The sequence below is a fragment of the Arachis stenosperma genome, chromosome 3, assembly GCF_014773155.1.
Source record: "Arachis stenosperma cultivar V10309 chromosome 3, arast.V10309.gnm1.PFL2, whole genome shotgun sequence".
Lineage (NCBI taxonomy): Eukaryota > Viridiplantae > Streptophyta > Magnoliopsida > Fabales > Fabaceae > Arachis > Arachis stenosperma.
Genome location: NC_080379.1, coordinates 156,936,175 through 157,008,263, shown reverse-complemented (window position 1 = coordinate 157,008,263; position 72,089 = coordinate 156,936,175). Strand labels below are relative to the sequence as shown.

At 34.2% G+C, this 72,089-nt stretch overlaps 4 protein-coding genes and 1 non-coding gene across 5 annotated transcripts in view; 1 reads left to right on the top strand and 4 right to left on the bottom strand.

Annotated features, from left to right (window-relative positions):
• Positions 1-28,704: 28,704 nt before the first annotated feature.
• Positions 28,705-29,787, bottom strand: LOC130967011 (uncharacterized). The gene has a single exon (XM_057891834.1). The coding sequence runs from the start codon at positions 29,785-29,787 to the stop codon at positions 28,705-28,707; it is 1,083 nt and encodes a 360-aa protein (XP_057747817.1).
• Positions 29,788-29,820: 33 nt separating this feature from the next.
• Positions 29,821-31,350, bottom strand: LOC130967010 (uncharacterized). The gene is made up of 4 exons (XM_057891833.1): positions 30,521-31,350; positions 30,402-30,405; positions 30,120-30,313; positions 29,821-30,004 (listed from the first exon to the last, which is right to left on the bottom strand). Exons 1-4 carry the CDS (start codon positions 31,348-31,350, stop codon positions 29,821-29,823), a joined length of 1,212 nt encoding a protein of 403 aa, XP_057747816.1.
• Positions 31,351-34,992: 3,642 nt separating this feature from the next.
• Positions 34,993-35,100, bottom strand: LOC130972438 (small nucleolar RNA R71). The gene has a single exon (XR_009083606.1). It is a non-coding gene; the product is annotated as a small nucleolar RNA R71 (small nucleolar RNA).
• A 12,084-nt stretch (positions 35,101-47,184) lies between these two features.
• On the bottom strand, positions 47,185-50,079 carry LOC130967009 (replication protein A 70 kDa DNA-binding subunit C-like). The gene is made up of 11 exons (XM_057891832.1): positions 49,930-50,079; positions 49,548-49,815; positions 49,145-49,237; positions 48,971-49,055; positions 48,744-48,876; positions 48,451-48,608; positions 48,203-48,330; positions 47,905-48,104; positions 47,674-47,770; positions 47,465-47,550; positions 47,185-47,355 (listed from the first exon to the last, which is right to left on the bottom strand). Exons 1-11 carry the CDS (start codon positions 50,077-50,079, stop codon positions 47,185-47,187), a joined length of 1,569 nt encoding a protein of 522 aa, XP_057747815.1.
• A 20,492-nt stretch (positions 50,080-70,571) lies between these two features.
• Positions 70,572-72,089, top strand: part of LOC130968376 (uncharacterized) — a 6,806-nt gene continuing 5,288 nt past the window's right edge. The window contains exons 1-3 of the mRNA XM_057893607.1: positions 70,572-71,116; positions 71,645-71,806; positions 71,888-71,953. Of these exons, the coding sequence (XP_057749590.1) occupies positions 70,859-71,116; positions 71,645-71,806; positions 71,888-71,953 (486 nt within the window). The 5' untranslated portion in view covers positions 70,572-70,858. The remainder of the gene's footprint in view (positions 71,117-71,644; positions 71,807-71,887; positions 71,954-72,089) is intronic.

Here is a 72,089-nt window from a genome sequence, read left to right as displayed (position 1 = left end):
ATTTCTGTTAGGTCCTCTACAGAGAGTTGTGCCTTAGCTTCTCTTAGCTTTCGCTTCAAGGTCCTTTCAGGTTCAGGGTCAGCTTCAACAAGAATGCCTTTGTCTTTGCTCCTGCTCATATGAAAGAGAAGAGAACAAGAAAATATGAAATCCTCTATGTCACAGTATAGAGATTCCTTGAGGTGTCAGAAGAACAGAAAAATAGAGGAAAGAGGTAGAAGAATTCGAACTTAATCAGATAGAGTTCGAATTGTGCATTGAGAAGGAGTGGTACTCCATAAATAGAAGGATGTGGGAAGAGGGGAAGAGAATTTTCGAAAATTAATTAAAAAGATTTTAAAAACATTTTGAGAAACTTTAATTTGATTTTCGAAAATCAAGAGTGAGAAAGAGATCAAGTAATTTTTGAAAAAGATTTTGAAATTAGAAATCAAAAAGATATGATTGAAAACTATTTTGAAAAAGATGTGATTAAAAAGATATGATTAAAAGATATGATTTGAAAACAATTTTAAAAAAATTTGATTTTAAAAATTAATGACTTACCTAACAAGAAAAGATATGATTCAAACATTAAACCTTTCTCAACAGAAAAGGCAACATACTTGAAATGTTCAATCAAATCATTAATTGTTAGCAAGTATCTTTGAAAAAAGGAAAGAAATTGATTTTGAAAACATTTGATTGAAAAGATATGATTTGAAAAAGATTTGATTTTGAAAAACTTTGAAAACTTGAAAAAAATTTGATTTGAAAACAAAATCTTCCCCCTTGTGCCATCCTGGCGTTAAACGCCCAGAATGGTGCACATTCTGGCGTTTAACGCCCAATGCACTACCTTTTTGGGCGTTAAACGCCCAACCAGGCACCCTGGCTGGCGTTTAAACGCCAGTCTGTCCTTCTTCACTGGGCGTTTTGAACACCCAGCTTTTTCTGTGTAATTCCTCTGCTGCATGTTCTGAATCTTCAGTTCCCTGTACTATTGACTTGAAAATAGAACCAAGATCAAATAAACAATGCATGCAAGACACCAAACTTAAAATTAGACACTAGACTCAAACAAGAAACATAAAATATTTTTGGTTTTTTTATGATTTTGAAATTTTTTTGTGTTTTTTCGAAAATTATATGGAAATAGAAAATAAAGGTTTCAGAATTCTCAGTTTGGATTCCAGGAATCATTGCAATGCTAGTCTAAGACTCCGGTCCAGGAATTAGACATGGCTTCACAGCCAGCCAAGCTTTCAAAGAAAGCTCCGGTCCAAAACACTAGACATGGCCAATGGCCAGCCAAGCCTTAGCGGATCATTGCTCCCATAGCAAGATTGATAGAAATCAACAAGCTCTTGTGATGATCAGTTGAAACCTCGGTCCAATCAGATTAGACATGGCTTCTCAGCCAGCCAGATTTCAGCAGATCATCATGAAACACTAGAATTCATTCTTAAGAACTCTGAAGAAAAATACCTAATCTAAGCAACAAGATGAACCGTCAGTTGTCCATACACAAAACAATCCCCGGCAACGGAGCCAAAAACTTGGTGCACGAAATTGTGATCATCAATGGCGCCATCAACATGGTACGCTCATTGCAATCTCAACTCTCTATCACAACTCCGCACAACTAACCAGCAAGTGCACTGGGTCGTCCAAGTAATAAACCTTACGCGAGTAAGGGTCGATCCCATGGAGATTGTTGGTATGAAGCAAGCTATGGTCACCTTGTAAATCTTAGTCAGGCAGACTCAAATGGGTATAGATGATGAATGAAACATAAAGATAAAGATAGAGATACTTATGTATATCATTGGTGAGAGCTTCAGATAAGCGTATGAAGATGCCTTCCCTTCCGTCTCTCTGCTTTCCTACTGTCTTCATCCAATCCTTCTTACTCCTTTCCATGGCAAGCTTATGCAAGGGTTTCACCGTTGTCAGTGGCTACCTCCCATCCTCTCAGTGGAAATGTTCAACGCACCCTGTCACGGCACGGCTATCCATCTGTCGGTTCTCGGTCAGGCCGGAATAGAATCCAGTGATTCTTTTGCGTCTGTCACTAACGCCCTGCCTGCTAGGAGTTTGAAGCACGTCACAGTCATTCAATCATTGAATCCTACTCAGAATACCACAGACAAGGTTAGACCTTCCGGATTCTCTTGAATGCCACCATCAGTTCTTGCCTATACCACGAAGACTCTGATCTCACGGAATGGCTGACTCGTTTGTCAGGCGAGCACTCGGTTGTCAGGCGATCAACCATGCATCGTGTATCAGGAATCCAAGAGATATTCACCCAATCTAAGGTAGAACGGAGGTGGTTGTCAGTCACACGTTCATAGGTGAGAATGATGATGAGTGTCACGGATCATCACATTCATCAAGTTGAAGAACAAGTGATATCTTGGACAAAGAACAAGCGGAATTGAATAGAAGAACAATAGTAATTGCATTAATACTCGAGGTACAGCAGAGCTCCACACCTTAATCTATGGTGTGTAGAAATTCCACCGTTGAAAATACATAAGAACAAGAGTGATCATTGGTTTCGGCCCCAAAGAGGGAACCAGAAGAACCAAGATGAAAATACAAAAGCAAAAGGTCCTACTTATAGAAAACTAGTAGCCTAAGGTTTACAAAGATGAGTAAATGACATAAAAATCCACTTCCGGGCCCACTTGGTGTGTGCTTGGGCTGATCAATGAAGCATTTTCGTGTAGAGACTCTTCTTGGAGTTAAACGCCAGCTTTTATGCCAGTTTGGGCGTTTAACTCCCATTTAGGTGCCAGTTCCGGCGTTTAACGCTGGGAAATCTGAGGGTGACTTTGAACGCCGGTTTGAGCCATCAAATCTTGGGCAAAGTATGGACTATCATATATTGCTGGAAAGCCCAGGATGTCTACTTTCCAACGCCGTTGAGAGCGTGCCAATTGGGCTTCTGTAGCTCCAGAAAATCCACTTCGAGTGCAGGGAGGTCAGAATCCAACAGCATCTGCAGTCCTTTTCAGTCTCTGAATCAGATTTTTGCTCAGGTCCCTCAATTTCATCCAGAAAATACCTGAAATCACAGAAAAACACACAAACTCATAGTAAAGTCCAGAAAAGTGAATTTTAACTAAAAACTAATAAAAATATACTAAGAACTCAACTAAAACTACTAAAAAGATACTAAAAACAATGCCAAAAAGCGTACAAATTATCCGCTCATCAGCTGTCACTACACGGCTAATCGTCTGGAGGCATCACCCTTGTTGATAGCTACATCCCATCCTCTCAGTGAAAATGGTCCAAATGCTCTGTCACAGCACGGCTAATCAGAATGAGTATCTCTTAGATTCCTTAATCAGAATCTTCGTGGTATAAGCTAGAATTGATGGCGGCATTCATGAGGATTCGGAAAGTCTAAACCTTGTCTGTGGTATTCCGAGTAGGATTCAAGGATTGAATGGCTGTGACGAGCTTCAAACTCATGATTTTTGGGCGTAGTAACAGACGCAAAAGGATCAATAGATCCTATTCCGACATAATCGAGAACCAACAGATGATTAGTTGTGCTGTGACAGAGCATTTGGACCATTTTCACTGAGAGGATGGGAAGTAGCCATTGACAACGGTGACACCCTACATACAGCTTGCCATGGAAGGAGCCTTGCATTTATGAAAGTGAGGAAGCATTATGTTACAGAAATTCAGAAGACAAAGCATCTCCAAAACTCCAACATATCCTCCATTATTGAGTAACAATTACTTATTCCAAACACTTTCACTTTTTATAATTAAATTCAAATAATTTTATTGGCATCCTGACTAAGATTAATAAGATAACCATAGCTTGCTTCAAGCCAACAATCTCCGTGGGATTCGACCCTTACTCACATAAGGTATTACTTGGACGACCCAGTGCACTTGCTGGTTAGTTGTGCGGATTGCAAAAGTGTGATTGCAATTTCGTGCACTAGTTATACATAGGAGACCTAACGTCGCTGAATCGATAACTCTATCTGGCGGTTAGCTATCGAGCCGAGTTTCAAAGTAATGATATCATCCTCTTTTAAATTGTATATTCTACAACACTCACTCCACCCGACTCCAAATTTCCATTATGTACCTCTTCCTCCACTTTTCAGTAAGTGAAAAAAGAACACATTCTTCTCTACATTGGAATCTGGACCGGTGATCGTCCAAATCGAACCATCTTCAGATAGTTTAAGATACGCATCAAATTTTGAAGCCAAATACTGCAATGAATAATTCATAGTTAACACAAACATAATATTTTCATACACAATGAATAACAGATTTAGGAAGAACATCCAATAAGCTTGTAAGAAAAAAAACAAAAGAAAGTACTCTTTTGAGATCAAGTTACCAATCTAGATTGTCCGACATCCGAAGCTGTGATGATCTTTTCATAAGAAACCTCTGGAGCATATCTAATTCAGGATAATATGAATATGTTAGTCACCATACTAAAAAATAGCAAGCTATCCCATGATATTAAAATCCAAAACACAAGGAAAAAAGTTACATCTAGCATTACCTAGGATCAGCCAATTCGTTTGCCGCGTTACTTTGTTCGTTGACCTCCAATGATAAAATGCTTCCACTAGACAAATCTATCGGATTATGCAGATTATCCCCTACCAGTGTCCCATCTTGATCATTGTTTTCATCACCATCTGATGAAAACTGATCATCAGATGGTTCAGACCCAGATAGAACCATCACATCAGCTGATGACTCCTCATCAATCCTGGTATACTTGATGTGGAACACTCTTGATACATTATCAAGTGTCTCTGGGTCCATTAGCTCAGGCACATATGCATTAGGATCAAGGTGAACTTGGATGGGTTGGTTGTCCTTATCCCACAATAAAATAAAAAATTCCAAAACCGACATACCTAAATTGAACAGATGCATCTCTATCGATAAGATAGAAAGTTCTAATCTGTTTAAATGAGTAGTCAGTTATGAGCAACTAATCATTCTTTCTTATCACCTCCAAGACTAAACAATTATCTAGCTCGTCAATAACATAGAACATTGGACCTAATCGTTCCCCATGAGTTGAAACAAAAGTTGGAGGAAGAGCTCTGTCACCCTATATTCAAATTTCTTTCCAAAGTTAATTCATGTGTAACAAAACATGCTAAAAAACCTTCACAAAATTTTACCTAATTATTTAGCAAAGAGAGGTATTTTAAATCTACCATTATTACCAACTGAGCAACACAAGAGAACAATAATCACGTAAATGAACTAACATTATAATGAGAAGAAAGCTTTAGCATAAATAATTGAGAAGATTCTAGTTGAGTAAATAGCTAAATGAATTTAAACAAAATATCCATAGAAAAGGGACAAAGGGGCAAAGCAATCACTCTCAGACATCCAGAAAATAGTAGAAAATAACAAATTAAAGAACATAAAGTCAAATCAGGAATCTAATTAATTGAGATTGATACTACTGGCCAAAACTGCACATTGGCCATCAAGCTTGTTAAGAATCAAAGAGAAAAATGAGAGATTTCAACAATGAAAAACAAATTTCTGTTATCTTGATGGATTCTGAAACCAAATCATGTACATGAACTTCGAATCATCTTTTCAGGTATTAATAAATATTGAATCTTTAAAGTAAGTATCAATATATGTATGATTAGTAAATAGTATATTATTTATTTTGAATGAACATTGATAATTTATCAAAACTAATCTTTTTAGAGTTGTTATAGTCTACACCCATTTGAGATTAGAAAGATCAGGAACTCAGAATTAGCTAATCAAACTCATCTAACAGGAAAAAGAAACTATCAAGAGGAGGAAAGTAGAAAAGACCACTAAGTGAATATAAATTAAAAACAAACCATTCGAAGTTAAAGATTTAACCCACCTCTTTAATCGGTTAACATGCATGATATAATATTCCATAATATATTTCGTTACCTGCTTACTGAAAAGGCAAAATCTAAAAATCAGTTCTTTTCCGTTGGGCAGTATTGCTGGGTTGCTAAAAACCTCCTATTAGCACATAATGGTACGATTAGAATTTAAGACAGAGACTTTTAACCAAGAAACCAACTAACTAAGTATACAAAAAAAAATAGTAACAAACTAAAAGCACATTAATGAAAAATACCCAAGAGACCACGTTGGAAAACTACTACACAATATATTTTACAGATTACAACAACTTCTGAAATCTGGCCTACATATAAATGAGAAGCCAATAAAATTAAATTACAACATGAAAAATATGTGAGAGAGAATTTAAAAAAAACCTATAGATGGCATAACATTGATATTTAATTGACATTAAAATTTTTAAAAGTTAATCTAAAATATATTGAATGGAAAAGTAAATGAGACTTCAATCGAATTGAAAATGCAGCAAAGAAAACATCTTCTCTAATGCTCAGCATCATACCTGTTTGGATGTTCTCTATTGGCATCCATGGCCATTCAGACTTATCAAATAGAGAGACTTGGTATAAAGATTCAAGAAGAAAGAAAAGATCTCGTCTCTTACTACAAAAGAGAGTATTATAATAAAGTAAACCTTAATAGGAGATTTCAACAAATTCAAGAAAAACAGGTGATAAAATTGAATCAAGAAACATAAAGAACAAACATAAAGAAGGAACAGCAACCATTCATAAACAAAAGAAGAAATAGACGAACAAAAATATTGTTATTTATTCTAGTAAATTAAATTTTTACTAATGCTAATTATAATGTTGAGAAGTTTCAAAAAGCTAACCACTACTACTACTAATAATTTAATGAAACAATCATGAATTATGATTTTCTTAATTAGAATATGCATTACAAACGATATAAAAAAAGAAAATATACAAAAATTAGATCAATATTAAAATATAAAAGACCAGAATCAATATTAAAAAATTATAAATACGATTTTCTTTTTTTACTGTTAAAAATGTTTTAAATTATCTACTTAATATTTTTTTTATTGGATACAATATAGTAATACCAAAATTACCGAATTTCACACGGCCAATACAACCTCACTGAAACTGAATTAATTAACTTGCTAAAAAGAAATTAACAAAAAAAATAGCTTCCTATTATTATCCTTTGAACTTCTCTCATGTTAATAACTTACATTATAGTATGTTACCTTAAATGTAGCTTCCTAATCAAGATGATTAACAAAAGTAGCAGCTACCCACGTGTGACAACTAGGGGTGGAAACAGGCCAGGCTTTGTTCTTAACAGGCCTGGCCTGTTATACAGTTGATTGGCCTGAGCCTGGCCTGCAGTCTGTTATAGGCTCTTTATAAAGTACTAGGCCTGGCCTGTTATTCAACCTGGCCTGGCCTGAAGCCTGTTGCCTGTTAAAAGGTCTGATAATTTTTTTTACAAAAATAAAAATATTATTTAAAAAAATTATTTTTTAATAAAAATAGTTATATGTAATATGTCATATATTTAATATTTATAAAAAATTTTAAACTTTTAACATATTTAAAATATACAAAAATATTTATAATAAAATATAATAAATTTAAAATATCTCATAATTTTATTAATAATAAATAATTATTTATATATTTAATTATATTTTAACAGGCTCAAGCAGGCCTGACAGGTCTATAAGGTTAATTAGTGAGCCTGTGCCTGTCCTATTAATGTATTAAGGCTTTTAAAAGAGCCTGGGCTTGTACCTATTTTATAACAGGCCAGGCCAGACCAGGTCAAATACAGGCCAGGCTGCAGGCCCCTGGCAGGCCGCCTGGCCTTTTTCCACCTCTAGTGACAACCTGCTAACAAAAAGAATAAAAAAAAGAACTTAATAAGAATCAGATGTTGGACATATCCAAGTATTAGATATCAGTTGTTTCGGAAATCAAAAATTTCTTTCTTTCTTTTTAAATCGGGGAAGAACGTTTCCTTGAATGATACATGCATGCCAAAATATATGACAATCTCTTACATTGGTTCAAATTAAGACTCAGCAAGATGCGAGAGCAACAAAAATTTGAGTATCAGTCAAAAAAATAATCAGAAAGGATACCTGAACTGAGGCTATTCACATAAAGGTATTAACTGGATATTTTCAGAAGACAAAACTTTAGTTGATGAAATCACCGAAAGGAAAGATACGAAAAATAAAAAGAAAAGCAAAAGAAAAAAAAGTGAAGAGAAGATTATGGTGGGACTGCAACAGTTAGGGCAAAAGCTTAACCTGTTATTCGATTATCAGAAAATTTACATGTTCAAAGAAATGGAGACGCCGGGACCACTGGAGATGACGACAAGTTTGTAGCTTGTAGGATTATTTGAGGTTTAACGCTGCAAAAAGTAGGGTGGTATCTTTCTGGGTTGAGTGAGCTGAGACCCCAGAGGGAGAGGATGGACAATGACGACGTTAGGTCTTCTTTCTGACCTTCTTTTTTTTATGGCGTGTGTGTGTGTCTTGTTTGTGAACTTTGTTTTTTTTATTGCGTGTGCGTTGGGGTAGGGAGGGGGTGGGAGAAGAAAGAGGCACCTTTGGTCTTTTAATCTTTCCTTGGTAACGTTAAACAACTAAAAATACTAATAGAATATATAAGATTAGAATTAAAATAATGTAGATAATTCATTAAAAATAAATAACACTAAAAGAACGGTTATGAGAAATGAATCATTAGACAATACAATTAATTTCACAATTATTAATTAGAAGATTTTTTAATATTTATGATAGCTAAAAATAACTAAATATTGAGAAAAATATATTGTAATATAATTTTTTCTATTCATTTCAGAATTTTTGATATCAATAAATTTTATGTGTCCTAAAGTTTAACTAATTTTCACGATTTTTCCATTTTTATTTTCTATTGATAAGTAGAGAAAAAAATGATGGAAAATCACAGGAAAAAAATGAAAGAAATAATTACTTAATGAAAATTCTATGCAATATAAAACAGATTAACATACAAATTAACAAATATAAATAAAAAAATAAGTAAGAATGTAAATTTTTTTATAAAAAAATATGGTTCTTACTCTTAAATATGAAACTTGTTAAAAAAAAGTTAATTATTGTTAATAATTTTATACGTAAAAATTTTTTTTAGTAATAAAATCTTCCTAACAATTTTTTAAACTAATATTTCCTTTTTTCTTATATCGACCGAATCAATAACTTTTATAACATAAAAAAAAGTAAACTTTGTGTAGATATTAATTGTTTATATGTACTGTAGAATAATGTTTCTAATTAACCCACAAACCAAGAAAAAAAAGAAGAAAATTAAATATTAAATATATCAATTATCTTCAAGTACAAAATGAAATCTAAAACTTCTATCAAATTAAGGTGACATTTGAAAACTTAAAATATCCATTTTTTTAAAAATAATTTTATAAATAAATTGAATCTTGTGAGAAGTAAAATTATAATTTAGTCTAAAGAAAATATATAGTTATAATAATGGTATAGGAATTAGGAATTAAAAAAAAAACAAACTTCATCAAAGCATGTGATACAAAATCATTAAGTAGAAGCTAGTTTAAAAGAAGGCTAACTTTTAAAATTACCTGAACATAAAATAGGAATGCTTCCTTTAATATCAGAAACAACAGCCAATACCCATTTCAGCATCCATAACAATGCAATCTTAAACTAACCCGAAGAATGGGTCAGAGTAAAGTTGCTCCAATCTTTTTGTATCCTTAATTAGAATTTATAACTAAAAAAGTTCACGGAAAAAGTAAAACAGTTCTGGCCATGAAAGGGGAAAAGATCATCTAAAATGTGGAGGTTTGGAAAACTAGAAAAATAAATTTCTAATCACCTTTGAATTTGTAAGTTTTATTATTTGTATATGAATAATAAAACATAATTTATTGACCGGTATTAAAAATTCATCATAATGTACAATTTTTACCTCGATTAAATGTGGAAAGGTGGTAAAGATTGAAGAATTTTCACCAATAGTCCACCATCACTAGGACTTTCACCTTCCTTCCAAACCTTGAAATCAGAAGGAAAGTAATTAGCATCACTCCAACATTTTAGGGAAATTAGGTCAAATGGTCCTTGTACATTTCCCTGTGGATCTTTATAATACCATATCTTCAACTGATTAAAAGGTTGAACCTCTTTTGTAATGATTGATTGATATGAAATAGTTATATTCATAAGCAAATTCATAAGCAAATTCGCATAGAGCTACAGATTCATTTATTTTATTTTCTTCTTTTGCTGTCTAACCATATGAAAGCAACCTCATCTAGCCAAAAAATTAAATAGAGAGCATCATGGAACAGAACAAACCTGAACAAATAGTTAAGAGGAACATAATTGATCCCCATATCCTTAGAGGTTCAACCTGATGGACCACTCTGCCAAAAGAAACAAGGAAAAAAAAAAGATTAGATGGATATATAATTGGTTTAAGTTTGCATATATAGTAAGCAGACATTGCTTCCTATTTCATTGGTCTGTGTCCGCACTAATTAATGTATGGAAGAACGAATGGAATGTGTATCATACTTCTTTTATCTTACCATGGTGTATGTCTTTCCAGATATAGTTACACCATATGCGAAAATACAAACATTATATCCATCCATCAGGGATCTAATTAACGGGTCTATGGCCTTAAAAACCTCATCTGTGTACAAAGTTAGAATAAATTTTAATAAGATGATGTAAAAGAGAGGGAAGGGGAGGGAAAATTTCTGTAATCAGCATGTGGAACTCTACCTTAGCCAGCCTTTGCACCAAAAACCCGATTGAAGTGAAAAACTTTCCTTCCATCTTTCAATGTTTTGGATGGATATAAACTGAATACAAAACCATCCTCCCCAATGAAATCAATAATATTCTTAGATTCAGCCTAGAATGTGGGCCTGATTCTGCAGTAAAATCGAATATTACCTATAATTTGGATCTGAAAAGTTTCACAAAATTAACTTTGCTAAATAATATATAAAGAGAAAATGGCCATTAATTAAATAAACAATTAAAAATTCAACCTTTCAGATCTTGAACCATGATAAATAATTTTCCATTCTCTTCTACTACTCTGTTATATCCAGCAGCTTAAGTTCCCATATCCTCTACTTGACTCCCTGAATTCATAAACCAGTATTTCATCTCAATAATTAATAAGCATAAAACTGATTCTCAATACTCACAACCAAAAGTAAAAAAAAAAAAGCATCAATCCAAAATGTAACAAACTAACAAATGAAGCCATCCAAATTGAAACACAATGCCCTTTGGAATTTTGGAATAGTTCCAACACAAATCTCAATGGATCACATACCAGTGCAAATGAAAACACCCCTTTAACAACCAAATATATCAAGATGGTTCCCATCCTCTAGCAGTATTAGAAGTATTCTGCAAAACAAATTGGGAGTGACCTATTTATCGTGATAAGTTCCTAACAAATAAGATATTCCAGAGTGAACAACAACAATTCATAATGATATCTAATTGCTCAAGCAAGATCTAAACATAATAGGAAACCTTAACAACACTTTTTCACTTCCTCTACTCAGTAAATAGATATTTTTGTGATACCTAACCTCACCTCCATCATGACCGTCGCTGCTACCACAGTACGACATCTTGTTCGTTTTGTTCAAATGCTGCTTATGCTTCTCCTTCTGCTCCTCCAGCACCACCGAAGACTTCGTCCTCTTCCGATCCGACTCTATCTTCGCCAGAATTCCACAGAGAATGAGAAGAGATGTGTCACTGAGAGGGCTCCGAATCAGAATCAGCTTCACAAAAAGGAAAGTAGTGAGAAACCTTGGTGCTTCACCAGTATGTGCGATGCCCTAACCTCAGCTCCATCACCACCGTGGCTATTGCCACAGTACGACATCTTCTTTGTCTTGTTCAAATCTGGCTTATGCTTTTCCTTCTGCTCCGTCGGCACTACCGGAGACTTCTTCCTCTTCCGATCAGAGTCTATCTTTGCCGGAATTCCAGAGAGAGTGAGAAGAGATATGTGACTGAGAAGGCTCCGAATCAGAATTGGCTTGACAAAAAAGAAAGTAATGAGGAAGACATAATATCTTCCCAATCAGATTCATTCTAACTCCATCCTGCAGTCCACATCTATTGATCTAATGCATCTAGTATCCTAGAAATTTTTAACCTTTTTTACGAGAAAATATCTATATCTACACTATTAAAGTATTAAGATAGATAACTATGTTAGATATATCAATAAATTAATAAAAGCAACTAAGTATTTGATTAGGCATGACTAAATAAAAAAAATGGATGAAAAATATTTTTTTACTTACTTTTTAGTGGAGTTGATAAATTTCTAATAATAAAAGTAAAATTACTAAAAAATTCATTATAATTTTTTTTGAGAAGTTCAAATTTATATTTTTAATTTTTTTAAATACATATTTTCACATGATAAATAAATAAAAAATACCTTTAACCAATTTTACTTAAAAATATCTTTTTATATGAGATATCTAAATATAAAATTATAACACGATTGAAAAAAAATATATTTTTTAAATGATTCTAGGTTCATTATTTAAATTATTGCATACATTTTAATAACTTGTAACAAAACATATATATACCAAACAAAGCCCAGATCTATATATAATAACCATCTTTTATTCAAACACACAGAGAAACATACCCACACATACAAATTTAAGCATAAGAAAAAGAACAATAAATTTTATAAAGATCACAACTCCAGAGAATGAGTTGATAATTACATACCAAAATAGATCTGTTGACAACATACTTTACCAATTTCCCAACTACTTAACACAACTAAGCAAAATTCTAACAATTCTTTAGAGGCTTGGAATCATATTATATATATATATTGTAATGTAACAAATGATTAGCCACTACACTCATCCATCCTTTCAACAGCGTCACCAGTATTTTCACATTGTCCAAAGGCCCTCCGAAGCTCCTCCCTAATAGTGAGAGGCTGATGATTCCCAAGTAAATTTGAACCTTGTGAGGACGAGATTTTTGCATGAAAATTATGGTTAACAGTCTACAGAGAACACAACAAAATATAAGAACAAGGACCGCAGAAGCAAAAAAAAAAAAAAAACAAATTGAGATGATAAAGAAATCAAGTATGATAAAAATTTGGAAACTAATAAAAGAAATATTAAACAAATAAAGAAACAAAAGTTAAGCGATATACATGTATGCATATACATATTACTGTAAACATAGTTTACTAAGAGATAAAGAATCAAAGGCCATTAGATCAAGAAATACCCAACGATTCCAGTTCAGAACAAAAATCGGTGAAGCTTGATGCACTGGAGCACCTGAGCTCGACGAACATTGAATGCTTGCATTGGAGTGAAACTCAACTGGATTCTTAAATTCGAAAGGAAAATGAGGAACAAGAGGATCCAGATGAAATTTCTAAATGGAACAAGAGAGGAATAACATCAGTAACACTTAAAACATCACCCATGAAAAAACACAAAACAATATAGCCAATTGAGGTTAACTTGATCAAAAACAAAGTGGACTAACTCAACATCAAATTTACATAATAATGTTATCACCTGCTGTTGATTATCATGGGTGGAGTCCTCCAAAAACCTCACAATATCAATATCAATATCATCACATATTGCACGAACAACATGAAGAGATTTATTCAATTCATATCCAATGGATCTAGGATCCACTATGAAGACAATTTTCTTGTTCATCAACTGAGAAATCATGCTATTCGGAACAGTGTAATCATCCTTTGACTAAGGAAAAAAAAGAATAGGTACATTAGCAAAATTCACATACTTGAACCATAAACACTAAACTGAAAACAAGGACAATTAAATTAAATTAAAACCAAAATGATTACTTGGGAGGAATTTCCTTCGTCTATCAAAAATTCTGAGCAACTCTTTTTGAGTATTTGCATCACCTCATCATCCTCAAGTATGAAAATATTGCTGCCATTTGAATGGGAAACAATAATTTTGATGCATTACCTAAATAATGTAAACAAAAGCAAAATATACACTGAAAGACAGGTGTAGAAGATGCAATAAAGCAAAAAGAAAACTGGTACCAACAATTTCGAGAGATAAAATAGATACCTTATGGCATTAAGACACTCAACTCTACACACAGATTACAATAAAATAAATTTCCAACATGAGAAATAGGTGCATTACACAAACAGCAATAGTACCACCACTTCTGATGTTTTAGCACATCAATAATCTCACCGATCAAAAAACAAATCTGATCTTGTAGAGAAACTTTAATTGGTATATTATGATACATGTTTTATCATACTACACATGCTGAAACACATTTCAGACGGTTGAGAACATAAACATAAATACTAACATTTCTTGATGCAGAAGAATATATTTTAGCACAAAGAATGTCAGCAAGGATCTCTTTAATGCTATGCAGTTGTATTGGAACACCAGATATGTCTTGGTTGTCATAACTTCTAAGCTGTCCACACTGAGAGAAGTCTTCAACTATTGGGCTAAAGGCCGAATCAGAACTAACATCCTTAAAATTTGGAAGCAAAGCATGAATTACAAAACGCAGCTAACTTTGTAAAGTATGAGTAAAAATCATATTGGCATGTAAAGGTAACCATTGAAAACAACAGCCAAAGAATTAGAAACTGGGGATCAACAAACTATATCCAAAAATGATTCCTCTAATTCATTAATATCTAACATAAAGAAAGAGTACTAACCTCGATGCACTGATCAGCCTGAAGTTTGTTGAAAAAACATGCATCACTAATGACATTGATGATTTTAAAGGTACTGCAATAACCGCGAGTGTTAATCCTCTTTGCTTGAATTTTGAAAACAATCTCTTTCCCAATGAGTTGATGAAAAAACTGTGGACAGTATTGTTGCTCAATTTTCTGTCATAGAAATTGAAAAGTGATCACTAATTAATGGATGAAATTGAAGAATAAAAAATAGTTATTGATACAGTATATAGAAATAAAATTTAAGAGAATTAATCATACCTCCTGTTCATCTTCTAACAACAAAAACACATCAGAACAGGTTCTCCCTAATAGCTTAGTGGCTGCACTGTCTAACAAGACAAACATTCCATAAGAAGTCCCATCTTCAACAAGTATCTTAATCCTATAACTATAACCAAGAAAGTAAATATCAGATTAATCTATTTGTGAGTCTCACAAGAAGCTGATATGTAAAGCTTACTTATATTATTGAATCAGAACAGATGAAAGAAAATTTTTAAATCATAACGTGGATTTACCTGATCATAAAATGCTGGACCTCCCTGCCGCACAGCTGACAATGAAACACATTATCATCACCTACAATTGGATGACCACAAACACAAGAAAAGACCCACCACTCTGGATCTTCAACAATCTCTTTAATTTTTTCAACCACAAAGAATTGTCCATCCTATTAAAACAAAATTTTATGAATTGAATGGACAAAGCATGTCTACAATATGGAAAAATCAATTAACATGAGTACTTCTTACATAGCACTAAAACATGTTAAAAACCTAATAGTACACACCTCATTGTTTCCCTTAAGATTAGCAATAGTCCGTATTAGTTTCTAGTTAAAAGATTCATCATCAATTACAGATACTAAATCCCCAATCTCATTACTACGCAGTCTACTAAAATGGTGGCTTGCGATATGGTATCTATGAAAAAAATTAATATTAGAGTAAAAAAATTTTAGGAAAACAGCTAGAGAGAGAGAGAGAGTGAGAGAGAGAAAGAGTGTGAGTGAGTGAGCAATAGAGAGAGAGAGAGAGAGAGAGAGAGAATGAGCAACTGAGCAATAGAGAGAGAGTGTGTGAGCAAGTGAGGGATGAAGAGAAAGGCAAAAAATTTTAGTTTACTGGGACAAAATTTGAGAAAAATTGAATTGAACTAACTCATTGAGAAAATTCACAGTTTCCTGCATATTAGGGTTGATTGAAACCCGAGAAACATTGATCACATTTTGGAGACTAACTTTATCTACAAATCACAAAACACAATAAGAAATTAATTTATAAAGAAACAATTCATTGGTAAACAAAAATATATAAACAAATAAACTCAGATATGTGTGCAACATGGACAACTTTTCACCTCCATTGATTTTGATCTTGAAAGATTGCAAAATAAGAACTGGTGGTCTCTGATACTTTTGCAAACTACTGATGTCTATAAGAGCAGAACAGTCACCAACAAGATTGCAGGGTATTTTCTTCCTGGGTAATCATTATAATAAATGAGATACAATAATAGAACAATTCAAGAGTAATAAAAAATGAAAAACAGGCATAACATAATTTAAAAATAGAATGAAAAACAGAAAGGCAAAGGATACCCATTAGCAAAAACCTCAAGGAAAATAACTTTCAATATCTTTCCATTACACTCAACATCCATTTTCCTTTTCAATCCGCACAGCACCCCAACAAAATATGTTTAGTCAAATTATAGCAGAAAAGATTAAACTGCCGGATACAATACCACAAGACATTTCATTGAGCTGTTATTAATCTTACTTTAAAACACCTTTATTCCGGGTCAATTTTGAAAAAGCGAAACTTACCTATTAAGTACTCATAATCAGTGCGCTTTTGAAGAATCTCATCCATAGAGGTTAAACTTAAACCAGGATTAGGTATGACTCTATTTGCAGCTGCAACAACAGAGGTACTATACTTGAAAAGGATGCGGAACCGATGTCTTGTAACCCTAACCAATCCACCATTAGGTATCACTTTGAAGTCGGAAATAATGCATACATGTCCTTCTTTTAACTGATGAATAAAAGTTGTGATCAAATCATCCTCAACAGTTACTTGGACCTTGTCGTGCTAGAAATTAAAAAAGAGGAAAAAAATAATCTGACCATTTCTGAATATCATGCCATGAAATATTACATGCTAAAACTAATCACAATCACAATTTTAAAATACACAATTTAGTTAAGTAAAAACTGAGTTTTTGATAACACACACACACACATACACACACACACACACACACACACACACACACACACACTCACTCACTCACCTGTTTATCCATCAAGACTACATGTAAGAGTTTCTGCATATTTTCATTAACAATGAAAGCATCTTCCTAAATGGTCAAGATCTTAGCCTCAATACTCCAAGTTTCCTTCCATGGAGAGATTTTCTGAAGAGGATCAATACTAAGACTCATCAATAAATAAATAGTAAAGATGAAAGAATATGGATGACAAAAACAAATTAAAGAACAAAATATCGGCAATAGAAAATTGTGTGGGATCTGAGATTTATCTCAACAGAAAGGAATGCAAGGGAAAAAAGACAAGTAAGGAACAACTGATATCTCTTGAAAAATCTCTACAATACTCTATTACCTCATTACTACTTATACCAGAGGAATGAGCAAGTTTATAAGGCAAAGCTTGTAGAATACGTTTCTCTTAGACTCCTTGGCTAGATTGATTGATTGATTGACATATGACATTCAATGTGCCCATAGGTAATTAAATTAGATATACTCATACCTCTATATAATATAGATATGTCATATCAGCCTATCTATGAATCTATATAGATCTATCTATCTATCTATAAATCTATAAAGAAACTATACCTACTGATTGATCCTATCTTTGACTATATAATAATACTATTCCCAATAAGTATGACTGGTGAAATAGAAGACATGTCAACTTATTGCCAATCAGAAACATAGATTCTATTATTGAAAGTGAAAATTGATAATCAACTCTTGAGCCCAATTATTAAATCAAGAAGACGATAATAAGAAACCAAGAAGATTAACTCAGAATGAAACAATTAAACCTACAAAATGAAACCAAAGTAGCACTGAATTAGAGGATGTACAAAATTAACTAACAGATCCAAAGTACAACCATGAATAATTAATGACATCAAGCACAAAAATAACACAACAAAAAATCCTCTCCAAACCTAAAAATGAAACGAACAAAAAATTTTACCGCCGCACGGTCATGCGGATGATTGAAATGGCAGCGAGAACCATAGCCACAGAATCCAGTTCTCAAATAGTAGATACAATAAGACTCATCAAGCCTTTGGCAAACCCATCAGCAATAGAAGAAGAAGCCTCACCTTTCCAAAGGAGCAAATTTTTTTCATTTTAGGAGAACCCATGATAAACGTTAGATTCTGCGGGAAATCCATTAATCAGTTTGGAAAATAATAACCCATGAGAAATGTTAGGTAACGTGCTTCAAGCCTTGTGACAAGTATAAAAACCTGTTTTTGGGATAATTGGAAGAGACAGAAGACCCCTGATTGATGAACAGCATCCATCGCGACTCTCATTGAATCACACACCCAACAAACAAAATCGATGACCTCAAGAGAACGGTTCCCAGCTCTGGGTACTTGGCTTTCTGATTCTGGAGAGGACGAGTGCGAGGGAGTGATCGTTGAGCTAACGGAAACAAAATCGGGTTTCAAAGTGAGAAAGAAAAAGAGAGGAAAGGACCCGTAAATGAACAAAATGAAGAAAAGAAACAAGATGACTTATGTGTTAATGGGAGTATGGCAATCTTGAATTGACATTTTTTTGCCAAAAAAGGAAATTAAAAAAATTGATGAGATATATATTTTTTAATAACAATTAAATTTAATCTTAGGTTGAATACATTTAAAAATAGTAATGAAAACCATTTTATTAACTAGTATCTATATCTTTTTTAATACTGATTAATAATTAATTAATTATTGCATGGATTTATTTGAAATTGGTAAAATAAACGCATATTTTTTTGTAATTAAAAAGGGATTTGATTAAATAAATAAAAAAAACTAAAGAGAGATATATTTTTTAATAACAATTAAATTTAACCTTAGGTTGAATACATTTAAAAATGGTAATAAAAACCATTTTATTAACCAGTATGTATATTTTTTTCACAATTATCATTTTTTTAATACTAATTAATAATTGATTAATTATTGCACGAGTTTATTTGAAACTGGTAAAATAAACACATATTTTTTTGTTGTAATTAAAAAAGGAATTTGATTAAATATATAAATATCATAGTTATATCCACATTAGAATTCAAAAGAGACTAACATTGTATTACAAATCAAACAACAATTTAAATTAGTATCTGAACATATTAAATTAAAAAGCATGAAGATCCTCCACAACAACAACTTAAAGTAGTATCTTAACATATTAAACTAAAAAGCATCTATATCCTCCACAGCCTCATGATCGCTTCCACATTGGCTGAAAGCATCTTCAACTTTAGGCATAGAATCAACCAAAACATGAATCTGAAAAAAATTAAAATCCTCTCAATTATTGATATTTTTAAATACTAATAATCGAACAAATTATAAAAAATATACAACCAAACCTTATGCTCATTCATCTCAGCAGCAGCCTCAAAAACATTAATAACGGAGGCATCATCCCAAATTTGTTGAACAATATACACAGATCGATTCATCTCATAACCCACAGGCCTAGCATCAACCATGAATACAACTTTTTTGTGCAAAAGACTTGAAATGAGTTTCAATGGAACAACTTTGCAATAAGATCCCTAAAAACAAAAAAAAAAAACAAAATAGTTAAAAAATAGCATAATAATAATTTAGGTTTTTCTTAGGAATGTCAACAGATACAAACTAACTATATCTATATCTATATATCTATATACAAATTAAAACCACAGTTGGATGACAACCTGATTCAACTCTGGGTGATTATCCAAAAAGCTCGAGCATCTTGTCTTTATTAGTTGCACAACCTCACGATCTTTAAGAACAAATATATTGTTGCCATTTGCATGAGACACTACAATCTTCAAGCAGAATCTTGAAAACCAGGAGAAAACAAGGAAATTTTGAGTTAACATTGAAATAATAATTAGTTACGAAAACAAAATAAAACTAAAGAACAAAACACCTTGGGATAGCATTAATGCATTGAAGCTGACATAGATCACATGATAAAATTTGTTTATTAGCTGACACAAGAGAACCACACAAACAAGTTGAGAACCACCACTTATGTTTCTTGAAAATAGATTATATAGTTTCCAGAATAAAAATGAAACTTCCCTGCCAGCAAAGAAAAAATTAATACAGCATTTCAAATTTCAAATAATTTATAAAACTATTAATTACTAACTTTTTAGCATATGATATTAACAAGAATAACAAAAAAGAAAGAACAAAGAGATTTTATCACAAATGAGAAAAAAATATACGTTCTCAACACCAGAATAGCAGCGATTAGATGAAATAAGATCAGTAATAATATCTTCAATAGTTTCTGATTGAATAGAATTATCACACACTACTTGAGTCTTGTAATCTTCCCCAGTTGCATACTGCAAATAGGCATCATAGATTGGTGGAAAAATCGGATCGTGAAGCCTTGTCTGGGATAATTTGGTTAGAATAAGTATCGAATGCATTGATTTAGAAAAAAGAAAAATGCATGAACATGTTGTAACATAGGGTGAGAAATCATACATTCATATAATCATCGGTTGCAGCTGGTTCTGGATTATCACTAAAGACATTTACAATTTTAAAGGGCCCAGAGTAATCTGGATCAACTGCAGAAAGAATTTCAACCTTGAAAACTTTCTCCTCTCCAACAACATCACCAAACATTTGTGGAGAATATGACCGACAGACCTTGGGAGTTTAATATAAAAGAATCAATAAAGTTGAACACAAAAAAAAATAACAAAGATTAAATGAAGTTCAATATGAAAGAGTTCATACTGCAAGCACACTAGGATCAACAGGAAATTCTTCGTCTATCCTGAGAAATGCTTTAGAACAGGTTTTTCCAAATAGTTTTGTTGCCGCATTATCAAGCAGAACAAACAAAACAGCACACCCAGCATGGTGAATCTTTACCCGAATTCTATATCTAACACAATTAACAACCAAGAATGATAACTAAAACCAAGAAATTAAATATGCTTAAAAACACATAGAGTGAAGCATAACAAAGAACTAACCAAAAATCTAAAAGATTGATGATTAATCTATTACATAGTAGAGTTACATATGAACCTTACTTGACCATCACATGTTCAACACATGAACCACAAGCATCACAAAGGTAGATATCCTCATGGTCAACAACGGCATGACCACACACACATGAGTAGTACCACCAATCTGGTTCATCCATAACTTTCTTAATTGTCCCAATAACAAAGTAATGAGCATCCTGTAAAATTTTAAAAACAATGATATAAACCCAACACACATGTTTAAGAAATTGAAGTTTAAGTACTAAATGGAGACTTTGCCAATCTAAAATAGTACCCCATTATCTACATGAAAATCTTGAATATTACTGATCTCAGAGATTGAAATAATCACCATCAACTTTAGAAATTAAGTATCCAAGGTCATTGGTCACAAGTCTTGAGAATTCATAACTGGCTATACTAAATCTACATAAAAGATACAATAAGTAATCTTCATGACACAAAACATATACATGAATACCAACAAAATAAGTATAGCAGCTTGTACCTTTACAATATTTTTTTCACAACTAACCTGCTTAGGAACTCAACAGACTCAGGAATGTCGGGATTAATGAATAACCTAGAGACATTTATCACATTCTGTAGAATTACTCCACCTGCATGCAAGAATCCTACTCTATTAGCCTCAAACCATATTTAACTTAAAAGGTAAAAAATCAGAAAAGTAAATATTAGAGTAAAAATTCGCTGAATATGCCTAAAACTAACCTTCAATTGCTTTGATTTTAAAAGACTCGAGGACAATCAGTGGAGATCTTGGATATTTTTGTAAGTTATCATATTCCAACAAATCACAAGCATTTCCAAACACATTGCATTGGAATAAGTTTCAAAAGATCAAAAGGATCTAACTATATATTTACTGCTATAAACATAAAGGCTGGAACAAAAAAAATTGAATGAATAGAAGATAACTACTGATATGGGAGAAAGTAAGAGACATATTACCCATGAGTACAAACTTCTAGCACAACTGCTTTGATCAGCTTCCCATATGATGCTACATCTCTTTCTTTTCGAACACCAGTAATGATCCCAACAAAGTCTAATAATTAGATTGAAACATATACAAATTTGAATCAAAAACCACACTTGTTAAAACATAATACTATGATCCTAAAAAGGTAGAGCAAGAAACTTGTACAAATCAATAAGGAAATTGTGGTCCTTTGTCATTTGATCAATTTCATTTATTGATGTAAAACACAAACCGGAATGAGGTATCCTTGGAGATACCACAGAAACAACAGAGGTCTTGTATTGGAACAAAAGTCTGAACCGATGTTTGGTCACTCTGTTCATACCAGTATTTGGTACAACTGTAAAATGGGTCATCAAATACATATCCCCTTCGTGTAGAGACACAGCAAACTTTGATATAAGCTGATCTCTAATCGTTGCTTGGATCTTGTGTAACTGCAATTGAAAAAAAATGGTTCATATTTTGAATTTATTAACATATTTAGGTATCCAAACAGCATAAAAACAATTGATTAAAAAATTAAAACAACAAAAACACATCACTTTGCAACCAAGAACAAAAATTCCCTTCTGCATATTTAAAAAAAAAGTGGCAACAACTTAAGGAAATACTAACATAAAATAAAACTGACCTTCTCATCCAATAAGACCATATGCAACAGATTTTGAGAAGCATCCAAAGCATGATTCTTGTGGTACCACAACTTCACAACTTTAACATGCACTTTTCATGATTCTCTCCAGAGAGTGATTTTCTCCACCAGATCAACACGGTTATTCATTCCCAACATATATAGGAGAAGAACACCAAAAGGAGAAAATATACAGAGAAAATTTCAACACTAAGATGAGAAGATAAACAGATGAGTTGGAGTTATAAACTCCCAAAGTTAAGAAACACTAAAGCTTACAATGAAAGCTTCACATATGGGACAGAGATAGACTAATAGGCATATATAGATTGATATCCCTACACACATCATTTAGGAAGATATCACAAGTAACCAAATACTCATCGGAAAAGAGCAAAAAAAATATGGGAAGAGGCATGTTACAAATTACCAAATACCTACCACATATAGTTGATTCGATAATTCACAATAAAGCAAAAACAAAATTTCATCAGTCAAGTATACCTAACACTACAGTTAACTTCAGTCCAATAGCAGAAAGAAAATTATATAAATTATAATCAGCAAAACCCCCCAAGAAGAAAATTTTTCACAGAAACACCAAAAGCACAAACATAGGAGAGAACCATTGATTTAGAAAAATAAGTAACAATCACCATGATTAAATCAGAAACCAAACAACTCAAAATTAAACGATGGATAAAGAAAACAGTAACAATTAACAGAAAAAAAATTGAAACTGGAGAAGGAAACCAAAAAGATTGAAAAGGAGGAGAATGGACCCATAGACCACATATACCTCTTGAACCGTAGTGGCGACATCTGCTATCCAAAACAGAGAAATGGAGATGGAGCATGATGTATGATCGACAGAGAGAGACAGAGGAACCCTCGTGGTGGAGAAAGAACACACGCAACGAAGAGAAGAACACCCTTGTGGTGGAATCGAATGGAATCACAGAGATACCTATACCTTCTCTGCATGTGGCCAAAACCCAGGAGAGAAGCAGAAACCTCAGTCCAGGGAGGCGATAGGGAGATGGTGCGACGGATGGAGTGAGGTTTGGGATGAAGAAGACGGGCTGAGGTCGAAAGGTCTTTTAGGGATCCTAATGAACTGAAAGTAATGAATTTGGCAAAACAAAATTAGTTAAACTCACATTATCTGATTTTAATTAGGGTTATGGTTAAATTGAGAGGATTATATTAATAAAAACAAAATTCTGCAACCAAGTATTTTTAGACTGATAGTAAAAAAATATAAATCATTTTAGATATTTAATTTTTGAATTTTATGGAAATTCAATATATTAAAAAAACAATTTGAATTGATTTTTTTAAGACAGAAGGCACCAAGAATAATTGATACATACATTATAAAAAATTTACTACTAATAATATATATTACGTAAATATATATCTTAGAAATAACAAAAATAAAATAAAATTGTATGGACCAAGTCTAATTAAGATTAAAATAAATTTTTTGTTTATAACATTAAAATGAAACTTGCATTGGTATCATATGACTTTCCTTGCTGTAAGAGATAAATAATTATTTTTCATTAATAAGATGGTCATATTTTTTTATTAATATATTAACAATATAATTTCTTTATATCTTTTTGAAAAAATAATATTAGAATTAAAAAAGTAAATAATCAAATTTTTTAATAAAATTTAATATTTTCAAAAAGACACATAATATATGGAAGAACATCATTATATGTGCGGAAAACATTTTTTAGGGAAAGATAACAGAGGATCATGATGCCAACTTGGTGTCACAACACCCATTCCTTTTTCAATGAAGCTATTAAATTCAGCGCAAACAACTTCATGTCTATGAAATGCAACAGATGAAATATAAAATAATTTTTATTAAAAATAAAAAAATGAAATTAAACAATTTAACAAACAATTTAAATGGATTATTGAATGAGAAGGAAAATCAAAATACAAAACTCCAATAGGAGAGGATGGATCCATAAACTCACTTTGTTGGAAAAACTCTGGCAATCACATCACCGCTGACGTAGTAGATTAGGTAGAAACCCGATACCTAGACAATGACTGACGAAACCAAACCATGATCCATAAATATAAGAAAACATAAGTAGAAATTTCATCTTTCTAATCATTATAGAAACCAAAATATCAATAAAATAGACAAACCACATAAAAAAACCTCAAGAGCTAACAAAACGAGAAATGACAATCAAATTAACACGAAATTGCAGACAATGAAGGTGAAGAAGATGAATCCAATTGATAGACCATATTCAAATTAACATCAACTTCCAAAGAATGTAAAAAGGAACATGAACCCAGAAACATACGAAGCCAGATAGACAATTTGCAAATTAGCAGATTCACAAACCCTAGACAGTAAAACCTGGATTAATAGTATAAGAGATACGAAATTTGATTACAATGATATACACAATGAACAAAAAAGGAAAACGATGAAGATGAAAATAGGTTTGGAAGTAAAGGGACCAGAAGAGTGTACCTGATTGATTGGTTGCAGATCTTCTATTTGAGACTCTATGGAAAAATCATTAACATGCAATGAATGACAAGGAACCAAAGAGCAAAGAAACAGAGGCTGTAGATAACGTTTGGTAGGGCAGATGGAAGCAGATCAGGAGATGGAAACAAATGGGCTTGGGTTCAATTTCATGATTACCTGATAAACTAAATCCGCAATAAAAGGGGCTTGCGTGAAGGAATCACGAGAAAAGATAGCTGACAGCGAAAGCAAAGAGGAGCACATGCACCGTTCCTGAGGAGAAGCCACGCTGGAGAAGAACGTCCAGCTTGGATCTCTGCAAGCCTAAAACGCGGATAGCTCTCCACATCGGAGATGAAACCACGCGTATCTAAAAAATGGCTTTTTCATATCAAACAAAATAACTGTATTTAAAAAATGGCTTTTTAAACTAAAAAAAAAATAAGCAAAATAAAATACAAAAATACAAATCATCAAATTTATCCACTAAAGAAGATGGTATCTTTTAAATGAGAACAACAATTATCTGCTTATAGAACATCCCATATTTATATAGACTATTTGATTATATTATATAGAAATCAAAGATTAATATAAAAGAAGAACACTGATAGACTCTAATAAATACATAACATTTTAGTGCATAATTAAGTACTTTAAATCTCAATAGTCTAATACAAAATATTTCCTAATACAAAGAATTTGTATCAAATTTAAAAGTGAAATAATATTAAACTTGTGCAAAATTATTCTGCACTAAAATAAAATGTTTAAAATATCATACATCAAATTAGAATTTGACCAAAATATTAGAATCAAAATAATAATAAAAAAATAGAAGACAGAAAGCACCAAGAAATTATTTTTACCAAAATAATAATAAAAAAATAGAACACAGAAAGCACCAAGAAATTAAGAAGTTAAAAAAAGTGACTTCTCTCATAATACATTTACTTTTCATCACATTTTTATAAAATAAGTACTTTTAGACCATTAGATTATATTACATAGAGATCAAAGGTTAATATAAAAGAAGAACATTGATAGACACATAATATTTAATAGATACATAATATCTTAGTACATAATTAAATATTTTAAATAACAATACTATAATAATATTTAAATTCGTACAAAATTATTTTGAACTAAAACAAAATATTTAAAATATTAGACATCAAATTAAAATTTTTACTAAATTAAAACCAAAATAATAAAAAAAAATAGAAGACAGAAGGCACCAAGAATAATTGATACATACATTATAAAAAAGTTATTACTAATAATATATATTACCTAAATATATATCTTAGAAATAACAAAAATAAAATAAAATTGTATGGACCGAGTCTAATTAAGATTAAAATAAATTTTTTGTTTATAACATTAAAATGAAACTTGCATTGGTATCATATGACTTTTCTTGCTGTAAGAAGATAAATAATTATTTTTCATTAATAAGATGGTCATATTTTTTTTTATTAATATATTAACAATATAATTTCTTTCTATTTTTTTGAAAAAAATAATATTAGAATTAAAAAAATAAATAATCAAATTTTTGAATAAACTTTAATATTTTCAAAAAGACACATAATATATAGAAGAACATCATTATATGTGCAGAAGTCATTTTTAGGGAAAGATAACAGAGGACCATGATGCCAACTTGGTGTCACAACACCCATTCCTTTCTCAATGAAGCTATTAAATTCAGCACAAACAACTTTATGTCTACGAAATGCAACAGATGAAAAATAAAATAGTTTTTATTAAAAAATAAAAAAATGAAATTAAACAATTTAACAAACAATTTAAATAAATTATTGAATGAGAAGGAAAATCGAAATGCAAAACTCCAATAGGAGCTTGGGTTTAATTTGATGATTACCTGATCAACTAAATCCACAAAAAAAGGGGGCTTGCGTGAAGGAATCGTGAGAAAAGACAGCTGACGGCGAAAGCAAAGAGGAGCACATGCACCCTTCCTGAGGAGAAGCCACGCTGGAGAAGAACGTCCAGCTTGGATGTCTGCGGGCCTGAAATGCGGATAGCTCTCCACATCAAAGATGAAACCACGCGTATGCTAAAAAAATGGCTTTTTCATATCAAACAAAATAACTGTATTTAAAAAATGGCTTTTTAAACTAAAAAAAAAGAAGCAAAATAAAATACGAAAATACGAATCATCAAATTTATCCACTAAAGAAGATGGTATCTTTTAAATGAGAACTACAATTATATGCTTATAGAACATCCCATATTCATATAGACCATTTGATTATATTATATAGAAATCAAAGGTTAATATAAAAGAGGAACATTGATAGACTCTAATAAATGCATAACATTTTAGTGCATAATTAAGTGCTTTAAATCTCAATAGTCTAATACAAAATATTTCCTAATACAAAGAATTTGTATCAAATTTAAGAGTGAAAAAATATTAAACTCGTGCAAAATTATTCTGCACTAAAATACAATATTTAAAATATCAGATATCAAATTAGAATTTGACCTAAATATTAGAACCAAAATAATAATAAAAAAATAGAAGACAGAAGCACCAAGAAATTCTTTTTCTAACAAAAGATATAATTTAGATTAAAATCAAATTTGCATTGATATCATCTGAATTTTCCTTCTAACAAAAGATAAATAATTGTTTTTCATTAATAAAATGGACATATTTTATTATTAAATTTTTTTTATCTAGATATATCAATAAACTAACAAAACAACTTTAAGCCATTTATTTCGATACTCATGATGAGTCAGCTGAAATTTATTTATTCGGATTATTCTTTCTTTTTTCCTTTTAAATACATTATATATTCTGCAATTTATTTATTTATATATTTATTGGTAACATATACGTCATTTTCTCCCCTTATACCGTCTTACATCATCATCATCATCATCATTAATAGATTTGTGTGTTTCAATTTTTGAACTTTCAATCACATCCAGTCTCAGTAGTTAGTGGTTACATAACATGTAAAATTGTAAAAAAAAAACTAAATTTTCAAGGGAAGATAACGTAGGACCATCATGCCAACTTGGTGTCACAACACCCAATCCTTTCTCAATGAATTTATTAAATTCAGCGCAAACAACTTTACGTCTATGAAATGAAGAGCTGAAATATAAAATAGTTTTGAATAAAAAAATACAAAAATGAAATTAAACAATATAACAAACAATTCAAATGGATTAGTGAATGAGAATGAAAATGGGAATGTAAAACTCGAATAGGAGAGGATGGATCTATAAACCCACTTTGTTAGAAAAACTCTGCCAACCACATCACCACTGAGAAAGTAGATTAGATACAAACCCCATACGTAGACAATGATTCACAAAACCAAACCATGATCCATAGATATAAGAAAACATAAGTAGAAATTTCATCTTTGTAATCATTGAGAATGACATGTTATTAAAAATAGTATAGTATACTATAATAATAATTAATTTTAATAAACAAAAAATATTTTTATATGTATTGATATATTTTATATCCTTACATCATGTCATTCAAAATAGCATAGCAGCATCAACTAATCCTTCATCACAAAGTAAAATCTTAAGACCATTTCTATTCCTAATTCGGGAAAGAGCTACATAAAGTTGACCGTGAAAAAACACAGGACGACACAAGAACAAACCGACTGTTGATAATGTCTGACCCTGGATTTTGTTGATTGTCATCGCAAACGACAGAGAAACCGGAAATTGACGGCATTGGAATTTAAACGGTATAACCGTATCACTAGGAATCATATTCATTCTGGTGATAAAAACTTTGTCCCCAACATTGCTACCAGAAACAATATCTACACCGATCACATTTGTCCCTAGATCTCGCACAACAAGTCGAGTCCCATTACACAAACCCCCATCCGGATCAATATTCCTCAACAAAATAATAGGCACGCCTATTTTCAACTTCAACGAATGATTAGGTAGACCAGAACACCTAATCTGATTCAAGAATTCAACAGTTATCCAATCGACATCAACATCAGAATAGGCATCACTACCACATATCGAATCAGCACTGAGATAATTTTTCTCCTCACCGGGCAACAAGTCAACTATATAATCATTTATCTCTTCAACATTGTCGACAGTCGGAGCGAGTATTGCCCTATCTTGGAAAAAACTTGGATCACGAAAATTCTGAACCAAATTCGGGTAGATTGTATTTACAATATCTTCCACTGGATTTTCCAAGACAGGAATGATTAGATCAGAAGGAATATCAACAAAAATTTTATCGTTGACCACTGTTCCACATCGACCTTCACCGATTTGAAGTATCCAATCTGAAAACGACCTTAACTCCTGAGCAGTTGATTGTTCCGATCCGATTGCTAACCTCATATTTTTTGTCAGTCGCAAAACTTCACAATATTTCCAAACGACAGAAGAATTTATGGAAGCCATCACAATCTCAATATGCAAACCTTTTGGAATAACTGGCAAGACCTGCCTGAAATCACCACTCAGAACGACAACCTTCCCACCAAAAGGTAAATCTTTATTCCTATCAAAGACCGAAACCATTATATCACGCAACGTCCTATCGAGCGCTTCAAATGCTAATTTGTTAGTCATCGGTACCTCATCCTAAATAATCAAATTGGCCAATCAAAATACCTTAGCTTTTGGACTATCCTTCTTAATCTGACAAACAGTGTCTTCAGTCAGCTCAACAGGAATACTGAACATAGAATGCGCCGTCTTACCACCAGGTAACAACAGAGAAGCAATACCACTAGAAGCAACATTTATAACAATCTTTTTCTCATATCGCAATCTAGCTGACAAAACTCTGTATAAAAAAGTTTTTCCAGTGCCACCAAATCCATACACCAAAAAGAATCCATGCCTCTTATTCGAAACACAGTCAATAATTTTATTAGACCACCCTCTGTTCTTCATTTAACTTTAAGATATTTGCATCATGCTCACGAGACAAAGAAACAGTATCATACTGCAACTCACGCAGCAGCATCAAATTGCTAAATTGAGAGACTAAAGAGTTATCATGAACCGGCATACCAGCATAATTTCTCAATGATTTTCCATTACTCTGCAATAGTTTCTCAATCTCCAACAAACAAAACATTTGTAACTCATCCTGACTCATAGTTAGATCTACGTTTAACAATAATTAATAAATATTAGCACCATAATATAACTTCTCTACTATGTGCATGCGTGTGTACCCACCTGTCATGTAATAAATTCACGATGAACAAAAATCTTACCAGGATATTACAGCTCATGTCTTCTGTGATAAATAATATCATCAGACAAATAAGCGCAAGTTTGCTCCCAAACTGACAGAGGTCTTCCCATGGAACCAGATAGCAGCAACATCACAAAAAGCCTCCTTAGTTGTGCAGCTGACGCTAACTCGACGACTTCTTTGATAGCAGAAACATACTCCTTATCATCTATCAAGAATCCCATGGCGGAACATGCCTCTTGAAATGTATCATAAGTAACACCATTCACAGTTCTTATACTTCGAAAACTGGTACAACCTCTCTGTACATTCAAAAGCATCCGCATGTAGAAAAGTTCACCGGATGAGGGATGAGCGAAACTCAATCTTCCAATTGAGAATCCCCTCTGTCTTGGCTTCCACTCCCTACTCTTCAAACAGTAGACAAATTTACCTGAATATTCAACATATGTTAGAGACCGCCCCTCCGGGAACCGTCTGTTAGCCATCATCCAACCCGTAAACATCGTCAGCAAATCTTTGTTGCGCAAATAAACATGAGTAGTGCTATCTGCATCATCGAATACAACATGTTGCTGGTTCGGCAAGTGAAAAGTCAACCTCTGTACCGACGACCATCTTTGATGAATATCGTAAGCAAAAATTCTCCACATGGATTCAAACGGTGAGAAATAATGACAATCATAATACTGTTTGATCTCATCAATCATCTGAGAAGATTCACCAACATAATATCTTTCTCCAACAGTTGCAGTCACCTGATCCAGACCCTTATTAACATACTTAAAAAGATACTTAATGACGTTTGACTTGTTACAGAACTCGAGATTTATGTGAGCTTGATATTTCATTAACAACAGTGGATTATATGGCACAACAAATCTGTTGTCAATATTGACATCATTGATCTTCACTGTGACACCCATATTACGACGTCTATATATTGGATACCCATTGATGAGCGGATAATTTGTACACTTTTTGGCATTGTTTTTAGTATGTTTTTAGTATGATTTAGTTAGTTCTTAGTATATTTTTATTAGTTTTTAGCTAAAATTCACTTTTCTGGACTTTACTATGAGTTTGTGTGTTTTTCTGTGATTTCAGGTATTTTCTGGCTGAAATTGAGGGACCTGAGCAAAAATCTGATCCAGAGACTGAAAAGGACTGCAGATGTTGTTGGATTCTGACCTCCCTGCACTCGAAGTGGATTTTCTGGAGCTACAGAAGCCCAATTGGCGCGCTCTCAACGGCGTTGGAAAGTAGACATCCTGGGCTTTCCAGCAATATATGATAGTCCATACTTTGCCCAAGATTTGATGGCCCAAACCGGCGTTCAAAGTCACCCTCAGATTTCCCAGCGTTAAACGCCGGAACTGGCACCTAAATGGGAGTTAAACGCCCAAACTGGCATAAAAGCTGGCGTTTAACTCCAAGAAGAGTCTCTACACGAAAATGCTTCATTGCTCAGCCCAAGCACACACCAAGTGGGCCCGGAAGTGGATTTTTATGTCATTTACTCATCTTTGTAAACCTTAGGCTACTAGTTTTCTATAAGTAGGACCTTTTGCTTTTGTATTTTCATCTTGGTTCTTCTGGTTCCCTCTCTGGGGCCGAAACCAACGATCACTCTTGTTCTTATGTATTTTCAACGGTGGAGTTTCTACACACCATAGATTAAGGTGTGGAGCTCTGCTGTACCTCGAGTATTAATGCAATTACTATTGTTCTTCTATTCAATTCCGCTTGTTCTTTGTCCAAGATATCACTTGTTCTTCAACTTGATGAATGTGATGATCCGTGACATTCATCATCATTCTCACCTATGAACGTGTGACTGACAACCACCTCCATTCTACCTTAGATTGGGTGAATATCTCTTGGATTCCTGATACACGATGCATGGTTGATCGCCTGACAACCGAGTGCTCGCCTGACAAACGAGCCAGCCATTCCGTGAGATCAGAGTCTTCGTGGTATAGGCAAGAACTGATGGCGGCATTCAAGAGAATCCGGAAGGTCTAACCTTGTCTGTGGTATTTTGAGTAGGATTCAATGATTGAATGACTGTGACGTGCTTCAAACTCCTAGCAGGCGGGGCGTTAGTGACAGACGCAAAAGAATCACTGGATTCTATTCCGGCCTGACCGAGAACCGACAGATGGATAGCCGTGCCGTGACAGGGTGCGTTGAACATTTCCACTGAGAGGATGGGAGGTAGCCACTGACAACGGTGAAACCCTTGCATAAGCTTGCCATGGAAAGGAGTAAGAAGGATTGGATGAAGACAGTAGGAAAGCAGAGAGACAGAAGGGAAGGCATCTTCATACGCTTATCTGAAGCTCTCACCAATGATATACATAAGTATCTCTATCTTTATCTTTATGTTTCATTCATCATCTATACCCATTTGAGTCCGCCTGACTAAGATTTACAAGGTGACCATAGCTTGCTTCATACCAACAATCTCCGTGGGATCGACCCTTACTCGCGTAAGGTTTATTACTTGGACGACCCAGTGCACTTGCTGGTTAGTTGTGCGAAGTTGTGTTTATGCCATGGTATTGAGCACCAAGTCTTTGGAGCCATTACTAGGGATTATTTGAGTTGTAGTGATCACAATTTCGTGCACCAAGTTTTTGGCTCCGTTGCCGGGGATTGTTTCTGACGGTTCATCTTGTTGCTTAGATTAGGTATTTTTCTTCAGAGTTCTTAAGAATGAATTCTAGTGTTTCATGATGATCTGCTGAAATCTGGCTGGCTGAGAAGCCATGTCTAATCTGATTGGACTGAGGTTTCAACTGATCATCACAAGAGCTTGTTGATTTCTATCAATCTTACTATGGGAGCAATGATCCGCTAAGGCTTGGCTGGCCATTGGCCATGTCTAGTGTTTTGGACCGAAGCTTTCTTTGAAAGCTTGGCTGGCTGTGAAGCCATGTCTAATTCCTGGACCGGAGTCTTAGACTAGCATTGCAATGATTCCTGGAATCCAAATTAAGAATTCTGAAACTTTTATTTTCTATTTCCATATAATTTTCGAAAAAACACAAAAAAAATTCAAAATCATAAAAAAACCAAAAATATTTTATGTTTCTTGTTTGAGTCTAGTGTCTAATTTTAAGTTTGGTGTCTTGCATGCATTGTTTATTTGATCTTGGTTCTATTTTCAAGTCAATAGTACAGGGAACTGAAGATTCAGAACATGCAGCAGAGGAATTACACAGAAAAAGCTGGGTGTTCAAAACGCCCAGTGAAGAAGGACAGACTGGTGTTTAAACGCCAGCCAGGGTGCCTGGTTGGGCGTTTAACGCCCAAAAAGGTAGTGCATTGGGCGTTAAACGCCAGAATGTGCACCATTCTGGGTGTTTAACGCCAGGATGGCACAAGGGGGAAGATTTTATTTTCAAATCAAATTTTTTTCAAGTTTTCAAAGTTTTTCAAAATCAAATCTTTTTCAAATCATATCTTTTCAATCAAATGTTTTCAAAATCAATTTCTTTCCTTTTTTCAAAGATACTTGCTAACAATTAATGATTTGATTGAACATTTCAAGTATGTTGCCTTTTCTGTTGAGAAAGGTTTAATGTTTGAATCATATCTTTTCTTGTTAGGCAAGTCATTAATTTTTAAAATCAAATTTTTTTAAAATTGTTTTCAAATCATATCTTTTTAATCACATCTTTTTCAAAATAGTTTTCAATCATATCTTTTTGATTTCTAATTTCAAAATCTTTTTCAAAAATTACTTGATCTCTTTCTCACTCTTGATTTTCGAAAATCAAATTAAAGTTTCTCAAAATGTTTTTAAAATCTTTTTAATTAGTTTTCGAAAATTTCTTCCTCTTCTCAGATCCTTCTATTTATGGAGTACCACTCCTCCTCAATGCACAATTCGAACTCTGTCTGACTAAGTTCGAATTCTTCTCCTTCTTTCTTCCATTTTTCTTTTCCTCTGACACCTCAAGGAATCTCTATACTGTGACATAGAGGATTCCACATTTTCTTGTTCTCTTCTCTTTCATATGAGCAGGAGCAAAGACAAAGGCATTCTTGTTGAAGCTGACCCTGAACCTGAAAGGACCTTGAAGCGAAAGCTAAGAGAAGCTAAGGCACAACTCCTCGTAGAGGACCTAACAGAAATCTTCAAAGAAGAAGAACCCATGGCAGCCGAAAACAACAACAATGCAAACAATGCAAGGAAGGTGCTGGGTGACTTTACTGCACCTACTCCCGACTTCTATGGGAGAAGCATCTCTATCCCTGCCATTGGAGCAAACAACTTTGAGCTTAAGCCTCAATTAGTTTCTCTAATGCAACAGAATTGCAAGTTCCATGGACTTCCATTGGAAGATCCTCATCAGTTCTTAGCTGAATTCTTGCAAATCTGTGACACTGTCAAGACTAATGGGGTTGACCCTGAGGTCTACAGGCTTATGCTATTCCCTTTTGCTGTAAGAGACAGAGCTAGGATATGGTTGGACTCACAACCTAAAGAAAGCCTGGACTCATGGGAAAAGCTAGTCAATGCCTTCTTGGCAAAGTTCTTTCCACCTCAAAAATTGAGTAAGCTTAGAGTGGAAGTCCAAACCTTTAGACAGAAGGATGGAGAATCCCTCTATGAAGCTTGGGAAAGATACAAACAGTTGATCAGAAAATGTCCTTCTGACATGCTTTCTGAATGGAGCATCATAGGTATTTTCTATGATGGTCTCTCTGAACTATCCAAGATGTCTTTGGATAGCTCTGCTGGAGGATCTCTTCATCTGAAGAAGACGCCTACAGAAGCTCAAGAGCTAATTGAAATGGTTGTAAATAACCAATTCATGTACACTTCTGAAAGGAATCCTGTGAACAATGGGACTAATCAGAAGAAAGGAGTTCTTGAGATTGATACTCTGAATGCCATATTGGCTCAGAATAAAATATTGACTCAACAAGTCAATTTGATCTCTCAAAGTCTGTCTGGAATGCAAAATGCACCAAGCAGTACTAAGGATGCTTCATCTGAAGAAGAAGCTTATAATCCTGAGAACCCTTCAATGGAAGAGGTGAATTACCTAGGAGAACCCTATGGAAACACCTATAATTCTTCATGGAGAAACCACCCAAATTTCTCATGGAAGAATCAAGAGAGACCTCAACAAGGTTTCAACAACAATAATGGTGGAAGAAATAGGTTTAGCAATGGCAAGCCTTTTCCATCATCTTCTCAGCAACAGACAGAGAATTCTAAGCAGAACCCCTCTCACTTGGCAACCATGGTCTCTGATCTAATTAAAACCACTCAAAGTTTCATGACTGAAACAAGATCCTCCATTAGGAATTTGGAGGCACAAGTGGGACAGCTGAGCAAGAAAGTTACTGAACTCCCTCCTAGTACTCTCCCAAGCAATACAGAAGAAAATCCAAAAGGGGAGTGCAAGGCCATCAACATGGCCGAATTTGGAGAGGAAGGAGAGGAAGTGAACGCCACTGAGGAAGACCTCAATGGGCGTGCACTAGCCTCCACTGAGTTCCCCAATGAGGAACCATGGGAATCTGAGGCTCAAAATGAGACCATAGAGATTCCATTGGACTTACTTCTGCCTTTCATGAGCTCTGATGAGTATTCTTCCTCTGAGGAGGATGAGTATGTCACTGAAGAGCAAGTTGCTAAATACCTTGGAGCAATCATGAAGCTAAATGACAAGTTATTTGGAAATGAGACTTGGGAGGATGAACCCCCTTTGCTCACCAAAGAACTGGATGACTTGTCTAGGCAGAAATTACCTCAAAAGAGACAAGATCCTGGGAAGTTTTCAATACCTTGTACCATAGGCACCATGACCTTCAAGAAGGCTCTGTGTGATTTAGGGTCAAGTGTAAACCTCATGCCTCTCTCTGTAATGGAGAAGCTAGGGATCTTTGAGGAGCAAGCTGCAAGAATCTCATTAGAGATGGCAGACAACTCAAGAAAACAAGCTCATGGACTTGTAGAGGATGTTTTGGTAAAGATTGAAGACCATTACATCCCTGCTGATTTCATAGTCCTAGAGACTGGGAAGTGCATGGATGAAACCATCATCCTTGGCAGACCCTTCCTAGCCACAGCAAAGGCTGTGATTGATGTTGATAGAGGTGAACTGATCATTCAAGTGAATGAAGAATCCTTTGTGTTTAAGGCTCAAGGATATCCCTCTGTCACCATGGAGAGGAAGCATGAAGAGCTTCTCTCAAATCAGAGTCAAACAGAGCCCCCACAGTCAAACTCTAAGTTTGGTGTTGGGAGGCCACAACCAAACTCTAAGTTTGGTGTTGAACCCCCACATTCAAACTCTAAGTTTGGTGTTGGGAGGTTCCAACATTGCTCTGATCATTTGTGAGGCTCCATGAGAGCCCTCTGTCAAGCTACTGACATTAAAGAAGCGCTTGTTGGGAGGCAACCCAATGTTATATTTTATCTATTTTCTTTTGTTATTTTATGTTTTTTGTAGGTTGATGATCATGAGAAGTCACAAAATCAATTGAAAAAGCAAAAACAGAATGAAAAACAGGAAGAAAAACAGCACACCCTGGAGGAAGAACTTACTGGCGCTTAAACACCAGTAAGGCTAGCAGGTGGGCGTTTAACGCCCAGTCTGGCACCATTCTGGGCGTTTAACGCCAGAAAGGGGCACCAGACTGGCGTTAAACGCCAGAAAAGGGCAAGAACCTGGCGTTAAACGCCAGAAATGGGCACCAGCCCGGCGTTTAACGCCAGAATTGGCTCAAAACGTGATTTTGCATGCCATTTGGTGCAGGGATGACTTTTCCTTGACACCACAGGATCTGTGGACCCCACAGGATCCCCACCAACCCCACCACTCTCTCTCTTCTTCACCCATTCACCAATCACCTCAACACCTCTTCCCCAAAAACCCCTCACCTATCAAATCCCATCTTTCTCTTCACCACTCACATCCATCCTTCATAAAACCCCACCTACCTCACCCTTCAAATTCAAACCACTTTCCCTCCCAAACCCACCCATACATGACCGAACCATGAGCCCCCCTCCCCTATATATACCCTTCTTCACCCCTTCATTTTCACACACCCTAAACACCACTTCTCCCCCTCTTTGGCCGAACACAAAGCCATTCCCTTCTTCCTCATTTCTTCTTCTTCTACTCTCTTCTTTCTTCTTTTGCTCAAGGACGAGCAAACCTTTTAAGTTTGGTGTGGTAAAAGCATTGCTTTTTATTTTTCCATAACCATTTATGGCATCCAAGGCCGGAGAAACCTCTAGAAAGAGGAAAGGGAAGGCAAAAGCTTCCACATCCGAGTCATGGGAGATGGAGAGATTCATCTCAAGGGTGCATCAAGACCACTTCTATGAAGTTGTGGCCTTGAAGAAGGTGATCCCCGAGGTCCCTTTTTCACTCAAAAAGAGTGAATATCCGGAGATCCGACATGAGATCCGAAGAAGAGGTTGGGAAGTTCTTACCAACCCCATTCAACAAGTCAGAATCTTGATGGTTCAAGAGTTCTATGCCAATGCATGGATCACCAAGAACCATGATCAAAGTGTGAACCCGGATCCAAAGAATTGGCTTACTATGGTTCGGGGGAAATACTTGGATTTCAGTCCGGAGAATGTAAGGTTGGCATTCAACTTGCCCATGATGCAAGGAGATGAACATCCTTACACTAGAAGGGTCAACTTTGATCAAAGGTTGGACCAAGTCCTCACAGTCATATGTGAAGAGGGCGCATAATGGAAGAGAGATTCAAGAGGAAAGCCGGTTCAATTGAGAAGGCATGACCTCAAGCCCGTGGCTAGAGGATGGTTGGAGTTTATCCAACGCTCAATCATTCCCACTAGCAACCGGTCCGAAGTTACTCTAGACCGGGCCATCATGATTCATAGCATCATGATTGGAGAAGAAGTGGAAGTTCATGAGGTTATAGCCCAAGAACTATATAAGGTGGCGGACAAGTCCTCCATCTTGGCAAGGTTAGCCTTTCCTCACCTCATTTGTCACCTCTGTTATTCAGTTGGAGTTAACATAGAAGGAGACACCCCCATTGATGAGGATAAGCCCATCACTAAGAAAAGGATGGAGCAAACAAGAGACCCCTCTCATCATGAGATCCCTGAGATTCCTCAAGGGATGCACTTTCCTCCACAAGACTATTGGGAGCAACTAAACACCTCCCTAGGAGAATTGAGTTCCAACATGGGACAACTAAGGGTGGAGCACCAAGAACATTCCATCCTCCTCCATGAAATTAGAGAAGATCAAAGAATCATGAGAGAGGAGCAACAAAGACAAGGAAGAGACATTGAGGAGCTCAAGCACTCCATAAGACCTTCAAGAGGAAGAACAAGCCGCCATCACTAAGGTGGACCCGTTCTTTAATCTCCTTGTTCTTTATTTTCTTGTTTTTCGAAAATTTATACTTATGTTTATCCATGTTTGTGTCTTATGATCATTAGTGTCTATGCCTTAAAGTTATGAATGTCCTATGAATCCATCACCTTTCTTAAATAAACAATGTTCTTAATTGAAAAAAAAAGATGAGAATTGCATGAATTTTGAATTTTATAACAGTTTGATTATTTTGATGTGGTGGCAATATTTTTGTTTTCTGAATGTATGCTTAAACAGTGCATATGTCTTTTGAATTTGTGGTTCATGAATGTTGGCTCTTGAAAGAATGATGAAAAAGGAGACATGTTACTGAGGATCTGAAAAATCATAAAAATGATTCTTGAAGCAAGAAAAAGCAGTAAATACAAAAAAAACGAAAAAAAAAGGAGAAAGAGAAAAAAAAAGAAAAAGAAAGAAATAAAGTTGTGATCCAAGGCAAAAAGAGTGTGCTTAAGAACCCGGGACACCTCTAATTGGGGACTCTAGCAAAGTTGAGTCACAATCTGAAAGGGTTCACCCAATTATGTGTCTGTGGCATGTATGTATCCGGTGGTAATACTGGAAGACAGAGTGCTTTGGGCCACGGCCAAGACTCATAAAGTAGCTGTGTTCAAGAATCATCATACTTAACTAGGAGAATCAATAACACTATCTGGATTCTGAGTTCCTAAAGAAGCCAATCATTCTGAATTTCAAAGGATAGAGTGAGATGCCAAAACTGTTCAGAGGCAAAAAGCTAAAAGCCCCGCTCATCTAATTAATTCTGATCTTCATAGATGTTTTTGGAGTTCATTGCATATTCTCTTCTTTTTATCTTATTTGATTTTCAGTTGCTTGAGGACAAGCAACAATTTAAGTTTGGTGTTGTGATGAGCGGATAATTTGTACGCTTTTTGGCATTGTTTTTAGTATCTTTTTAGTAGTTTTAGTTGAGTTCTTAGTATATTTTTATTATTTTTTAGTTAAAATTCACTTTTCTGGACTTTACTATGAGTTTGTGTGTTTTTCTGTGATTTCAGGTATTTTCTGACTGAAATTGAGGGACCTGAGCAAAAATCTGATTCAGAGACTGAAAAGGACTGCAGATGCTGTTGGATTCTGACCTCCCTGCACTCGAAGTGGATTTTCTGGAGCTACAGAAGCCCAATTGGCGCGCTCTCAACGGCGTTGGAAAGTAGACATCCTGGGCTTTCCAGCAATATATGATAGTCCATACTTTGCTCAAGATTTGATGGCCCAAACCGGCGTTCAAAGTCACCCTTAGATTTCCCAGCGTTAAACGCCGGAACTGGCACCTAAATGGGAGTTAAACGCCCAAACTGGCATAAAAGCTGGCGTTTAACTCCAAGAAGAGTCTCTACACGAAAATGCTTCATTGCTCAGCCCAAGCACACACCAAGTGGGCCCGGAAGTGGATTTTTATGTCATTTACTCATCTTTGTAAACCTTAGGCTACTAGTTTTCTATAAGTAGGACCTTTTGCTTTTGTATTTTTATCTTGGTTCTTCTGGTTCCCTCTCTGGGGCCGAAACCAATGATCACTCTTGTTCTTATGTATTTTCAACGGTGGAGTTTCTACACACCATAGATTAAGGTGTGGAGCTCTGCTGTACCTCGAGTATTAATGCAATTACTATTGTTCTTCTATTCAATTCCGCTTGTTCTTTGTCCAAGATATCACTTGTTCTTCAACTTGATGAATGTGATGATCCGTGACACTCATCATCATTCTCACCTATGAACGTGTGACTGACAACCACCTCCGTTCTACCTTAGATTGGGTGAATATCTCTTGGATTCCTGATACACGATGCATGGTTGATCGCCTGACAACCGAGTGCTCGCCTGACAAACGAGCCAGCCATTCCATGAGATCAGAGTCTTCGTGGTATAGGCAAGAACTGATGGCGGCATTCAAGAGAATCCGGAAGGTCTAACCTTGTCTGTGGTATTCTGAGTAGGATTCAATGATTGAATGACTGTGACGTGCTTTAAACTCCTAGCAGGCGGGGCGTTAGTGACAGACGCAAAAGAATCACTGGATTCTATTCCGGCCTAACCGAGAACCGACAGATGGATAGCCGTGCCGTGACAGGGTGCGTTGAACATTTCCACTGAGAGGATGGGAGGTAGCCACTCACAACGGTGAAACCCTTGCATAAGCTTGCCATGGAAAGGAGTAAGAAGGATTGGATGAAGACAGTAGGAAAGCAGAGAGACGGAAGGGAAGGCATCTTCATACGCTTATCTAAAGCTCTCACCAATGATATACATAAGTATCTCTATCTTTATCTTTATGTTTCATTCATCATCTATACCCATTTGAGTCCGCCTGACTAAGATTTACAAGGTGACCATAGCTTGCTTCATACCAACAATCTCCGTGGGATCGACCCTTACTCGCGTAAGGTTTATTACTTGGACGACCCAGTGCACTTGCTGGTTAGTTGTGCGAAGTTGTGTTTATGCCATGGTATTGAGCACCAAGTCTTTGGAGCCATTACTAGGGATTATTTGAGTTGTAGTGATCACAATTTCATGCACCACCCATCTTCATCAAAACTCGTTTGGTCAACGAATCTTTTCGGATAAAATTTTGAGCACTTACCATCTTTCATGAAAGGAGAACTCGGTTTAAGTCGACCACAGGGACCATGGATCATGTACTTGGTGACGACCTTATAAAGATATGGAAATTTCTGTGGATTGGGTAGCTCGGCACAGATGAATTCATCAACAATTTCAACACTTTGTAAGTTGCTTTCCCCATTAAGCCAGAGTAACATGTGTGCATGCGGTAGACCTCTTTTTTAGAACTCAATAGTATACATACCTAAAAAATTCAAAAAACATACTAAAGAACCAAACAACTACATGTCCGACAACAACAGACAGAAATTGAAATGCTAAGCAAGAAAAAAACATTCCTGCATTAAGTGGACAAAAAAAAACACACCTTCCTTGAGATCGCTAAGGAGGCACTTCAACTTGGCATGAAAGACATGACAAGAGATATCAGGACGATCAGCGATGGGAATTCGCTCTCGCTCTGTGAACCGCTGAAATTCAGGCCAATTTGGATTACATGTAATAGTGAGGAATAAATCTGGATAGCCAAAATGTTTACAAATTGCCATGGCATCCTGACAATGGTTAAACATATAACATCTACCACCAGTGAAGGAGGAAGACAAAATGATTCCTGTCCCAATTGAAGAAGCCTCATCATCGCCACGACGCATAGCCTCTTCTATTCCTTGAAGGACTTCTCCTCTAATTGTACTTTGCTTCATTCTAATCTCATACAACCTCTGGGACTCAATTATCGTGAAACAATAAAAAACAAATTGTTGAAATAACCACCTACACTTGTGAATAATTCCATCTTCGTGCTCCCTAATCTGGAGACGAAAACATATGAATTCCCTGAGAGAAACTCTTGTTCTCCTTCTAGGAACATATCCAGGCTGTTCACCTCGATAACCAATGTTTAGATGATAACCATCCTCGCCATATGGAAACAACAGAGGATACTGTAAGGGCCAATACAGAGCATGAGTTTCATATATATGTTGCAACCGACCACCAGTAGATCGAACAATAATGTCACGACCATGGTCTGACGAATCAAAATCTCCAACAATCAAAGCAGCAACTTCACCGCAAGAGGGAGCACCATACATTCTTCGATCAACGTTCCGTTGCGAATACAACTTCAATGAGAAAACCTCAGATGGATGACACTGATAGAATTCTCTAACTCTTTGAAATGATTGTGCTATGACATTATGAGTATCGATCATTTGCAACAACTCAGTTATCAATTCTTTATCTATCTCAGATGTTTGCCTAAAACAAATATATATTAACCACAAAAAATATATTTAAAAACCACACAGAATACAATTGTAACATACTTTGATATATAATTATAAGCAAAAAATGACTAATAGCATATTATAAATGAAACAAAACACAGTATAACTATGAAGTCACAGCTATAAACCTGTTTTCCAATACAGATAACACTAAAACATCAAGAAAATACAACAAAAAGGCTAAACAACAATGTTTCAAACACACATACCCAAAGATTTTCTGCCTATGCATTATCTCATGCTGAGTGTCGTATATATATAACTGTGCAAATTTAGGCTTCTCACCAGCATCTGGGAGCAAACTTTCAATCCGATGATAATTTTGACCACTTATTATAAATTGCGGTGGACCCCTCCCATCATTCACTGAATCCAATACCTTACCGCCAAGAGACGTGAAGGCAAACATACTGTTATAAGATCGAATATTTTTTTGGAAGTACAAACTCTTGCTATCATGTCCATTGATCAAATCATATAACAGATCTGGGGGCTTTTGGAGATAAGGTAACTGAATTTTTCCCTTTGAGAAACAAACAGTAAAAATAGGACGATTAACTGTAGAATCTCTTTCAACACGTTCTAATAACCAGAAACACGCGCCACAAATTAAACATTCATAGTTAGGGTCACCAACATTAAGGCAACCTGGTAAACATAAAATCAAGAAAAATATACACAACAATAAAAGAATTTCATCTGAATTATATGACACGAAATAGATTCAACACAAAATGAATAAACCATTAGTATAAAGATATAATATAGACTAAATACTTGACTCATTTGAATGTGTGAGAAAAATATATCACAAAACACTATTTTTATTTTACACTAATTGAATAATATCTCATGACATAATCACAATCGGATGTTTTAGAACTAAATAAATAAGGGTTCTATTTTACTATTCTTGAATAATATATGATTTAAGAAAGAGAGCGTACCTTGTATCTCACTTTGCAAGAACAGAGAATGATCAATAACAGAACCAACTTGACTGAATGAATTTATGGAAGGATCATATATTTCTGATTGGTCTATATCATCCATTTTGATTTAAAATAAGACAAACTTATGTAAAGATATATTCGACAACCAAATATAAACAAAAAGTAATCATGCAATAAGAAATCAATTAATTATCTAATAATGAACATGCAAGATGAACACTACAAATATAATAAAGTATGAAAATCAATAAAAATTAAACATTCATTTATGAACTAAGTAAATATAAATAAAACTAAATGCACATTCAAAAAGAGTTTCACTTTTAATAACATTAGAATAGACTTTGTTTTATTATTTTAATCACTAATACTAACTACGAACGTTCAAATTAAATAATCTAAATTACTATTAGAATCATTTTGTATTTTTTTAGACGCTAATGACTCAATTGGTCCTTAGAATTTTGTAAAATTTTAAAACAAGTGCATATATTTTTGTTTTTAACTTTAATTGAGTCATTGCACACTTTTTTTTTCTTAATTGGCTACGAAGGCCTTCTTTTTCTCTTACTTCAATCCATGCACCACATTATTTTTTGTAAATACCTCGTCATACAATTGACCAAATCACTATCGAGAGAGGCATAATTGAAGAAACTGAAAAAAAATTGACAAAGAGAACTAAAAGAAAAAATATTTATATGGAACTAATAGAAGATTTGCAGAAATTAAAGGAATGGACATAATAATTAAACCTTTTTTTTAATGTACAACTACTGATTATGACATAAAACCATAGTTGTAAGAACCGGACCAGACCTGCCAGTTCAGCCGAAAAACCGATGAATCAATCGAACCGACAGTTTGGCCGGTCCGGGTTTAGATTTCAACCGAAGAAGGATGTCAACCGTTTAAAACCGGCTGATTCTTCACAAACCGGACGAAACCGGCCAGTTCGATGCAATCCATGAACAGGCTATGCTCACAACAAATGCAAGTCTTGGATGCTCCAACAGCATTTGAATATTGGATCCAATATTCAAAAATGCTTCTAGTGAGTATTGAACCCATGTCTCCTTGCTAGGCAAGCATAAGGAATACCACCAAGCTGTTGTGTTCATTTATAAATGTACATTCTGATTATTCTATATATTATATACATACACAACTGAATTATTTTATTTTTATTTGTTTTAATTTTAGTTTTATACTCAATTTTTTTAATTCTTTAGAATTTATAGAATCATTAAAATAAGTATCAAATATTTTAATATTTACATTTACATATTAAAATCTTAGTAAAGATATCTATGTGAAATTTTTTAGAGTATTGAGTTAATAAGTCTTCGAAGATTTTGCCCTATGACAAATTAGTAAGAACATCTAAGGATCACCACTAAATTTCACATGATAAATTAATGGAGGGACGTAATCTGTTCATGATTTACTATCTTGAAGGACCAAATTCATATTTATTTTTTTTCAAGGGCTAATTAATCTGAAGTAGAAAAATTTAAGGATGGACCTAATTGTCACTTTATTCAATTTTTTACTATTTTATGTCTTTTATTGACGTACAACCGGTTCTATCGGTTCAACCAGTGACTCACCGGTTGAACCAGTGAACCAGTGATCCAGTAACCTGAATGGTTCGGTCACCACTCACCAATTCAGTTCTGAGAACTACACATAAAACTAAGAAACTTTCAACAAATACCCCTGGTCTATTATTTAGCTAGAAAAGTTAACTAATTAACTAATTACGTGATTCCAATCACATAACCAACAAAATTTTCATATTCTTCAAGACAAAAATAAACACTAATTAAACAATTTAATAATCTCTAGTCCTTGTGTATGTTTGAAAGAACTATATAAATTAAACCTATCTATTGATCTAAACGATTCAATAAAGAATTTTATAATGGCATTAATTATGTTTATCACATGCAACAACTGGTCAGGCTAACGCTAGCTAATCTAATTACCTTCAATAATTGTACACTCTGAATCAATTATTAACTATTTGAATAACTTTTAGCCATGTAAACAACAACAACTAAACAATTTCACGATTATGTTACCTAATTTAATAACAAGTTATCACAATTTAAGGTTATTATAATTACTTTAAATCATATCTAGAATTATTAAATCACGACTGATTCTAAAAATATTAACTGAGTTGTCAAATTAAAAAGAGACCAAGTACAGAAGTCTAGTCATATGTTTAATTATAAATTTTCTGGGTTACTAATAGTTAAAGTAACCCTTTTAGGTGTAACAACATAAAATACAATAATAAATGACTTAAATACATTTTCTATTAGATATAAATCAAAGAAACTTAAAATATAATTTAACAGAAAAAAATCAGATGGGAATAAAATACTTAAAGATATTATTATACCTGACAAAATAAGATTTGAACTCTGATTAACATTCTGGGACACCTCAAATAAATTTTCTAAAACATAAGAAGAAATAGAAATATTAAAAACATATAAAATAAACAGATAGATTATTATAAACACAAAGATTAACTACAAAAATATAAAGAGAGCAATAAAAATTACCCATATAATCATTCAAAGAGAGAGCAGGGATCGAGGAATCAAGGACCTCTAAAGCATTACAAAACGAAGAAAAATTACAATCACTCGCATAGATATCAAATCACTCAAAATTGGATTATAAAACACTAAAAATATCATGAAAGTCAATTCAGTACTGACCTCTTGCATTTCGATGGTGACTTTGTGTTTGCTTTCTTTTCAAAGAATTTTGCCTATATTCTCTAGCACGAACAGAGTTATGAGACATCTGTGTTACTCGTATTAAACAAAGCAAGAGGTTAAAACACAAAAGGCAAGAAGTACGCCTAATTCATTGCCAAAAAGACATGCACATCATTAAGTTCCTATAAGCAACAGGTGAAAAACAAAAGGAGGGGGAAGGGGGATGGTTGGCAGCAAAAGTTGTCAAACACACCAACAAAGAACTCATATAACCATTCACACCTTTGATAACACAGAAAATGAAAGAAATAGAGTATTATAATGAACACCAATAACTAATCAACATGAAAAGATAAAGTTGTACAACAATAAAGAAATACAAATAAAAACTACTGCATTTCATTAAAATATTGATTGATAGTGATATAGAAAATTAGATATGGCTATCTCCCCTATGATAAAGAGTATTCTAACATCTGACCACATATCCTAGTATGTAACCTAAAGAGGGTACAACATTGAAAATGTGTCCAATCCTTAGCAGAGTCACTATTACAAAAGAGGAGTTGAGAATAGACCAACTTGGCACATTACCCGAGCCATCACAAAAGGAAAACCCCTATATTTGACAATCCTATTTGTTGGACACAATCCAAAAAATTCAAATCAAAATAGCATCCAGCCAGCATGATTACATGTCCATCTATTTAGAATCACAAGCCTTCCTAAACACTTATAGATACACTATATAAAACACCTACACCTAGACACAGCAGCTCAATTCCACACCTTCAATCAAACTCCATTAACCTTGACAACCTTGAACCCACACCCATCTACATCAACAGCAGCCTCTCCAAATTGAGGATTCAAATTTCTCTTACCCTTGGAAGTGACAACATGATTCTCATGAATAAGCTTCTCTTCATATTGCGAAGGTGCTTCAAGAACATGGGACAACACCTCCTATCACAAAAAAAAATTAAAAAAAGGCATGAAACTCACTCAAGAATGCAAAATACAATTAGAAACAGCACACATAGGAATGAGAAAAAAAATTATTATCCATCAGCACCTGAGTTTCTTTTTCTGCTGAGCTAAGCAATATATCCAGTTCAGCAGAAAGATCATCACAAACAGTATCATTGCTGGGTGTTTTCTCTTATTTTCCATGTTCACCATCATTTAAGCCAACAAACTCAGTCCTTCCGGAAACAGCAGGCTATTTTTCAGCCAAAAAATCTATAAGAATGGGGGATTTACACAAAATCCCAGAACACTCACCAGCATCTTTCTCACTTTTGATAAAACTATCTGAAGACTCCTTCTTAATACCAACATCCCCTTTTCCACAAGGAACAAATTTGTGTAAATCATGCTCCTATTCATATGCCATAAGAGTTTAAAAATACATAAGACCATAACAGAAATTCACCACAGTAAGATACATAAATAAAAAATAACAAATTAATGATGAATTAACACGATCTAAAAATATTTGTATGTATATCTAACCTTTTTTGGAGTAGACTCGTCATCAGCATCATAATCGGGAAGTTCAAACATCGCAATAGTAGTAGAATCATCACAAATTCTCCTAACTCGGAAAGTCCCATAAAATGTATCATGTGGCACACCTTTGGTATCAACCTTGAGTAGCAACTTCTTTCCAATGAGCCCTTGGAATATGGAGGATAAGTATCCCCACATATAAGCTATTTTGAAAGTAATACATAAGAAATATAGAGTTTGAATAATAAATATGGGAAACCATAAAGTGAACAACACATAAAAGAAAACTAAAAACATACACTTGCATTTCTTTGAACCTCAATAAACAAGTCAGCACATGATTTCTTAAGCAAATAAGATGCCTCACGATCAAAGAGAAGGAAAATACCCTCCCCAGTATGATCTTCAACTGTTATTTTAATTTTAAATCTGCATAGAGAAAAAAATAAAAAAGAACACAATCATTCAGATAAATAATACCAAAAAACCTTATTTTTATAAACAATACACTCTACAATATGAGAAGACATTTTCAACAAAATTTCTGACCTTGGAGTGATATTAGTTATGTGCTTCAAACAAAAATCACAGTAATATGCACCATTTTGAGGATAGATACCCTTTCCACACACACAAGCAGAATACCACCAACCTCCATCCTCAACAATACCTTGAATTGCACCAAAAATGATAAAAAAAAAACCCTCCTATCCAATGGGAATTTCAGAGTTAATTAACAACATGAATGAAAAAACAGATCTGGAAATTCTTGTTTGATTTTCTTTTTTGATTCATTTGTGTATAAAAGAAACAGAAACACAACTAACTCAAAAGAAAACAACCTGATTGTTATCTTGAAGCTCTTCAATAGTGCATTTTCTAGTTAAACGCATGAAATCATCTTCCAAGGAGAGAACTTTACCCTCATTTGCAATAAACAGTAGCTGGGTACCATTGACACCTTGCTCAATTATACTAAAAAAAATTAATACAAATACTTGTACTTGTTACTCCAGATTGCTTGTAAATAAAGAATACAATAAACATCAACAAAATAAAGCATGCTAACCTTTGCCTGAATTCAACAACTTCAGGAATATCAGGATTAAATAACATTTGAGTGGCATACATCACATTTTGAAGACTTACTTGACCTACACAGCAACAAAGAAAGAGTCTAGCAAACTTTATTGGAGACAATACCTATAGCAGCCATGAGATGTACAGAAAAAAAATAATATACCCCTAAAGAACTTGACTTTTGCAAGTTGAATCAATACAATAGGCTGCTCCACATGGCCAGAGGCAAGAAAATGATTCACTTGATTAACATAATCTCCAAACAATGCACATCACACTGTAAGACTGAAACTCAAAAGATGACAAAGAATCAAACAGAAAATAAGCAAAAAAGATCATTAAAAGATAAAGAGAAAGCGCCAGAAATGACTCAATGAACATACTCTTTTGAAGTTAATTCCAATGCAATCATTTTTACAATTTTCCCCTCTTTTGCATATTCTTTCTCTTCTCCGACTGAAGTTAAAAGACCAATGACATCTATTCCAAATAAACACAATCTATTAACTATTCAAAGAATTTGTTAAAAAAACTTCAATAACAGAAAAGCAGGAAGTTATACACACCAACTAAGAAATCATAATCTTGGGTCATGTTCAGCAGCTCAGAAAAAGGAAACATGTTGAAACAAGTCTTAGGGATAACATCTTCATCAATAGCTACAACAGTGGTTCGGTGAAGAAAAACCAATTTGAATTCATGAGAAGTTGCTCTATAACTACCATGATTTGACACAACAGTAAAATATGCCATTCTATAAACTTGTCCTTCAACTATATGATCCCTAAACCTATTAAGCAGTGGTTTCTTGACTGTAGCTTGTATTTTTTCACACTAGAAATGGAACAAAAGAACAAAATCAGAATAATGAAACACATAATTTAAAGTTGAAAACTTAAAAAATAACAAGTAAGACCATATTTAAAAGAGAAGCTAATAGGGGCTAACATGCTCATCAAGGAGAATCATCTCCATTGAGTTAGGAACCTCATGGTTACCAAAAGAGGGTATAACCCAAAACCTTAGAACCCTAACTTTCAGCCTCCAAGCCTCTCTAAGAGGATGCATCTTAGAAATCATATCAAATGGAGGAGGCATTGCAGTAAAAAGAAAGGAGATAAAAAGAGTAGATGAAATAGATCAAAATGTAAACAGAAAAATTCTGAAATAAATATAGCTTAGGAGCAAATACAACACAGCAGAATGTTTGTGCATTCAATGTGCTTCACCAACAATCCTTTTATAGAAAAAATCCAGGACACAATCTCACATTTTTTAATTCAAATTCAGGAGGAAAATGGAGGGTAATTGAGTTGAATAACCAAATTTTTCATTTAATGAGGAAGAAGCTATGAATCAATTCATATCAATCACATCACCACTCACCAAATAGATGAGATAGAAAGCACATACCTTGACAAATATTTCCACATTCTCATCTCCATTCAATGGCACATAGACAACTAATCATAGCAGCAAAAGCTGAAACAACACAAAAGCAAGAAAAAGAATTGATACTTTCGAGAAATCAAAAAATAGGGACCAGAAATTGAGATATCACATCACACCTACTACAGTGCAGCTACATGTCATTAGACCATAGGAAAGGCAGTCACCAACTACCCCAAACAATGATTCTAGTGATGGCAATGAAAGTTGGTAAATATGCTAGGTAGGGATACATTTGAAACAGCAGATAAATGGGAACAAAAGTATAGACAAACATGAATAAAAATATGTCAATCACATCAACATTCATAAAATGGATGATAATGAAACCTGATACCTTCATAATGATTCCCAAATTTTCAATTTCCAATAAAGAATATATAGCACAACCTTATTATGTGTGGAGAACACATTTTCATGGGAAGACCAGCTGCTGGATAGTTTTTTCTTTGGCTAAGGACATGTGCTAGTTAGACAAAGAATACCATGAACCCATTTTACTCGCACAAGGCCATTCTTTTCTCAATGAACCTCTTAATTTGAGGCCAAGGAGGTGTATGTCCATCTAACAGCTGAAGTATAAAATAGAATTAACACAATCAACAGAAAAATGTAATCCAATTCAGTTGGACTTAAAAAATAAATAAATAAATAAACAACAGGCTACACATCAATTTTTGTAAATCACATCACCACTGATAGAATAGATTAGGTACAAAATCCATTCCTTCATAATCATCCACACAACTCACATGCAACAAGAAACACAAATAGTGGAGTGATGCCATCATTTTTTTCTCTAATTATCAATAGAAAATAAGAATGGAAAAATTGTGAAAATTAGTTAAACTTTGGGACAGACCTAGTAACAAAAATAGTGGAGTGATACCATCTTATTCTAACAAAGCCAATTCCTTTGTGAATGACATCTCAAATTCAGGACAAAGACCCCCATGTCTTTTCAAGAGCTGAAATACAAAATAATTTTTACATAAATAATTAAAAAAAATTGAGAATGAAATTGAGTTGAATAACCAAATCTTTCATTCAATGAGGAAAAAACTATAAATCAATTCATATCAATCACATTACTACTCACCAAATAGGTTAGATAGAAAGCCCATACCTTCATAGGCATTCCCACATTCTCATCTCCATTCAATAGCATAGAGACAACTAATCATAGGAGCAAAACCTGAAGCAACACAAAAACAGAAAAAACAAGTGAAACTTTCAAGAAATCAGAAAATAGGGACCAGAAATTGAGATATGAGATAATACCTACTACAGTGCACCTACACGTCATAAGAACATAGGGAAGGCAGTAATCAACTATCCCAAACAATGATTCTACTCATGACAATGAGAGTTGGTATAAATTGGTTAGGCAAAGATACATTCAAACAGCAGATGAGTGGGGAAAAAAAGTATAGACAAACATGAGTAAAAATCTCTCAATGACATCAACATTCATGGAATGGATGAGATTGAAACCTCATATGTTGATAATGATTCTCAAATTTCGAATTTCCAATGAAGAATATAGAGCACAACCTAATTATGTATCCAGACCACATTTTCATGCGAATATTACATCAAACATAGATAAGGGGACATGTTTCTGAACACAGAAAACAGTTTAAAAACTCAAGGGATTTGTTAAATGTACACAAAGTAAAAAATTAAAAATATATTCATGGAAAAAAAAACAAAACACATGCAACAAACAATTCAGCAGCTAACAAATGGAGATCTGATAATGAGTTCAAACTGAAAGTTAACAGCAACTCCAAAAAATTGTAACGAAGAAGATGAACCCACAAAAAAATTGAATAACCAAATCTTTCATTTAATGAGGAAGAAGCTATGAATCAATTCATATCAATCACATCACCACTCACCAAATAGGTTAGATAGAAAGCCCATACCTTAATAGGCATTCCCAGATTCTCATCTCCATTCAATGGCACATAGACAACTAATGATAGCAGCAAAAGCTGAACCAACACAAAAACAGGAAAAAGAAGTGAACCTTTGGAGAAATCAAAAAATAGGGACCAAAAATTGAGATTTCACACCACACCTACTACAGTGCAGCTACATGTCATTCGACCACAGGGAAGGCAGTCACCAACTACCCCAAACAATGATTCTAGTGCTGGCAATGAGAGTTACTAAATGTGTTAGGTAGGAATAAATTCGAGACAGCAGATAAATGGGAACAAAAGTATACACAAACATAAATAAAAAGCTGTCAATCACATCAAAATTCATGAAAAGGATGAGACTGAAACCTCATACCTTGATAATGATTCCAAAATTTTCAATTTCCAATAAAGAATATATAGTACAACCTTATTATGTGTGGAGAACACATTTTCATGGGAAGACCAGCTGCTGAATAGTTTTTTCTTTGGATAAAGACATGTGCTAGTTAGAGAAAGAACACCATGAAGCCATTTTACTGGCACAAGGCAATTCTTTTCTCAATGAACCTCTTAACTTTGGGGCAGACCTAGTAACACAAATAGTCGAGTGATGTCATCTTATTCTAAGAAAGCCACTTCCTTTGTGAATGACATCTCAAATTCAGGAAAAGACTCCCATGTCTTTTCAAGAGGTGAAATACAAAATAATTTTTACATAAATAATAAAAAAAAACTGAGAATGCAATTGAGTTGAAAAAAAATCTTTCATTCAATAAGGAAGATGCTATGAATCAATTCACATCAATCACATCAATACTGACCAAATAGGTTAGATAAAAAGCCCATACCTTGATAGGTAATCCCACATTCTCATCTCTATTCAATGGCATAGAGACAACTAATCATAGGAGCAAAACCTGAACCAACACAAAAACAGGAAAAACAAGTGAAACTTTCAAGAAATCAAGAAATAGGGACCAAAAATTGAGATATGAGACCATACCTACTACAGTGCACCTACAGGTCATAAGACCATAGGGAAGGCAATAATCAACTACCCCAAACAATGATTCTACTCATCACAATGAGAGTTAGTAAATGTGTTAGGTAAGGATACATTCAAAATAGCAGATGAGTGGGAAAAAAGTATAGACAAACATGAGTAAAAATCTCTCAATGACATCAACATTCATGAAACGGATGAGATTCAAACCTCATACCTTGTTAATGATTCCCAAATTTTGGATTCCCAATGAAGAATATACAGAACAACCTTATTATGTATCCAGACCACATTTTCATGCAAAGATTACATCAAACATAGATAACAGAACATGTTTCTGAATACAGAAAATAGTTTAAAAACTCAAGGGATTTGTTGAATGTAAACAAACTAAAAAATAAAAAATATATTCATGAAAAACACAAAACACATGCAACAAACAATTCAACAGGTAACAAAAGGAGATCTGATAATGAGTTCAAACTGAAGGTTAACAGCAACTCAAAAAAAATGTAACCAAGAATATGAACCCACAAAAAAAACCAAGTCACATACACGATTTGCAAATTAGAAATTTTAGAAACCCTAGACAATAACATGTGCGTTAAACATCGAACAGATACCCAAAACGATCACAATTTGCAAGATTAGGAATTTCAGAAACCTTAGAGAATAAAATCTCGATTAACCATAGAACAGATACAAAAAATTATCAGAATTTGCACAATTAGAGATTTCACGAACCATAGACAATAAAACCTGGATCAATCGTGGAACAGATGACAAAATTCATCACAAGGATCGACAGAATGAAGGAAAAGAAAAAGGATGAAGAGGAAAATAGGTTTGGATGCACCTAATTGATTGATCTGAGATCTTGAATCTGACCGAAAAATTGGAAAATCAATAACCCGGATGAACGGCGACGAACAAACTTCCAGGAGAACACAGGTCATAGACAGAGTTTCGTATGGCAGACGAAACAAAATTTGGAGAAGAAAGCAAAGCTCCTAGGGTTCAAAGAAATCATTACCTATTCAAACAGATCCATCAAGAAGGAAGGTTGCCTCAGTGATTCGGTGAAAAGGATGTGACGTTGCGTGAGAGAGAAGGTGAAAGGGGTGGCTGACGACTACTGTTAGAGGAGCACATGCATCACCGAAAGAAAGGGGCCAGGTGGAGGAGGTGCCACCATGGAGGAGAGCCTCCACCTTGGACTGGAACCAGCATGGGTTGCGGGGAGGTCTCCAGCTCGGAGATGAATCCACGCCTATCTAGTGTATAATGATATTACATAATACTCTTATAATCTTGTGCATATGCTTTCCCACTTGATGCCTTTCTTCTATATAAATAAACATTACATATTTTTCCCGCTTTTTTCATTCTCAACTCTCAACAAACTCCTCTCTTTCTCTCTCTTTTCTCAGTTTTCAACTTTCCGCCGCCATAACAACATGCGCAAACATCATTCACCACCACCGTCACCAACAACCCCCGCTGCCGATGGAAACCCAGAATCCAGTGCTGACGTGCTGGAACCTGCCGCTCGTGTCCTGAAGCTGGTTTCTGATACGGCGGTTATAATCATAGGGAAAAGAGGATGCTGCATGTGCCCCGTTGTGCAGAAGCTCTTGCAGGGTCAAGGAGTCAACCCTCCTTTGTACGAATTCGACGACGAGCACGAAGCTATGGTGGCCGCAGCGGTGTCAGGGATGGTTGTTGGCGGTGGCACAAAGGTGGTGGAGTTCCCAGTGGTGTTCGTGGGTGGTAAGTTTTTTGGTGGATTGGAGAGAGTGATGGCGGCTCATATCTCAGGGGAACTTGTTCCTGTACTCAAACAAGCTGGAGCTTGTAGCTTTAATTTTGAGCCTTTTCAATATTATGCATTACCTTAACCAAATTTTCTATATACAATTTTACCTAAACAGAGAAATTCATATTTCTCCTGGTTAGTGTTTGTTTCTAAAAACTAAAATTGAAACTGAGACTCGGATTTAATATTGTGTTTGGTGGTCAAATATTGAAATTAAAATTTTAGTTTTTTCAATCTCTTTAACAAATGAAGAGATGAGACTAAAATTTTTAAAATTTGAGATTAAAACTCTAATAATATATTTTTAAAATAGTCTTATTTATTTTTTAAATTTTAAATCTATTTTTGAATCTTTATATTTATTTTAAATTAAATATTATACTTAAATATAATATAAAAATTTAATTTAGTTTCAATCTTCCTTTTAAATATGGTATTGTTTTCATCTTTTTTTATGTTGAATGGTATTATCGGAATATTATATGCAAAAGAATTGAAGAGCAGAAAATAAGAGTGATGTTCTCACAAATCAATGCAAGTGCATGATTTTGGTGTCCAACAACCACAATCACTACAACAATTTTTAACTATTGCAACATGTACCGCAAATAACACTTAAAAAATGTTATCTAAACTAATTAAAGACAACACTTAATATTTGTTACATAAAAATAAAGCTGTTGCAACTCTTTCTTAACAACACACCATAAATGTTCTCTTTAGATTAATTAAAGTACACTTAAGAAGTGTTGCTTTTATAAATTAAACAAACAACATTTGTCATATTTATATATTACACTTTATAACTATTGTTCTTACATTTTTAATAAGCTTCTCATCATAAATGTTGCCAAAATTCAATTAAAATTTTTCCTCTAAAATTTTGACTTTCTCTTCAAATATTTTAAAAAAAGATATTTTTTTAACTTAGTAAATAATATATAAATTAGAAACAACATTCCAAATCGTACTGAGTTCAAAACAAAATTGAAAATTCCAAGCCTTGTTTTCAATTAGAAACCCTAACCCCAACCATTTCAAACCCTTCTGCGCGATTTACCCTTGTTTGTTCGATTTTCTCATCGTCACTTGTGAAGTTGTGTTCCTCTCTGCTCGCTTCGCCGTCGAGCTTGTCGCTGCTCGCGCGCCGTCGTGCTCATCACTGCTCGCGCGCCGTTGTGCTCCTCGCTGCTCGCATCGCCGTTGTGCTTGTCGCTACTCGCATCGCCGTCATGTTCGTCGCTGCCCTGCATTTCCTCATCGTTGCTTCTGAAGTTGTGTTCCTCTTTGCTCGCGTCGCCGTCGTGTTCCTCTCTGCTCGCGTCGCCGTCGTGTTCCTCTCTGCTCGCGTCGCCGTCGTGCTCGTCTCTGCTCGCGCGCCGTCGTGCTTGTTGCTGCTCGTGCTCCTTCGTGCTCGTCGCTGCTCGTGCTCGTCGCTGCTCGCATCCCCGTCGTGTTCGTCACTCTGCATTTTGAGCTTCTGAATTTTTCTCTGCTCGATTCTAATTTGCTCGCCTTCTTCTACTTGTGACGTTTTGCTTGGCCCTTGGCTGGGTGTTGATATGGTCTGCTCCCCCGTGGTGCTCGTGCTCTTTCCATCACAGATAGGCTCCTTGCTTTACTCAGCTTTGTTATGGCTGAAGTTGATGAGAAATTCTGGTAATGAAAATTTTTCTTCTTTGATGAGAAATTACTGTTTAATTAATTATGATCCTATTAAATCACTGCAATGTTTAATTGTTATTGTGTATTCGTCGACCTGTGCTTTAATCACTAAATGATGTCAATTTTAGGGCTTGGAATTTAATTATTGTTGGTGGAATCTCAATTTAGGGAACTTAACATTAGATTCATAGTTATTGTAGGTGTTGGAGTTGGATGAGAAGGCTTCCGGTTCAATCAATTTACTGCTAGGTTTTTCACAATGCTTCCAGTTACTTTCGCTTTTTCTTTTTCTCTGCTTAATTGAACTTACTTCTTCAGGGAGGAGGAAGAGGTTGATAGATTCAGCAAGTTCAAGAGAGTTTCTTGACAAGTTCTTCAACTCTCATTATACTTGAATTCATGTTAGTGGTCAAAACTGTTATACTTAGAACTTTCATGAAAATAAAGCAATTAGTGGTGTGTTATGTGCAGTAGAGATTCTTTCTCTCTCCATTTTTTACATTGATAAATTCCTATCCATAAACTCTTCTTCTCCATACTCGTTGTTTCAGTTTATCGGTGTTTTCTCCATGCTCATTGCATCGTAGGCATTCATTCAACGCCTTTCTTTATGATATATCTTATCAAACTTCATAATTCTAATTAATTGATTAATTAATTAATTATTTTTTTTCACTTCTCAATGTTCAGGAAGTATGAGGAAATTAACCCTCGAATGTGCAGGAATTCTACTACATCACTGAAGATACATACACGAAATCACAGGTAAATTTTAAAAAATAAGTTTTTTTCACTAAGCTTTTTTCTCTTTCTACTAGTTGTCTTTTTGTTTCCTATATTTTAATTATCAATATGTTGAAAGACCAGTAGATGAAACTGAATTTTATTGTGTCTTTACTTTCTTTTTTCACTAAGCAAACTGAATTTTCTATCTGTATGGAACATTACTGCAGTGACACCATTAGAGAAAGGCAGGGGAGGGATTCTTTTTTCACTTCTATTGCTGAAGGCAGAAGATTCCAGAATGCCGTCACAAAAGGAGCTGGTGAGGAATTTTCGCTGCATCTGATAGAAGTTAACTTTCTTTATTGAGCTGTTCTATTTTAATTAGTTTATTATAATATTTGGTCATCCCCCCACCCCCCCCCCCCAAAATTTACTCTACAGTTTGTTTGATGGGAGTGCACCAGCTTACCATCTTGATAGGGAGTTTGGAGAAGGGATAAACAATTGGTTAGTTCAGTTTGAGGTGTGTCATGTCCCTTTCTAAAAATTGGCATCAATAATAAGTCTTCACCAATTACCAACTCAAGAAAATATTGCTTTCATTATTTTGTTTTTCTTTCTATTTGTGTCATGTCCCTTTCTTTCACCAATTATTTTGTTTTTCTTTCAATATAATTGTTTTTCTAAGTGGCTTTTCTGTTGTTGAACCTGCAAATTCTTAGCCGTGACCAACTGGATCTTGCATCACACCATTGGCTTGCCGGATTTCACCCAGGGGTTTCGCTACTTCCAAACTGTTACTTGCTACCAGGTGAATCATTATTAATTAATTTAATAAATAATAGTAAGTACTGCAATTATCTTTTTTAATTAACTTCAAGGTTTTATTTTGTTTTAATGGATTATAAAGAAATTAAAACATTTGTTGTCTCCAAAGTATGATTCTCATCTTTTTTACTTAATTTTATTTTATTTTTCTTTACCACTGAATTGCATCTTCTTTATGTTTAAGAAGATTGTAATGATCACTAATATATTTTCTTTTGATGAATTTCACAGATTGAGTAATGAAATGGGGTTGGAGGCAGCAGTAGAGGCTGTAGCTGGCTTCCATGGCAACATGAGTGTCTAAAAATACAAGTATTATGTGAGCAAATTTTTCTACTGCCAAGTAAGTTTAACTGTTCACAAGGTTACCAACAACTAAGTTGTATAAATGAAGCAATATACACAAATGAAATGGAATGTTAGGACTTGATTACTCCACTAAGTTCTCACGATGGCTTGCATTTGGAAGCTTGTCTCCTCGTTTAATTGTTAACAAATTTGCTTTCATTATTCAATATATTGGCATAAAAAATTATTTGCTTGTAACCATTAAAGATGCTGTTTGATATTTAAGTTAACTTGAACTTGGTAATGATTAAGAAAGTGCAGTTGTGAATGCAATTGTGCCGCTTTTAAAATATGAATAAGTATATAGCTGAAATCTTGCTTATTTATGTAATTATTTGTTTTGACATCTCAAATTATTGCTTTGTTGAATAGCTGAAGAGCCAGGAGAATTATTCTTACATGGTAGTTATATCTACTAGTTCTTCTCCTTCCTATACAAGAGTTCAGATCAGTATTTGTTTTGGGGGGTTTTATGAAAAGCAGGTTTTACTTTCATGTTTTTTCTTCATCTAATTTTTTCACTTATTTTCCTATGCATATTTAGAAGTGGTCTAAATTATTATAGTTAATTAGTGGGTTGAAGAACATGTCTCAGTTTATATAAGAACTCTTTTCATAAATATATTTAACAAAAATGTAGTGCCACTGCCACCTAAAGAGAGTTTTGTCACTCATCCTTACAAGAGCTCAAGGTAACTAATAATAATAAATAGCATCCTTGTAATTTATATATGGAAGTTAGTTAATCAAGTAGTATTGGCTGCAAATTCAAGGAAATTAAAGCACTAACTAGTTAAATTTCTGATACACGTGGCAGAGAAGTATGACAAAAAAGGCAAGAGGTATTGGGATGTCTTCTATAAGTACCAAAAGGACAAGGTATAGGGTTGTTTGTTTATTATGTTTTATTCAGTTGATACTAGGTAAAATATTATTTTTTAATTAGAATTAGTTATAAGCATTTTTGCCATTGGTTTCATTGTTTTCGGAATTATAAGCATTTCAGAGCCCAAAGGTACCTAGTTTGCACCACCATTGGTTCCAAAGAATAAAACTGTTCTGTTTGGACTCTGATCTGATATAAATTTGCAAGATCTGCATCTAGCTTTTTTCCTTGACTATGTCATATATATGTGTATTTCTGAGGTATATGATAGAATCAATTGATTTGATTAATATATGCTGAATATGATAGAATCAATTGTTCAAGAGCTTTGTGTTTGTCACAGATTCTGCTAACAAAAACACTCATTCTACTTATTAGAGATCAAGCACAAAATTCAATATTAAGATTCCCAGTTTCTTTCAATAAATGTATTTTCCTTTGGATTCAATGCTACTAGATTAGGATTTCCTCTTGTTTTTTGCTAGCTAGGCTACCAGCAGAGTTAGTAGAAGTGGTAGTTTACACACAAGAAATTACAATTTTTTTTGTTGGATTAAAGTGGTTCAAGTATTTATTTCAAAGTTTCATGCAATTTCGATAACAAATTTTGGAGAACTTCTAAAACCACTTTTTAATGAGGTAGCAAGAAAAGTTGCCGGATTTGGTCCTGAATGATAAGAAATCATGTATTTATAAGAATTAAGATGGTGACTTGCTAGTTTTGCTTTAACAAATATTCTATTAGAAAAACTACAAAAAGCACTGCTCATGAATATATATATTTGTTAAGGGGAATACACAATTTAATATTCATATATAAGAAACATTCCCAGAGGTGAGGTCTTGTTACCCTTCACTCTTGTTTAGAAGGAATTTTTTAGACTTATTTATTGCTTTTATATCTATAGTATTTAATATCATAAAAAAAGGGCAATTTACTTAAATAAATAAAATGATAGAATTCTTTACCTAAATGTGCAAAACTGATTGTTGTTATGTGTATGTGCAAAAACGTACTCTATGTAATCCGTGGCAACCCACCACGGTTTACGAAACGTGCATAAACCATGGCAGGTCACAACAGTTTAGGGGCAAAAAATATTGAGTGTAAACCGTGGTAAGTCACCACGGTTTACGAAGGATGGATGGCATGCATAAACCGTAGTAAGTCACCACGGTTTATGAGGAAAGTGGCTTACACATAAAACCCAGTAACCCACCGCGGTTTATGCGTGTGTAGCTATATAAGTAATCTTGTCTAAATTTTTGTTAACAAGGTAATTATTTAATATAGAAAATCCAAACAGAACATTTATTTTTTTTCCAAAGATAGTACTACTATATATATTTTTTCAAAAAAATCCTGTAATTAAATATTTTGTTAGTACACTTTGTATCATGTTACATTAAAAATAATAAAAAAAATTAACAATAAGGTATTAAACATATATATAGGATAGCATGTTACCAAAAATAGTATAAAAGATATAACAATATAATATAAGCTATAGCATGATCACCAAAAAATAATATGGGCATGAGTAATGGCAGAAAAATACAGAATCAAGAGTACAGAACTAAGAAAAATCCTAAAATGTAAATCTCCATCTGTAAAGTAAAAATAAAATAATAATCTCAATCCGAGACCATATAAAAAAAATAGTATATAGTAATACATAGCAATATATATGGCATATATTGTACTATTAGTAATTATAATGAACAATAGTTATAATAAGCACCAAAGAATTATGATCTATAACTTGAGCCTGAACTTGCAGCTACTGCTCTTGATTCTAATGGAGTTATTAGCATTAAGATTATCCACAACAATCCAGCACCTAACCCTGAAGGTGATCTTGAATAGCTTCAACTTCCCAAACTTAATTCTCACCGGTTGCTTGGCCTTCAACCGAAGAGGAACACTTCCACTTTGCTGCAGTTGTTGCTTGAATAGCCAATGGAGGGTGAGAATCGCTTGTACCGACTAAATGGCGTCGCTCACGTGGCAGGATATATCGACGAAATGTGAGGCGTTTATTATGTGTAAGTTACTTATATAGCTACACACACATAAACCGCGGTAGGTTACCGGGTTTTATGTGTAAGCCACTTTCTTCATAAACCGTGGTGACTTACCATGGTTTATGCATGTCATCCATCCTTCGTAAACCGTGGTGACTTATCACGGTTTACACTCAATATTTTTTGCCCCTAAACCATTGTGACCTACCACGGTTTATGCACGTTTCGTAAACCGTGGTGGGTTGCCACGGATTACATAGAGTACGTTTTTGCACATGCACGTAACAACAATCAGTTTTGCACATTTAGGTAAAGGATTCTGCCATTCTATTTATTTAGGTAAATTACCCTAAAAAAAATTTATTACAATTTTTCAGTTTTAATGATAAGTTGCTTATTTTTTGTTGTGTATTATTTGCAGATTTAGCATATAGAACAAGTCAAGCATGGATATAAAATATGCAAGTAGATTGACAATTTTTTGATAAATATTAATTACTATTTTGTTATGACAATTATTGTTAGATAAGAATTTTATTATTTTGTTGAGAATTACTGATAAACATGTATTTGAAATACTGATTGAAATTTTTAATATCTATTTTAATTAAAATTTTATAATTAGTTATTTTGTCTTTTTTATAATTTTTTTCTATTGTGCACAATTTATTTATTAATTAAAATAATTACACATATATGAACAAAAAATTTTATTGTAAATTTTATTTTTTTGTATTTTTATTTTTATCAAAAAGGCAACCCTTTTATTAATTGTATATTTTGAATATTAGACAATACTTGTATGGTTGTATATCTAAAAGAAAAGACAACACTTGTATAGGTTGCATATCCAAAAGAAAAAGCAACACTTGTATAGGTTGTATATCTAAAAGAAAAGGCAATACTTTAAAGGGTTGCATATTCAAAACTAATAGGCAACACTTCAAAGGATTGCAAATTCCAACTTATAAGCAACACGTAAAAGAGTTGCATTTTATTGCAAATAGGCAACACTTTTTAGTAGTGACTAAAATACGAGAGAAGAGACAACACTGCAAAAGTGTTGTCTCAAACACACCTTTAAAGTGTTGTTATTTTTCAACCAAAGGCAACACTTACCAAGTGTTGCTCTCAAAAGCGTTGCTTTTGAAACAAAAAAGTGTTGCCTTGATCTAAGGCAACGGCTGCATATGCAACGCCGCTCAAAAACGTTGTTTTAGGTCCAAAAGTGTTGCCATAGATTAAAAGCAACATTTTGTCAGCTTTTAGGCAACACTTTTTAAATGTTGCCTCAACCTGAAAATGTTATAGTGAATATTATACACTTTTTTCTATTTTGTTGTTAATTACTGTTAGTCAATCTATTAAATAATTCTCCATGTATCTTTTCTTAGCTAGAGATAGAGGCATAGAGCTATGAATTACTTATAGCAGGACCATTATACTTGGATAATTTTGTATTGAATATTTGAATCAGAAGAAGAATATTATATAATAACCTTATTGCAAAACCGTGTGAGGTGAAAATTTGTGGTTCACACTTCACTACTATATGTTTGCATGGTTCTACTTCTACGTAATAGCTAATAGTCGATAGTCTTTAATTTGTCGCCTATGATTATGGATTAACCTTAATTCAGTGGATTGTGAATGTATATACCAAAGTACTGATGGATGATTAGAGAAAATTAAATAAATGTTCCCGCCAGTCAATTTATCTTCATATTTTGGATTTTCATCCAAATAGCTAATCAAGTGATGCTAAAGCCAAAATTTTAGAAATTTTACAGTATTGCTTTTCCCTTGCTAGCTAGAAATTTTAGAGGAAGTAGAGAATTGTTTTTTTCAAAATTTATACTCTATCATATATTCATGTGGAGTAAAATAAAACATCGAACAACGTTCAAGTAGCTAGGACCCGATCATATGCAATATCATGCGTAAATCTACACCACTTTATTTACCCGTAAATATATATAATATGAGTAAATTGTTTGTTTATTTTAATGGTTACGTTACTGAGTCGAGTCATCCTGTAAATATAGAACATAGTATACATGTACATTCCAAAATCCAGTTGAAATTCATTCACAGCATAGGCTAAAAATATATGTACAAATAAAGACATACAAAGTTTGTTTCATATCATATTAAAATGTTTTTTCCAAAGAGGCCATTGGCCAAAAAAGATACAGACAAAAATAAACAAAAACAAAATCCTCATTAGCTTCCATATCCACAAGAAAAAGGCCTGCTTCTCCCTTTCCTTCGCTCGCCCTTGTTCACTGGTCGTCGCTGGTAGTGGTAGCACCGTAGCAGGTTACATACATCGCCCTGCACTCTACCATAATAATCATGGACAAACTTTTTTCTTTCTTTATTTCTTTTATGGAAAAGAGGGTGGGAAAAGGATTCAGCCCCTCAATAAAATATCCATTTCCATCCTTTCTTTTTACGAAAAAAATTAATTCGTTATGGATCAGAATTTTATTTAAAGATCTGTCGTTAGCCAATGAATTACTATTTACATAAGACAGTATTCAAATCTCTAACACTTGGTTAAATGGATTAAACCAACCCATCTTGGTTATTTTTATTTCTATTTTATATTTTGTATTTCGACTTTGGCATTTTATGTACAAAAAGACATTTGGGCCTAAATCTTGGGCTCAATAAAATCTTAACTACCCGTAACGGAGGTATTCTAAACTTTTGAAGGGCTCTACTAATATATACATCCCCGTCCGATAGACCCATACCCATCGGCCATATTACATATATATAGCAATTAAGATATGAGGAGGTCAAGCCCAAACAAAAAAAAAAAGATATGAGGAGGTTAGCCCCATGACCTTACGACATAGCTAGTAACTACTCAAACCAGTGAACCAGTTTTATTTCTAAGAACAAACATATTGTACAATTAAATAATTAAATATTTTCATCATTTTTTCCTAAACTACTAAATCATTTTCCCTAATGGACCTAGCCAAAGCATTTGTTATCCTATGTCTAAGCATACAATCATACATGAACAAGTAAAGCATCCAAATGAGTAAGAGGTATCTCCGAGATAAGTCTCAATGTAGTCCCTGAAGTTGTACTCGAGCCTCATAGTAGTCTCTGAACTTAAAAGTTCCTCAGAGTCATCCTCGAACTTGCACTTCAGGACTCAAAGTTGTCCTTCCGGCAATTTCTGAACACCTGGCGCAACCGGAAAGCTTAGCTGGCAGCGTTCGTGACACGTGGGACTTACAACGGCTAGCTGATGTGGCAGAGTAAACTCTCCCGCATCAATTTGGTCCCTCAGGTGAAGTTAAAATCCTAATCCCCAAATTTGAAGGCCACATTGCTCACTCTGTTCTCTTCTTGTCGGTGCTGTGTTCTTGTCTTCTCCCTCTTTGAAGCCCGACGGTTATGGCAAGTACGAGCAATGCAGCTGGGAGCTCGAACAACCCACGATCATTTGGAAGCATCATGAGGAGAATGAACAGAAATAGAGAAGCTCGTTTGCCAGAATGGTGTGCCTGCGGGTCGAGACCGGTGCTGCGGTGGTCAGGGACAGATTCTAATCTAGGGATACCGTTCCTGGGTTGCCCAAACTATAATGTAAGTATTATTGTTGTTGATTGCTGTATTTATGGATATAAATTTTGCTGATTGAATTTTCTTAGATGTGCAGACTGTGGGTAAGAAATAGTGTGCATTATTTTTGTGGGTTGATAAAGTTTTGGAAGATGTCATGCCATGTGATGATAGAACAAGACATTCAGTTAATGATGAAGAATGGAAGAAGAAGATGGCTTGGAAATTTGGTAAATTAGAAGCTGAAATTAGGGTTCTAAAAATGGGGGGAATTTTGATGTTTGTATTCATGCTGCTGATTGTAATTGGTGTTCTTGTATTAAAGTTGAATAGACAGCAGGGTCAACTGTATCTAGCAAAAAATAAATGACATGCATGTTATATACATATGTTGTTCATATACTTGTTCCTGTCATTTTGTTTGAAAGAAATGCAAATTAAAGTGTTTGATTATATGAACACTTCTATTCCTGGACTTCTTTTCAATGAAATAGAAATGGACAGGATTTGAATTACTCTTAAGTTTGTAACAGATGATAAAATATAAACAAAAGGTTGACAAAACTCAATTCAATAAAGTCATAATTTATATTGGTAATGTTTGATTCAAAAAAGGCATTATAGAGCCAAAACACCAAGTATATCAAAGTTGTTAACATATTGACCTGATAAAATTCAAATACTAAAATCTCCAACACTAGGACAACGTTTAAGGCATTGTAAACAACTTCAGCAAAATAGATACAAAAAAACAGCCTTCTTTTCCTAAACATAATCATCTTAATCTTCATTTTTTGTGTCTGGGTGCCTTGAATCCAGGGTTGGGCACAAACTTCATGAAGTTTGCAAGCCTTGTAGCAGTTCCCTGTGTTGCACCTTGCATAGAGTTGGGTGGGAGATTCCTTGCTGTATGACTACTTCCTGGTGGGGTAGCAGCAGGTGGGGTGGTTGCTGGTGGATTGCTACTTCCTGAAGTCGATTTTTCATAATGCTTGACTAACTTTCTTTTTAGAGGGAGCTTTGGCGGCCTAACAGGTGAGGGTATAACCTATCAGCGAAAACATGTAAGATAGTTAGTAAACTAGGTAAGGATGTGAATATGATAAATTTAAAATCATACAAGTTTGTATACCTGTTAAGAGTCATCAGTTGCTTCCAAGGTTGGTTCACTTTGGTCAAGATTGATTTCGGTTGGGGCTTGTGGGACAGGGGCAGCAGAGTTGGCCTGACCTTCACCACCATTAGCAGCAGTGGGTTGTGCAGTGACAGCCTCTACAGCAGCTGCATCTGCAGCTGCAGCAGCCTCTTCAGCAGCAGCTCTCTTTGGACAGTTCCTTTTGGTGTGTTCTGCTTCGCCACAACAACGACATCAACCTTTTTTATATATTCTTTTCATCTTGGTCTTCAACTTCTTACTCCCACTTGGCTCCTCATCTGCATCTCTTCTTCTTTTTTTCTTAAGTGGTCCGGGCTTGTTTCTAAATTTTGGTGCTTGTGGTCTGTTATATGGTGACTTTTCCCATAATGCTTGACCTGGAATTGGATTGATATGAAAGACATATGTGTTATTATATGCTTCCATGGTCAACCACTGATGACAAAAGTCCTCCGGTCTCTTACCAGCCCTTGCCAGTGATGCACACGCATGCACACATGGCATCCCTAAACAGCATTCACACAACAACGAAAACAACAACAAAAAGCCTACAACAAAGGTTGATAATGATAATAAGACTAAAACAATGAATTTAAAAAACATTACCACTCAATTGCCAGAAACCACATGTGCAGAGCCTCTTTCCCAAGTCCACAACCATGTTGGTCGGCCAGCCATGTACTTCGAACTTCTCATAATCTGCGTCACCAGACCACATCAGGACCCAACTTTTTTATTCCTTTCGTATCTTTTCTAACCTACTGCGCTGTATAGGAGGTAGAACTCCAGTGTTCGAATTCAGCTTCACCTTATTCCTTCTATTACTTATTGAAGTTCTTCCACAAATGCCAAACACAGAATTTGTGATGGACATCTGGAAAAACCTCCTTAACTGCATTTATAAGGCCCTGTTTCAGATACCAAAGAAGGGGTCAGATAGTTATTTTCGAGCATCAAAATAGTCCCTACACTTCTATAAGTGACATCAAACTAGTCCCTACACTTATGTAAGTGACATCAAACTAGTCCCTAAACAGCACTGTTACAGAACATTATGCAGAACATGATAAATAAGTAACAACAGATTGATAGAATATTATGCAGTATGTAATCAGTCCAGGATTAATTCTGCATATACATACAGCAGCCCAGTGTATAAACATCATATAGGTAACTAATAAGTAACAATAGATAGATTGACACTAAATAACTTAGAACTATTAAGTCACAACCAGTATATAAATAAGTCACAATAGATTAATTCAGCATATATAGACAGCAGCCCAGTGTATAAATATCATATTGAAACACACCCAATAGATAACTAATAAGTAACAACCAGTGACTTGTTATAAGTAAGAACTATTAAGTCACAACCAGTGTATAAACATCATTTTAAGTCACAATAGATTAATTCAGCATATATAATCAGCAGCCCAATGTATAAACATCATTTTAAGTCACCCATCTGCAATATGATGATCCTCCATGGTGAAATATGATGGTAATTATCGGATCACTTATCTGTAATTTAAAAAAAAATTCATTAATCAGAGTCATTGTCCTCAAACACATTAATAACTTGGAAACTCCACAACTAACTGCAGTAAATCCTAATACATAAACAACAAGTTTCCATATCAATATTAGTAATAATCATCAATATCAGGCCGTGCACATACTCAATCAATTGATCCCTGCATCCAGAACATATCAGATATCACTCATTCATCCAGAACACAGCTAATTAGACTTGCCTCCCTTCTTTGAAACACTCTTACAACTTTAATCATAATATTAGATAATAATATCTATGCAACGACATTTGTCAAACAATAAAAATACAAGAAAGTATCATGTCGCCTTTCAGTTATATTAAACTAATTTAAAAAAAATGACATAAGAAGATTACAATATAGAATTAGTTTATATATAAAAGTTATTCTCAATTGCCAATGAGCTGTAAGGCATTTCTTCAATGTTTTATTTAATGAAGGGACTAATAGTAAAAAACAGATTATTCAATTCTCTATAAGCTGGATCAAAACAAGGAATTGAATTCAATTATGTAATTTATTAGGTTATACGACCCTTCATCTAATAATATAGGTAATTTCTTATCCAAACTTATCATCTTCTATAGAATACAAAACATTAATATAGACACGGTAGTATACAGGAGTATATGTATGATATTTGTTTATTGAGATAAAAATAGTAAAAGACACAGTCATACACAAGTACCCATTAAAATCATATATTTTGTGTCTTTTTAAAATGTTGATACTAATTTTTAACTTGAGACACTAATTTTTTTACATTTTTTATCATATCTAACTTACCAAACACAATATGAAATTAGTGTCTTCTTATATATATGTACTCTTATGTCTTCTTCCGATGCTTTTTTATGTACTATAGTAAGTAGTTAATAACTTTTAAGGTCAATCAAACTAATGTAAGCAGTTTAAATACTTTTGAAGATTGAAGTTAAAGGATTCCTAATTTAATCTGTGTATTTTGTCAAATGTGACCAAATTTAAAAATTCAACTCATAACAGATTGAATTCAGTTCCTATGTCCCATATCATGACATTTCAAACCCGCAGATATCACCAACTTCACAGTTTGGATGATACACTCCATAATTTGCATAATAAAACGAATCTTAACAATATATTCTTACCTAGTAACTGAATTCTTACATGAAAACTAAGCTAATTAGCATAAGCACTTCCTTAAGCAGTTAGGGATATGAATTTGAGATGCATTTACTAAAACTCAAAGGAAAGACATTTTTTTTTCTTGTTCACTTTAATTGTAGCGTGCAGTACCCATATCCATAAGAGAAAGAGGAAAAAAGTAAAAACATCACAGTTCACCGTTTCAAATTAAAGGGAATCATGAAGTAATAGTTTTGATCAAACCCTAGCAAAGGGCATAAAATAGCGGCGTTCATACCCACACATTACACTCGAACAAAATGGATTGAACTTTTGTGAATATTAAATTAACAACAATATAAAAAACAGAAAAATCACATATTTTTTTCACTTTTGGCTTATTTGTTTCAGAGAAACTAGCATTTCCAATTCTGTGTATGAAGGAGATGACAACAGCGATACTCTAGGGCCTGAGTTTTCAACTGAAATCGGTGCGGTTAATGCAATTGCACATGCGCTATTGGTGACTGTCTCGGAGAAGAAGAAACCTTAGTTTGTTTTGTGTTTTGAGAGGAGGGAGATCATACATTAGAGTTACATTGAGGGAAGGAGGATTTCAGCGTGAAACGACGTCGTTTCATTTTATTTTGGCGTTACAGCCAAAACGCCGTCGTTTCAGTACTGCCAGCTAAGCTTTCCGGTTGCGCCAGGTGTCCAGAAATTGCTGGAAGGATAACTTTGAGTCTCGGAGTGCAAGTTTGGGGATGACTTTGAGGAACTTTTAAGTTCAAGGACTACTATGAGACTCGAGTATAACTTTAGAGACCACATTGAGACTTATCTCGGTATCTCCATATCTACAATGTTTTTGGTATGGTGTGATATCGGTCTTCCCTTATTGCAGTAATGCTCTTCCATGCTTTTAAGGAGTCTAAATTAATATCTTTTGTTGATATAATATTTTAAATTAATTCGATATAATGTATTAATATCGTATTTTAAATATTTTTTAATATTTTTATTTTTACTATTTAAATTTTGACAAATATACTAACAAAAAACTATTTTTATGAAAAGAAAATTTCTCAAATAATTTAATAATATTCAAACAAACTTATAATTTATAATACACAAAATTTAGGGTCAGTGTACTTAAAAAGGAATTAATTTCTCACAAACTAAGAAACATATATTGGATATATTTCTTTAGATTTAACTCTTTGGACATAAAATTTAATTGAATTGATCTATTAATTAATTTATTAGTCTATTTAAATAAGTGTTATAAATTTAAATCATATTTTATATATATAATAACTTATTTAACAATAATAAATTTTTAAATAAAACTCAAAATCGCGGCAGATAAATAGAACTTAGTATCGCACCGAATTAGCCAATCAGACTCGATGATACGAAGGGGGAAAAAAAAAAGCTCTTCGGCGTATGAGTTATGACTCGTTGCCGTGTTAGCTTTATACGCACGCTGTGCTTCCAAACCGCAACACAAATAAAAAGCGAACATAGAGACAGCAAGCGCTACTAGTCTCTTCCTCTCTTTCACTTTTTTCCTCTGTCTTTCTTTAAACCCTTGCTTTTGGTTTTCCCTCCCCAATTTTAAACCTCCCTCGAAAGACAGTTTGTGGGAGAGAGAAAAGAAAAAGGCAAAATTGTTTTATTTTATTTCCAAATAACAAAAACCAACAACTCTTGGTACGAACGAAGAAGAATTCCCAATTATAAGAAGAAAGAACAACGAAGGCGCAAAAGGAAAAAGAAAAGAAAAGAAACAAAGCACCATGATGCAAAGGCTTTTCAGAGGCAGGGACACTCCCGCCGATGACTCCCCGCCGCCCTATTCGGTGGCGTCATCGTCTCCCTCGGCCTCGCCTGTCACCGGTCCGGCGAGGCCGATTCGTCTCGTGTACTGCGATGAGAAGGGAAAGTTTCGGATGGATCCGGAAGCGGTTGCGACCTTGCAACTCGTCAAGGAGCCCATCGGTGTCGTCTCCGTCTGCGGACGAGCCCGCCAGGGCAAGAGCTTCATTTTGAACCAGGTAATTCCCACTTCTTCCAATTCGACGGCAATTTCTGCGGTTTGCTTGAGTTTAGGGTTTTGTATTGTGGTGTACCTGTTGTAAATTAGGGTTTTTGTATGACGGTGATGGTTACTCGGTTTATAAGTGTTGATTGCCTTGCATTTATGCCAAAATATCAAGTGCATTATATTCTGTTGCGATTAGCCTCTTGTTGAATGGTACGCAGGACCATTGTTGACCATTTAGTTGACCACAGTGGAGTGTCTACTCGTGTTCTGGTTTGTGTGCGATTATAACGTTGTGGGATTGTGTGTCCTTCTGTCATCATTGGAAAATCTCGGGCAAAAACTTCTTGCTAATTTATACTACCGTATGTACAAGAGAAAGAATGTGATAAATTGGCAATCTAATTGTTTACTTGACTGGGGTTTTGAGCTATTGCTCTAGTTTTTGTATCTTTATGATTTATGAAATATAGCTTCTCAGGGAATAGTTTCTGTGGGCTTTATTATTATAAATTTATGGCTAACAAATTTTGCATTGCAGCTTTTAGGAAGGAGTAGTGGATTTCAAGTAGCCTCAACGCATAAGCCATGTACCAAAGGGCTTTGGTTGTGGAGTACACCTTTGAAGAGGACTGCTCTTGATGGAACAGAGTACAATCTCCTGCTCTTAGACAGTGAAGGAATTGATGCATATGATCAAACGGTTGGTCTTTCAGTTTCCATGCAATCGATACATGCTTTCTGATCGTTTTTATGTTCACCCATTATTATTTTTTCTATACAGGGAACATACAGCACACAGATATTCTCATTGGCTGTACTTTTGTCTAGCATGTTCGTATATAACCAGGTAAGGATAGACAACTGCCACATATATTTGCTCAGGCATAATTGCTTTATGACATTTCAGGATCTGTTAACAGTTACATAGGGATTTACTACCAGCTTTGTTCCCCTCTTTCTGGATTCTTATGGAAGTTAAAACG

Coding starts and splice junctions, on each gene's coding strand:
- LOC130967011 (XM_057891834.1), bottom strand. CDS start 29,787: ATGACTAACAAATTAGCATTTGAAGCGCTCGATAGGACGTTGCGTGAT.
- LOC130967009 (XM_057891832.1), bottom strand. CDS start 50,079: ATGCCTCCTCCATTTGATATGATTTCTAAGATGCATCCTCTTAGAGAG. Junction 49,056..49,144: donor AAAAGTCAAGTTCTTTAGGG/GTATATTATTTT, acceptor GTTGCTGTGTAG/GTCAAGTAAGTCTTCAAAAT. Junction 48,331..48,450: donor ATAACTAATATCACTCCAAG/GTCAGAAATTTT, acceptor TTCTCTATGCAG/ATTTAAAATTAAAATAACAG.
- LOC130967010 (XM_057891833.1), bottom strand. CDS start 31,350: ATGGGTGTCACAGTGAAGATCAATGATGTCAATATTGACAACAGATTT. Junction 30,005..30,119: donor CATGATGCAAATATCTTAAA/GTTAAATGAAGA, acceptor TTTTTTATACAG/AGTTTTGTCAGCTAGATTGC.